The sequence below is a fragment of the Nicotiana sylvestris genome, chromosome 1 (assembly GCF_000393655.2).
Source record: "Nicotiana sylvestris chromosome 1, ASM39365v2, whole genome shotgun sequence".
Classification (NCBI taxonomy): Eukaryota; Viridiplantae; Streptophyta; class Magnoliopsida; order Solanales; family Solanaceae; genus Nicotiana; species Nicotiana sylvestris.
The window spans coordinates 55,837,037-55,909,125 of record NC_091057.1 but is presented as its reverse complement, the minus strand read 5'-3'; positions in this window follow the sequence as shown (position 1 = coordinate 55,909,125).

Genomic DNA, 72,089 nt, shown 5'->3' with positions numbered 1-72,089 from the left:
GAAAATTTCCACGTCGACTTAGACCCTCAAGAACCTCGTCGAAAGAGATCCGTCGTCGGGACAAGTCAACTTACCTAATTTGACTATTACTCAAAACCACAAAATTTATCAAGAAAAACAAAGAAAACATCAAACATTCAAGTTGTTACATATACACACATGTATCCCCCCCCACTTAAAAGGAAGACATGTCCTCATGGCATACAAAATAAAGAATAGTGAGGTAAAGAAACTTCCTTACGTGATCACTCTTGATCAGAGACCGTTTCTGGGTTCAGATTGCATGCACGACCCAGAGTTCTCAACCAGCCCAATATTTTCTTCTCCGATTTCACCTACTGGGCAGCCACCGCATCAACCCGTGTACTAAGTCAGCGACCGAGGTACGCAATCCTGCCACCTCCTACTCTAAAGCTGTGAACCGGGTGACCCGAGCAGGCCCAGATGGTCCTGCAGCCTCTGCAATCTGCTCATGGGCCGGTGACTCGACCCTCACTTCCTCATACTTAGCCTTCTCTTCCTCAGAGTCATTAGATTCAGCACTATCATCACTACCAGCTGCCACATGCTCCTTTCCAGTAGTTACCTTATCAGCTCAGAACTTGGAGTCTTTTGGTACTATCATATCCACATTCAAATTCTCCGGCACCCGAGCTACTCGGCAAAGTCTAGTAACTAAGGAAGGGAAGAAGAACCCATACCTCTTCACCAGACAACGGGTGAACATCTCCTCGTGAATCAGCTTGGCCACGTCAAAGTTGCGACCATTCATAAAGCACCAAATTAGAGTAGCTCGAGGACCATTCACCTCCGTGGTGTTGGAAGATGGGATTAGGCGGTTGTTGATGACATACAACCAACACTTCCCTTTAAAGGTGAGCGTTGCGGAGTGAAACTTCTGCCTATACTTCATCCAAACAATTTCCTTGCCGGGTACACAGATTGTTGCAAAGAACCTCTCCCACTGCGTGTGTGATCTGCCATACATGTCATAATAGTGTTCATATGCATCCACATGAGCGGGCAGCTGGTATATCCTCCATATAGCCTCAACGGAAGCATCCACCGCCTTTTTGCGCACTATTACTACACCATTCACATGTTCTTTTACATTGTCGTAGAATTCACGGATAACCATCACATTCCCTTCATCCGGCTCTTCAAAGAAGATTTGTAGCTCATTATACAAGTTAGGGCAGCCTAGCTGGAGCAACCCTATATCTATGCCCCTTTCCGGTATCGATTTATTAGGGGCCTTATCAGCAAAGTGGTTCTGAGACTTGGCAGAGACGAACCCGCTACTATCAAAAGGATGAGCAGGAGCTGACCCGCGCACCCTGGACAATCCAGCTTGACCGCTGGAAGAAGCACCTATGGTGCGGCGTTTCCTGGATGGTGCCATAGTACCTGGAAGAGGAATAGCATTAGCACAACCCAAAAAAATTATGACTCAACTGCGGTTACTCAGACTTCACTCGCACAATTGATCACAATGACCATTTACACTCACTATGTCATTTAAACAAACACCTTGTGGGAATTATATGCCGGAACTCCAATTCAAACATGTTGTAACCCAATACCACTACAATTTCCCCCAAATTCAACCACTAAGTTAAGAGACAACTCCACCAACATTACCACCCACAAGCACTATACAAACACTACAAATAGTGAAGAAATTAAACAAAAATCGCTAAAAAAAATAAAAATACAAAACAATGGCAAAAAAAAAACCTTACCTGTAGTGAGAGAAGATGGTGAGAAGTGAAGAAGAGTAGGGGAGGACGTGGCTTGAACCTTGGGGAATTTGGGTTGGGATTAGTTGTGAATGGAGAAGGGGAAATTTGGATAAGAAGGGAATTTGAAGAAGAAGGGAATTAGGGCTGGGCTTTTTTTTTTTTAATGTTTAGGCGTTGAGAATTGGAGTGAAGAATAGGGGAATAGTGAGGGTGGGGTGGGGAATAAACATCTATAAGCCACTAAAACAATTTAACATAGAAAGTAAAAAATAAAAAAAAATGTTAAGTTAAATAAAGTGGCGGGGGGACGGTACTAGCACGGTCATAGTGCGGTACGAGCGCGGCCGCGCTAGTGAAATAGTATACTTGGCCATATGCGCGGTCATTAGCGTGGTCGTGCTTCTAGCGCGCTACTGGGCGAGATGCTGAGGCAGAATGTTTGCCCATATGCGTGGCCTGTAGCGCGGGCGCGCTCCTAGGCTCAAAAGTTTTGCACTTTTTTACCTGTTCCTTCCGCGTCTGATGGACTTATCACTTGCCTAAACTCACCTGCATTGGTTAGTACTTACAAAAATCAAAATTAACAAATACTAACTATACTAAAATCACTACGCATTGGGTTGCCTCCTAACCAACACCTTAGTTAGTGTCGTGGCACGACAATTACAACAAATCAATGGGTTGCCTCCCATGCAGTGCCTGATTTAACATCGCGGCACGACGCAGATAAGCGCATTTAAGGCTCGTTCGACCTCTGAGGTTCAATCAGATGGATCACTGACACTTCCTTTTGTTCATCCATGCCCACATATGGTTTCAATCTTTGCCCATTGACTCTAAATGTATGAGAGTCTTTCTCTGAGTCAATCTCTATGGCACCTGAAGGGAATACTTCGACCACTCGAAATGGTCCAAACCATCGTGACTTGAGTTTACCCGGAAATAGCCTTAATCTTGAGTTATAAAGCAACACCATGTCTTTGGGATTAAAATTTCGCTCAACAATGTTCTTGTCATGCAACCTCTTCATTCTCTCCTTGTACAATCTCGTGCTCTCAAAAGCAAGAAATCAGAACTCGTCTAGCTCATGCAATTCTGTGACTCTATTTGTTCCCGCAGCCTCAATGTCCAGATTTAGTTGTTTTATTGCCCACCAAGCTCTATGTTCTAGTTCCACTGGCAAGTGACAGGCCTTCCCGAACACCAACTTGTATTGTGACATACCAATTGGTGTTTTGAAAGCAGTTCTGTAGGCCCAAAGTGCATCATCTAGCTTTTTCTCCCAATCAGTTCTTGTGGCATTCACAGTCTTGGTCAGTACACTCTTTATCTCTCTATTAGACACTTCGACATATCCACTGGTCTGAGGATGATATGGTGTTACCACCTTGTGGCGCACATCGTATTTTCCTAGCAATTTCTTGAAGGCTCGATTGCAGAAGTGAGTGCCTCCATCACTAATAATAGCTCTCGGGGTCCCAAAATGGGTGAATATATTCTTCTTCAAAACCCCCGCCACCACTCTTGCATCATTGGTGGAGAGTGCTTTAGCTTCCACCCATTTGGACACGTAATCCACAGCAACAAGTATGTACTTATTGCCAAAGGAGCTGATGAAGGAGCCCATGAAGTCTATCCCCCATACAACGAACACTTCAACATCTTGAATTGGGTTCATGGGCATTTCATGGAGACAAGAAATGTTTCTGGTTCGCTGACATTCATTACATCCCTTCACCCATTGATGTGCATCCTTAAACACTATTGTCCAGTAGAACCCGGCTTCTAGCACTTTTGTTGCCGTCCGGACTCCTCCAAAATGCCCGCCATATGTCGATGCGTGACATGCCTGCAAAATAGAAGATTTTTCTATCTCGGGGACACACTCATATTGTCAACACATATTTGAAATAGATAAGGTTCATCCGAGTAATACATGCGGCAGTCACGATAAAACTTTTTCTTTTGCATAGAGGAAAGGTCATAGGGAACTATACCGCTTGCCAGGTAATTTGCAAAGTCTGCATACCATGGCACTTCCTCAAGGCTTATAGCGAGTAGCTACTCATCTAGAAAGGTTTCCAGAATATCCTCTACCTCAACTGAGTTTTCAGCTCCTTCAAGTCGTGGTAGATGATCAACGACTTGGTTTTCTGTGCCCTTACGCTCATGAATCTCATGGTCGATCTTGCAGTAACAGCAAACAACGAATCAGGCACGGTTTGGACTCCTTATTCTCAATCAAGTGCCTGAGGGCTGCATAATCAGTATATACAATTACCTTAGAGCCAATCTGGTATGATCTGAACTTGTCGAATGCAAACACCACAGCCAGCATCTCCTTTTCAGTCACAGTGTAGTTCAGCTGGGCTCCACTCAACGTTCTGCTGGCATAATAAATTGGGTGCATTAGCTTGTCTTTCCACTGTCCCAACACTACTCCCACTGCGTAGTCACTGGCGTCACACATGAGTTCGAATGGTTGCTCCTAGTCAGGGGCAACAATGATGGGTGATGTGACTAGCCTCTTTTTCAACTCCTCGAACTCTACCCTCCAATCATCAGAAAACATGAAAGAGTGATCTTTTTCTAACAACTTACAAAGAGAGTTGGAAATTTTTGAGAAATTTTATGAATCTCCGGTAAAAACCGGCATGCCCGAGGAAGCTCCTGATTGCCTTGACTGATGTGGGGGGTGGCAGCTTTGCTATCACATCAACTTTAGCACGATCCACCTCGATTCCCTTGCTTGATCCCGGTGTCCCAAGACTATGCCCTCTTGTACCATGAAATGACACTTTTCCCAATTAAGTACTAGGTTAGTCTCAATACATCTTTTCAATACTGAGGTCAGATTTGTAAGACACTCGTCGAATGAGTTTCCCACCATTGAAAAATCATCCATGAACACCTCTATTATGTCTTCGACCATGTCAGTGAATATGGCCATCATGTACCTTTGGAATATGCGGGTGCATTGCATAGGCCAAAGGGCATCCTCCGAAAAGTATAAACTCCATATGGACATGTGAAGGAGGTCTTCTTTTTGTCCTCTAGTGCAATGGAAATTTGGTTGTACTCTGAGTACCCATCCAGAAAATAGAAGTGGGACCTCCTTGCCAGTCTGTCTAGCATCTGATCAATGAAGGGAAGTGGGAAGTGGTCTTTCCAGGTGGCCAGATTTAATTTCCTGTAGTCCATACAAATTCTCCAGCCTGTGACGGTTCTTGTAGAGATTAGCTCATTGTTATCATTTTTGACCACCGTCATACCACCCTTCTTAGGAACACATTGCACTGGGCTAACCTAGTTGTTGTCAGAGATGGGGAAAATGATCCCCGCATCCAACCACTTAATCACCTCTTTCTTCACCACTTCCTTCATGTTGGGGTTCAGCCTTCTTTGGTGCTCCTTGGAAGGTTTGTGCCCCTCTTCCAGCAGAATTTTATGCATACAATATGCCGGGCTGATCCCCTTGATATCTGCCATGGTCCACCCAATGACAGTTTTGCACTCCTTGAGTACCTGCAAAAGCTCTTGTGCCTGCACATCTAACAAACTAGATGAGATAATAACAGGTAATGTGGAGTTAGGTCCTAGGAACGCATACCTGAGATGGACGGGCAGTGGCTTCAATTTTAGCTTTGGTGGTTCTTCTATAGATGGCTTGGCTGGAGGAATTTCTCTATTTTCTAAGTGCAGGGGCTCGAATTCAAGTGTTCTATCCCAAAACCCTCTGCCTTCTAAAGCCAGCACTTATTCCGCCAATTCTTCCCCATTCACCTCATCTAAATTCACAAGACATGCAGCAAGAGGATCCTCAATAGTCATTGTCTCGTCATCCGCTTCCACAATTACATCCACGACATCAATAAGAGAACAATTGGCAAATTCACTTGGTCGCCTCATAGATTTCTGCACGTTGAATGTTATTTCCTCATTGTTCGACCTTATTTTAAGCTCCCCAATTTCACAATCAATGAGAGCTCTCCCTGTGGTCAAGAACGGCATTTCCAAAATTATGGGAATTTCTTCATCCACCTTGCAATCCAGAATCACAAAATCTGCAGGGAACACAAATTTCCGTACCTGAATCAACACATCATCCAAAATACCGGAGGGTCTTTTCACAGTTCTATCAGCCAGCTGCAACAACATAGATGTGGGTCTAGCTATTCCAATTACCAACCTCTTATAGATCGCCAGGGGCATAAGATTTATGCTAGCCCCCAAATCACAAAGTGCCTTGGCAAAGGCAAAGTTACCAATGGTTCAGGGAATTGTGAAACTTCCTGGATCAGACAACTTCTCAGCAACTGATCTAGTCACCACAACACTGCAAGTCTGAGTTAGAGTCACTGTGGCCAAGTCTTGGAAATCAAATTTTTGGGACATAAAGTCCTTCATCATTTTTGCATAACCAGACATCTCATTCAGAGCATCAATCAATGGAATATTTACTTGGATTTGTTTCAGCATCTCCAAGAATTTCTTGTATTGTTCTTCTTTCTGGTATTTGGCGGCCTTTGTGGGAATGGTGCTAGAGGTCTCTTCTTCCCAATGATTTGGGTTTTTCTTTGTCAGACACCACCTCAACTACCGGTTCCTGGGCTGTCTCAGCTTCTTTCTCAGCCTCAATCTATGTGTTGGTTTCTTCCTGGGCAGGATGTACTATTACCCCTGTCAGTTTCGTTGAATCATCTAGCTCAATGGGCACTGGTACAAGTATCTCAGCCTATCTGCTATCTTGAGCCCTCTCTTTCTCCAAGTATAAGTCTCTACCATTATGTAAACTCACTGCCATCAGCTGCTTCGGGCTTTGATCTTTTGGATTTATCTGAGTGTCTGTAGGCAATGTCCCATCAGGACGATTATTCAAAAACATCAAAATCTAGCCCATTTGCACTTCAATATTCTTTATAGCTGACTCATGTGCATCTACTCTTTCACTCATTTTTGCATTCGACCTAATAACCTACTGCATCATTGCCTCGAGTCTAGCAAACCCATCTTACTGTCTCTCACCATGTTGCTGCTAAAGAGGATGATAACCATGTTGCTGATTTTGATTGTTGTATCCCTGTGGCCTTTGGTAGGGAGCCACATTATTGTGAGGTCGCATGCCTCCCATATTTCCATTGTTGAGCTGTGGCTGGACTAGCCTGTATGGCTGATTATGTTGGCCCCAATTCTGACCACCTTGTCTCTGGCCCCCATAATTAGACACATAATTCATGTCCTCAAGGTAATGATGATGATCACTTTCCGCATTCCATTGGCTGACTAATGCAAGATGTGCATAAGCCCCCATTGGTAGTATCTACAATGTGAACTTGCTACTTCTGCCCTGACTCTTCCACCTTTTTGGTGAGTATACTCATTTGTGTCATTAAGGTGGCCATATTTTCAGCAAGAGTGTTGGATGGATCTAAGGGCACTGAGTGAACTACTGGAGTGATAGGTGCATTCCTAGTTGTCCACCCCGAATTCTATGCCATCTTGTCAAGCAGGCTCTGGATTTCTCTCCATGTTTTGCTCAAGAATGCTCCACCAGCTGAAGCATCAACATTAGCCTTCACGCTATCTATCAGACCCATGTAAAATCGCTAGCCCAACATTTGATCTAGAATACCGTGGTGCGTACATATAACCAACATCCCTTTGAATCGTTCCCATGTTTCTTGTAGTGTTTCCATTGATTTCTGTTTGAAGCTCAAAATTTCATCAATTTGTTGAGTAGTCTTGTTGGGTGAATGAAACTTATTCACAAATTGCTTGACTAACTCCTCCCAAGTCGTGATGGAGTTAATGGGGAGTGAGTTTAGCCAAGTCTGGGCAGCTCCTGTCACTGAGAATGGAAACAACAACAGCTTTATTGCTTCTTGAGTTACGTTGGGCTGCCTTTGAGTTTTGTAGATTGACAGGAAATTCTTCAAGTGTTTTTGAGGATTTTCAATGTATGACCCCAAAAATAGTCCCTTTTTTTGCAACAAGTTCAACATGTTGTTTGGGATTTGAAAGGATTCGGCCTGTATCTGCAAGGCTAATATCACTGTGGCCAAATTCTCTGCCGTGGGTTGCGCCCAGTCATATAGAGAAGCCTCTAGCACAAGACGCACCACTACTAGCGCAAGTGGGTCTACCTCATGATCCCCCATGTCTGGTTCAAATTGTTCAGTTGATTGTCTTTCCGGTTGGCCCGATTCAAGGCCTTGAAAACTTTCTCGGGATATGATAATGCTTCAAATACTTCACCAGTTCTCGATGAGTTTCTAGGCATGCACCTGTACAACCAAGTCAACAAACATTAAAATTTAAATGTATAGATTGAAGATAACGAAAACTGACTACACTAAGAATTTTTGTATTTATTTAAACTGTAATTGATAACACCGTTAATTCCCTGGCAACGACGGCAAAATTTGATCATGCCCAACTATGTCTTATAAAAATGACAAGCGGTCGTTGCAAATATAATCCGAGTATTTATCTCAAAGTCAAATCCCACATGGAATTAACCTACCAATTACTTTCGTCAGATTCACTAAATTCTTCGTAAACAACTTTCCATATATTTTGAATAACAATTGATGATGTTTTTACTAACTATAATGAATGAAGTTAGGTAAACTAAAAGCTAACTATGACTGAGTTGTAAACAAATAAGAGAAGGATCTAAGGTTGTGATTTCCGCTATTGATGGAATCCCTTCCTGTTATGTTTCGCATAGATTTGTCTAATCGTCTCTATCGATCATGAACACTCTTACTACCATAAATCTCTCCCGAGTAATTACGACAATTTACTAGATGCACTCTCCCAAGTTACGCTAGCTGACTTTTATTACAACTCACTTTAGATCGCACTCAAGGTTTTGTTATCCCTAATCCCATCTTTAAACCCTCGGTTACTGATTCCTCATATAATTTGGGAGTGGTGTTGTTCAACAATTACCTACATATGCACTCTCTCCCGAGTAATACATACTAAATAGGAACATCTAATTGAGGATTCTATCAATTAACTACAACAAGAACGTAGTTGAACAAATAGAGATTAAACTGGGCAAACTATATTAACATAACACGAAGTTCATCTTTCAACAGGTTCCATCAAAACCCTGGACTAAATATTTAGCTACTCATAATCGTATTCATACTAACAACAACAAAATTCATCATAATTGATAAATATAAAAGGAAGAAAGGTAGAACTCGATGTCGAATTATCCTCCTTGCCTCTTGCCTCTTCTTGCCTTCAACTATGTTGTAAAAACCTTGATAATGTCTCTTTGGGCAAGCTGGACCTCTTATAGGTTAAGTGGAAGTACCCCCAAACTTCCAAGTGAACCCCTAAAATTATGTGCTCCGGACTGAACTAGCGTGGCCTCGCTCGAACCGCGCTAGTGGCCGCGCATATTGCATAACATTCTGCCTCAATTTTCTGGACTAGCGCGGTCACGCTAAGGCTGCGCTAAGCTAGTTCAACATTTCAACTCTTCTTTTCTCTCTTCTTTCATACCTACTCAGCTCTGAGGGGCTTCCCCTTCTTTAATTTAGCTCCAAACACTGTCCTAGGTCCTCATAAGCACAACTCGCTCCTGCAAAACATGAAATTCACAATTAGAGCCAATTTATCACCATTTAACTATCCTAGAACAGTGAAGCATAGTCAAGTTGGGGCATAAAATGTCGCCAAACTATATGGATCTAGCCTATTATCAGTCGTGCAACGAGGCAACTAGTTAATATATCTTTATATTCTTCATACTTATAAAGAGCTTTAGAAACAATATCAGTTGGCTCTAACATTTCCTGATTAAAGCACCAAGCAATCCTACCTTTCCAAATTTTCCACATAATATTAACACTCAAACATAATAATATTGTAGATTTAGGAAAATGCTTAGCATTTAAGAACAAGTTGTACCACCACACAAAAAAGTAAGTCATGTTTTCAATATCAGGCCAATCAATAGGACTTTGTTTCCATACAAGCTGAGATCGAGGACATCTAAATAACATATGTTCTATATCTTCACTTTCAAGACCACAAATCTTACACGTTTTATCCAGGTTCTGTAATCTTTTAGCTAAGTTACAATTAACGGACAAAGAGTTAATCACACACTTCCTTAGAAAATATTTAAGTTTATTTTTAATTTCTAAGTTCCACAAAGAATCCCAGAAGCTTTTAGGAAAAGAATGACAACTCGTTTGGGCTTCCGAATTCCTAATAGTCTTACCCGCCCGACCCTTTGCTAAATAGTAACCTGACTTAACTTCATAGTTTCCAGATTTCGAGTGATACCATAGTAATCTATCATTAAGACCTATGATAGATATTGGAATAAACAAAATTGCATCTACATCTTCAGGTTCAAAGGTCGTACTTATCTTATGATAGATATTGGAATAAACAAAATTGCATCTACATCTTCAGGTTCAAAGGTCGTACTTATCTTATGAAGTTTCCAGGTATGCGTATCTTCGTCAACTAAGTCGGCAACCTTAAGATCTAAATTATTTTGCATTTGAATACTTTTTAGAGTAATACCATTATTTCTTGGGATCCAAGAATTTGTCCAAACATTTATATTTTTCCCATCAGATATCCTCCACCTTAGTCCAGTAACTAATAGATCTCTTCCCCACAAAATACTTCTCTAGCTCCATGATCCAGTAGATGGTGTAGAAGCATCAAGGAAAGTTGAGTGTGGAAAGTATTTGCTTTTAAGTACTCCTGGTAACAACGAATCCGGGTACAACAATATACACCAAGCTTATTTAGCTAACAAAGCCATATTGAAAGTCTTTAAGTCCCTAAATCCTAAGCCCCCTCTTGATTTAGAATCACATTATATTTCCCATTTCTCAAAATGCATCTTCCTTTTATCCTCGGTTTGTCCCCACCAAATGTTAGAAAAAAGAGATGTAATCTCCTTGCGCAGACCATTAGGGAGTTGGAAGCAAGACAAGGCATAGGTAGGGATTGCTGCAAGTACAGATTTAAGCATTACTTCTTTCCCTGTTGTACTTAAATTTTTCCCTTCCATCCTTTTATTTTTGTCTTGACTCTATCCTTAATAAACTCTAACATCTTTTTCTATAAGCATCCCACGATAGCTAGTAATCCTAATACATACCCATCTCATTTCTTTGTTGTTGTCCAAGTAAGGAACATATCTCTACTTTCTCCGCCTCCGTTACATTTCTACTAAAACAAATAGCTGATTTATCTAAATTAACCACTTGCCCAGAACATTGCTCATACTTTTTTAGAATCTCAGCTATATGGACTGCATTGTGAGCGTTAGCTGAACAGAATATAAAAGAGTCATCTGTGAAAAATAAGTGAGTTAAGCTCGGCCCATGTCTATTTAACTTTAAACCTTGAATTTCATTTTGAGTTTCAGAAATCTTTAACAAAGTAGAGAAACCTTCTGCACATATTAAAAATCGATAAGGTGATAACATATCTCCTTGTCGTATTCCTCTAGTTGGCCTAACTGATCCAACTACCTTCCCATTTATATTAAAATTATTGGTAGAGGTGGAAATACATTGCATAATCCATTCTACAAATCTGGCATGAAAACCCATTTGCAAAAGCATTTTTTGGATATATATCCATTCAACTCTGTCATATGCTTTTGACATATCCAATTTCATCACCATAAATTTCTCTCTACCTCTGCGTTTATTTTTTAGAAGATGCATAAATTCATGTGCTAAGATAACATTATCAGTTATTTGTCTATGTCCAACGAAAGCTGCTTGAGTCGGAGATATAACCTTAGTTAAATGATTTTTCATTCTCGTAGCAAGAAATTTTGCAATAATTTTATAAAGAGTAGAACATAAACTTATGGGTCTAAATTGCGATACCAAAGTAGGATTTTTAACTTTAGGTACTAGAGTGATTAAAGTTTGATTCCATGAAGGAATTAAGTATCCTGTAGTGAAGAAACTATTAATATCTTCATAAATCTGCTTTGGTATAATATTCCAATATCTTTGAAAAAATAAAAGAGTCATTCTATCCACACTTGGCGCTTCAAGAGGATGCATATGCGAATACCACATTCTTTACTTCCTCTTCACTAACATCTTTTATGAGTAATCGATTTATAGAGTCACTAATCGTTACATTGACATGATTTAGAATACTTTCGAAATTTGTCGGGCTAGATATAGAGAATGATGTATCATAATATGCCTCAACTTCTTGAACTATTTCAGTTTGATCACTTACCCACCTCCCTTCAGATGTTTGAAAACCCCTAATTATATTTATTTTTCTTCTTTGTAAGGTTGCCATGTGAAAATAGGACGTATTTCTATCGCCATCCAACAACCATAAGGCTCTAGACTTTTGTTTCCAGAAAATCTCTTATTCTTTGTAAGCTTGGCTGAATTCCTTTTTTAACACCCTAAGTTTATTCCAATCAAAATTATTAGCATCACTTCTAAGGTCTGTAACATGTTTCTTAATACTAATAATTCTCTTTCTAGCGTTACTATTTCCTCCCCGTACCCAAGCCACTAAGGATCTACGATACTTCTTTATCTTAAAGTTAACTCAAGATTGCTCGAACCCAATATAGTCATTGGACCAAGCTTCAGATATAATATTCTGAACCTCTTCACGATCAACCCGCCTTTTATCAAAGTAAAAACATCTTTTCTTCTTAATTTGTTCAGGATGTGAAGAGAAAATTAATAAGGAATGATCAGAAGACTTAGTATCAAGGTGAGTTACATTAGTCTCTTCAAACTTTATTTTCTAATTAGGGGAGACTAAGACCCTATCTAACCTTTCCTGAATAATACCCTCATTTTCCGGATAGCACCACCAGGTCCAAGGTTTTCCTTTGTAACCCAAGTCTATTGTACCTAAGTTCCAAATAAAGTCCTTAAAATCTCTAAAGGTCCAATTGTCTCTAGTTCTTCCTCGTTGTTTTTCTGAATCATCAAGAATATCAATAAAATCACCAGCTAAGACCCAGAAGGTGCCCCAATATGAATATTTTTTTAATTAATTCTTATATTTGAGAGCGACGATTAATTCTATCCGTACTTAGATACACACAGATACACCAATATTTGCAATCAGATAAGACATCATATATCAAAGTTTCAACACAAAAAGAAGAAGTGTGATATTGACATACATGGATGTTATCATTCTAGAATAAGGCTAGTCCACCAGATAAACCCATTGGTTCCACAGTAATAGCATGTGCCATATCCAGTTGTCTATGAACTCTCTACACTGTTCTATCTCTATTTTTTGTTTCACTTAAGAAAATCATATTTGGGGAGTGGAGATGCATTGTCTCCTTCAAAAAGAGAACTATTAAGGACCCCAGGCCTCTACAATTCCACACTAAAGCTTTCATTGCATGGAGGGAAGCCATTTAGGGCTGGCCTCCCGCTCCACCACTTGTTTCTGTTTTTTAACTTCTGTTTCAGTATAAAAATTAGTTTTTTCTTTTCTTTTATCCCCCACAATATGCATATTTTCCTCTATCAAAACAACCTCAATAAGATGATTTCCATTCAAACCTACCAAATTGTTTCCCTTAACATCATCAGAACAACCCTTAATATTAGCCTTTCGTTTCCATTGTTTTCTTTTTATGTCCCATGTATTCTTATTAGTAATAGCACTAACAGTTAAAGAGTTTTGTTTTGAATTATCGATTAGTTGTGAATTATTCACTATATGTAGTTGTAACTTAGGAGAGCTCACTAGAGGGTCGGGACATACCTTGTTTGTCACGACCCCAAATACCCGGGCGTGATGACGTCTATCACATTACTAGACAAGCCAACTCAAACCATTAATCACATCGAATTTTCTTTATAAAACCATTTTCTAACACATGTTTAAATCTCAATTTTTCCATAAGAAATGTATAAAACAACAAAAATGTGCGGAAATCAATAAAACATAAAACCAACACAGCCCAAATATTTGGTATCACGAGTCTAGAACCTCTAAATATACAAATCTGACTGTCTGATACAAAACAAGTCTAAAGTACGGAAAATAAGGATAGAGGAAAAAAACAGAGCTGCGGACGCCATGCAGCTACCTTGCAGTCTCCGGCAAACTCTGACAATGCTGAGGAACCTCACTCTGCCACTCGGGCACCTGGATCTGCACACACGATGCAGGGAGTAACGTGAGTATGCCAGCTCAGTAAGTAACTAAAGTAAATAAGGTCTGAAAGCAGTGACGAGCAGTTAAAATCATATAAAGGAGTAGACAACAGAATAACAGATCAAACTCCACAGTTTAAAACCAGTTTCGTCATAAAATCTTTAGTTTCATTTGGAATACTTGAAATCATTTACTTAGCAATTATTCAGTAGAGGCTTATTTTAAAAGAAGAGTGAAAACAGTAAAAATATCATAAACGGGCCCCTCGGGCAAGGTATCACTCAGAACATGGCCTTTCGGGCAGCCTCTCAGTCACTCGTGACTCAGCTCTTGTCACTCAATACTCATACTCAGCACTCAGGCTCATTAATATTGCATAATAGTAATAATCATAGTAACCGCTGCGGCGTGCAGCCCGATCCATAGTTTATAGTCGACTACGCTCACTCGGGGTGTACAGACTCCGGAGGGGCTCCTACAGCCCTAGCGTCATATCGTTGCGTCGCGCAGCCCGATCCAATATATATATCGCTGCGGTGTCAAGCCCGATCTATATAAGTATCGCTGCGGCGTGTAGCCCGATCCATTATATATATATAATCCTCACCATTAGGTCCTCAACCTTTCTCAGTGATTAACCTCACAGCCACACGGGCATAATAGTAGAATTCAGGGAAACTCAGTCCAAACAGTCCTCACATTTAAGAAGTAGAGTGATAAAATCAGTTTTAAATAATAAACAGGTAAAACATGACTGAGGATATGCTTTCAAACAAATAGAGTGAGGAAAAACAATAAAAATGCCCCTAAGGGTCTCAATAGGTTGGCACAAGGCCCCAAACAAGTCATACAACCCATAATATAGTGTAAATGTCAAAAATACGGAATATTATAAGATTTCAAATCAAATACGCGGCTTAATAGTCGCTATAGGATGGACCAAGTCACAATCCCTACTGGTGCACGCCCACATGCTCGTCACCTAGCATGTGTGTCACTGTATTTTATCAAAACAATTCGAATACCGGGGTTTTGTACCCTCACTTCCAGATTTACAATGGTTACTTACCTCAAATTGGATGAAAATACTACTTCGCGACGCCTTTGCCTCTCGCCTCGGCCTCAACTCGCGCCGAATCTACCCCAAAATCAGAATCATAACATTAGAATAGGCTAAAGGGACGAAGCTCATGCGAAATAAATCAAATTATACCAAGAATCCCGAAAATTACCAAACCTGACCCCTGGGCCCACATCTCGAAACTCGATAAAAATTATATCAACGGAATCCTTATCCTTCCACGAGTTCATACATACCAAGAACACTGAAATCGGAGTCCAAATGACCCCTCAAATTCCCATTTTAATGTCTCTTAATCTCAAGCCCTAATCTTCGATTTTCTTCCTTAATCTCCACTAATACCATGATTAAACAATGGAAAAATGATCATAAACCCAAATAATGAAGCCTAGAGAACTTACCCAACCAATTCCTTTCGATTTTCCCTTAAAATCACTGCCCTAGCTCGCTTCCCGTCTTAAAAAATGGAGAATTTAGCAAAAATTTACCTTCTGGCCCAGGGATTCCGCACCTGCGGCCCTGATACAGCTTCTGCGGTACCGTATTTCCGATCAATGAGCCGCTTCTGTGGCTTTCACTTAAAAGTCCAAAATCGCACCTACGACCAAGTAGCTGCACCTGCACCATCGCAGGTGCGCTCAGCCGACCGCTTCTGCGGCTCCTGCCCTTCCCCTCCTTGACCTCTTCTGCGGTCATTTCCTCGCATCTGCGGCATTGCACCTGCGATCACCAAAAATTCTGCTTCACCAAAAATCCCAAATCTCCGTCAACCATCCAAAAACACCCCGAGGCCTCCGGGACCTCAACCAAAAGCACAAACATATCCCATAATCTTATTTAAACTTATACCAATCTTCAAAACACCTCAAACAATATCAAATAAACCAAAACACATCGGATTCAATCCTAAGTTTCCAAAATCTTCTAAATTACGCTTTTGATAAAAAGACCAACCAAACCACGTCCGAATGACCTAAAATTTTGCACGCACATCTCAAATGACCCAACGGAACTACTGCAACTCTCGGAATTCCATTCCAACCCCTATATCAAAATCTCACCTATCAACCGGAAAATGCCAAAATTCAATTTCGCCAATTCAAGCCTAAATCTACTCCGGACCTCCAAAACACGATCCAATCACGCTCCTAAGTCCCAAATCACCTCCCGAAGCTATTTGAACCATCGAAACTCACATTCGAGCCCTTCAACTCATAAGTCAACATCCGGTTGACTTTTCCAACTTAAGTTTCCTCAAAAGAGACTAAGTGCCTCAAACTTTACCAAATCCTTTCTGAACCCGAGCCAACAAAACCGATCACATATAGAACCGATAGACAAAGTAATAAGAAGCAAAAATGGGAGAAACAAAGTGGTAACTCATGAGACGACTGGCCGGGTCGTCACATCCTCCCCAACTTAAACAAACGTTCGTCCTCGAACAAGTCAAGAAACATATCTGAAGCCTCAGACAAGTGAGGATATCTGCTCCGCATCTCGCTCGGTCTCCCAGGTAGCCTCCTCCACGGGCCGACCTCTCCACTGCACTTTCACTGAATCTATATCCTTTGATCTCAACTTTCGAACCTGACGCTCCAAAATAGTTGTTGGCTCCACATCATAAGTCAAATCACCATCTAACCGAACTATGCTGAAATCCAAAACATGAGACAGATCCCCAATATACTTCCGGAGCATAGAAACATGAAATATCGGGTGCACACTCGACAAGCTGGGTGGCAAAGCAAGCTCATAATCCACCTCCCCAATCCTCCGAAGTACCTCAAAAGGCCCAATAAACCGAGGACTCAATTTCCCTTTCTTCCCAAATCTCATAACACCCTTCATGGGTGAAACCTTCAACAGAACCTTCTCGCCAACCATGTAGGACACATCCGGAACCTTCCTGTTCGCATAACACTTCTGCCTCGACTGCGTTGTACAAAGCCTCTCCTGAATCACCTTCACCTTGTCTAAAGCATCCTGTACCAAGTCTGTCCCCAATAGCCTAGCCTCACCTGGCTAAAACTAACCAACTGGAGATCTACATCACCTCCCATACAAAGCCTCATACGGAGCCATCTGAATACTCGACTGGTAGCTGTTGTTATAAGCAAACTCTGCAAGTAGTAAAAACCGATCCCATGACCCTCCGAAATCAATGACATAAGCAAGCAACATGTCCTCCAATATCTTAATAGTGCGGTCGGACTACCCGCCCACCTGAGGGTAAAACGTTGTGCTCAACTCCACTTGAGTACCCAACTCTCGTTGCACAGACCTCCAAAACTGTGAAGTAAATTGAGTGCCCCTATCTGAAATGATGGAAACTAGGACACCATGAAAATGAAAAATCTCCCGGATATAGATCTCTGCCAACCGCTCTAAAGAATAGGTAGTATACACAAGAATAAAGTGCGCGGACTTGGTCAGCCAATCCACAATCACCCAAATAGCATCGAACTTCCTCAAAGTCTGTGGGAGCCCAACTACAAAGTCCATGGTGATTCGCTCCCACTTCCACTCTGGAATATCCATCCGCTGAAGCAAGCCACCGGTCTTTAATGCTCATATTTTACCTGCTGACAATTGAGACACCGAGCCACAAATCCCACAATGTCTTTCTTCATTCTCCTCCACCAATAATGCGATCTCAGATCCTGATATATCTTCGCGTCATCCGGATGAATGGAATATCGCGAGCTATGGGCCTCCTCCAGAATCAACTCCCGAAGCCCATCTACATTGGGCACACATATTTGGCCCTGCATCCTCAACACCCCATCATCACCAATAGTCACATCTCTGGCATCATCGTGTTGAACCCTGTATTTAAGGACAAGCAAATGCGGATCATCATACTGGCGCTCTCTAATGCGATTATATAAGAAAGATCGAGAAACCACAGAAGCCAATGCCCGACTGGGCTCCGAAATATCCACCTTCACGAACCGATTTGCCAAGGCCTGAACATCAACTGCAAGAGGTCTCTCCCCAACTGGAATATATGCCAAACTCCTCATACTCACCGCCTTTCGGCTCATGACATCGGCCACCACATTGGCCTTCCCCGGATGGTGCAATATAGTGATATCATAATCCTTTAGCAACTCTAACCATCTCCACTGCCTCAAATTGAGATCCTTCTGCTTGAAAAAGTGCTGGAGGCTACGATGACCAGTAAACACCTCACAAGACACACCATACAAGTAATTCCTCCAAATCTTCAACGCGTGAACTATGGCAGCCAACTCCAAATCATGAACAGGGTAGTTCTTCTCATGGGGCTTCAACTGACGAGAAGCATAAGCAATAACTCTATCCTCCTGCATCAATACACAACCAATATCCACTCTCGAAGCATCACAATACACGATATATGAACCTAAAGCTTATGGCAAAACTAGCACTGGAGCCGTGGTCAAAGCTATTGTCACGCCTCCTTTTTACCACCCCCGGAAGGGTATAAGAGAGTTTTTTTCAATTTAAGTGACAATCGAAACGGTATTATTTAATTAAAAATCAGAGTCGCCACTTGGGATAATTTATGGTGTCCCAAGTCACCGGTTTAAAAACCTGAATTAAGGAGGTTGACTCTTATTTATGGTTTGCGAATATAGAAATCCGGGTAAGGAATTCTGTTAACCCGGGAGAGGGTGTTAGGCATTCCCGAGTTCCGTGGTTCTAGCACGGTCGCTTTGATCATACTTGGTTTATTAAAATGTCTAATTACTGATTTTAGAACCTATGCGAATTTACCTTTCACCACCTTTTAATTAAGAAAATTATCTTAAAACGGATCACGCGTACATGTACCCATTTGTTTGGCGCGTCAAAAATCATGTCACGTGAACGTGTCCACAATTATTAACGCTTTATTATTATTAGGAAAATTTGGCCGACGTTGTGCGAACGCATACTCCAGTTTGTTTTCAGAAATCATAATCATTTCACGCGAACTTGTCCATAACCACGATAGTATATTAAACGTGCCTAAAGAAAACTACGAACATTTGTCATTTTCATATCTAAATTGATACGAGGGCCATGCATGATTAAATGGTGGATGGCACACCACTGACTATATGAACTAAAATTAATTAATGGCCTATTAAAATAATTCTATTATTAAGGAAGTTTGATCGAAGTTGTGCGGACGCATACTCCGAATTGGTTTTTTAGAATCGTAATTATGTCACGCGAAGATGTACAAAATCACGATAGTGGATCAAAAGCGGGTCCAAAAGCATACTAACAGATTCATAAATTAATTTATCCTATGGTTTAGGACTAACTTTTCATCCACGCTATTCAACTGAGTTAAGAAAACTTCCTACTTTCACAAAATATACAATTAATACACCTTCTAATAGAGAATTCCAAAGTTAAATCAGAACAAATAGTCGAAGAAAAAACACTACTCTTCACATAAATACCAAAGAAACAAAACACATAGTCAACAACATGTAATCAGAACAAAACCAAAATGAAAACAAGTGAATCTTACATTGAATCTTCACACAGAAAAAAACGAAAGTAATCACCGGACCAAAATGGAAACCTCGACGGAACTACGGTCCAAACCTCGAAACTCGCCGGAACCAATGATGCTACTACCATAACGATGACGATACTGGAACCATAGCCAAATGACACACATGAAGGAATGCCAGAGAACTGATTCTGGGCAAACTCAGCACAAAATGTCACAAAAATCCAGAACCTGTTAGATCTACACCCATCCGACATAGAGGTAAAGCACATGGGAATAATGGTGATGAAACAGTCGACTGTTTCCTACTCGTTCATCGTCGACGATGCGACTCCGACGATACAAAGACAGTAGAGGGTGGAGGAAGGGAAAAAAACAGTAGCGATGGTGAGCTGGGGTGAGGTCGTTGATGGGGAAGTGGCTTTGGGGTGAAACAGCGGAGTGGTGGTCAAGGTGGTCGACAGCAGGTTTGCGGGTGAAGAGGATGGGTGTCGTTGGATGCTGGAGATGGAAGGGAGCATTTGTTCTTTGCGGCTGAAGCGGATGAAGTCAAGGGGTGGTCTTTTGGTATATGGCTGCTGAAGAGTTATTCTTAAGTCTTCATGAAGAAGACGATCACTCCAGGTTGAGGGGGGTCCGAAATTTGTCAAAAACGGTGTTGATCCTCTCTCTAGGTCTTAGGCATATTTTTTGTGTTTTTTTTTGCTCATCGTCCCTTAGGTCTTAGGGGTTTAGGTATTTGTATGGTTTTTTAGGTTAAGGGGTATGTGCCTAGGAATTATGGGCTTGGGAATTATGGGCTAGGTCCGTAAATTACGCTTAAAAATGAGTTGTTTGAGCCCAAATTTTATTCTTTCCCCGCGAACGAGACTAAAAATACGATCTCATTTATTAATTAATCCTACTTAAGTAAAATAACTATTAAAATAAGACTGACCGTTAAAACAAAACTATTTTTGGTATTTTTCAAGATTAAAATTGAATACAAAACATTAATGAAACTATTTTTTATAATTTTAATTTTCTTGTAATAAAAATAAAATAAAAGAGTCAAAATTAGTTGAAATAGTGATATTAGGCCTAAATTAAATATTTACATGCTAAAATATATAAAATCTTGGGGAGGGTCAAAAATCACATGTCTACAGCTGCCCCTCTTTGACTGGAAACGCGAAGAGTTTTCAGACAAAGAACGACTAGACAGGTTTTTTTACAAGAGAACAAAATTAAGAGAAAGGGAAATGTGAGCGAGCCCTGGTATCTGAGCTGCCTACATATACTTGGCTATAAAGGAATCAGGCCACGTGTAGTTCAGAAGTAGAAACAGTGATGGAGTATACTGAGGTGGAGAGCTGGTCGAGGTGCTATTCCGCTGAGGTTCCGGTCTGCGGTCCTGTTATTACATCAAAAATCAAAAAATGAAAAAGACTAGCTGATCCTGTCAACTACGAGTTACAAGATTTCTATCTATAAGTCTTCTGAAGCTTGATCTTGAGTCTTGAATGCAGACTTTGGATTTGAACCTTGACGCTTGCTAATTGCAGGTGCTAGTTCATTCTTCTTCAGCTTTTCGGATCAAAATCGGACAGACCATGCTTGTGACTTCAGTCATGTCTTGAGAAGCTCACATTTTTCATCAACTTCGGCATTTGGATTCACTTCTTGCCTTTTTTTTTTAATTCTGGATTGTGACTAACTTCTGTTGATCACCTCGGACTGTTGACTCGCATTCTTGCCGCGATCTTCTTTTGTTGCTGACTTGAATTGCATTCTGAAGTGAATTCCCTTATTCTCCAGGTAGGCGCCTAATTGCCAATACTCGAACTGTCTTCCTTCGAAACTTGGACTGTCTTCTCCTTGTTCTCCAGGTGGGCGCCTGATTGCCAATACTTGCACTATTTTTCCTTGAAACTTGAAGTGTTTTCCCTTTGAACCGTCTTCCTTTGAACATTGCTGCTTTCCCTTTGTTATCCAGGTGGGCGCCTGATTACCAACATTTGAATTGTATTCCTTCCCTCTGAAACTTGAATTGTTTTCCCTTTTATTTCCAGGTGGGCACCTGATTGCTGAACTTGAATCGTCTTTCTTTGAACATTGCTGCTTTCCCTTTGTTCTCCAGGTGGGCGCCTGATTACCAACATTTGAATTGTCTTCCTTTCCTCTAAAACTTGAATTGTTTTCCCTTTATTTTCTAGGTGGGCTCCTGATTGCTGAACTTGAACCGTCTTCCTTCGAACATTGCTGCTTTCCCTTTGTTCTCCAGGTGGGCGCCTGATTACCAACATTTGAATTGTATTCCTTCCCTATTGCGCTTATTTTTTATGTTTCGACGTCGTTTCTCCAAGCATAAATAGTATCACATTAAATAAATGAGCTCCAATTTCTGTTTTGATTGAAGCATTAGATGTGTATCGTAATTTTGGAGCAATAGCAACTGGAATCATCAAGTTTCGACATCGTATGAGGAATTTATGGGCATTTTACTAAGAATTGGTTTGCCAGAATTTTTTTATATTAATTATGAAATTGGAACTGAATTCATATTTTAAAATCTACACTATATAGGTAGGGGAAAGGTCTGCGTACACACTACTCTCCTCAGGTCCCACTTTTGGGATTTCACTAGATTGTTGTTATTGTTGTTCCAAATATTGAAACCAACATATCTCCTTCATTATAAGATCAAATTGAGTGATTCAAAACCCTAAGTTGGCTGGAATTTCACATGGAATCTATTGGAGGCACCAAAAGTGAGTTTCGAGATTGTTTGGCATAAGAATTAGAAACATATAATATCAAGGGTTTAATCATTTGGTCATATTTTGAGTTGGGGAGCTCGCATTTGGGTAATGTTTTAGGCAATTTTCACCACATAGATTGGGGTAAGTGTTCTATAATTGGTTTTAGTTATATTTCTTAAACCATCTTCATATTTGGCATTTGATTTATGATTTCAAAGTAAAATTTGGTGGGATTTTGTCTAAAATTTCATCAAGTAAATTTTTTTAGTTTTGAACATCGATTTGGAGTCGGATTTGAGTGAAACTAGTATGGTTGGACTCATAATTGAATATGTTGTCGGATTCTGTGAGTTTTGTCAGGTTTTGAGGTACAAGCAGGGGTTTAACGTTTTGGTTGAATTTGGGCTTTTGATTAAAGATTCGACCTTTATCGTTTGGGTTTGTTTCCTTGGACATTATTGATGTATTTGAATTGCTTTTGGCTAGTTTCGAGCCTTTCGGGGCTTGATACGTTCGGGATGGCATTTGTAGAGTAATGGTTGTGTTGCTCAATATTAGATTTGGATTGTTCGAGGTAAGTAACACTTCTAAACTTGGTGTTGAGGGTATGAACCCCTGAATATGCGTGGTATGTGTTTGGTGTTGAGGAGACGCACATGCTAGGTGATGGACGTGTGGGCGTGCATCGTGTGAATTATGACTTGGTTGATTCTGTGGTATTGTGTAGCTACTTATATCTTGTTTTTATCCATGAAATTTTATGTTCTAGAGTAATTGAGCTATGATCCATGTTAGAAACTATATTCTATTGGGACCCACTGATGTTATTTTTGTTGTTGGGTTATTTGCTTAAATTGCACTCACATACTCAGTCATATTCATTCATTTGCATATCATATCTCAGTCTTTGTTATCATTTGTTGTCACATCATATTACTATTATTTGGGATGATTGGCATGAGGTTTGTAAGCCTAAGATACTGGAGAGATTGATAACTGAGTTTGGGCCTGAGGGTCGGATTGTGAGTGAGATTGATGGGATCGGGCTGCACACCATAATAGGCTATATTTGCTCTACATATATTATTATTGATGGGATCGGGTTGCACGCCGCAGCATGCCACATTGGCTATATATGTATTATTATTATTATTATTATTATTATTATTATTATTATTATTATTATTATTATTATTATTTTATGGATCGGGTTGCACTCTGCAACAAGCTCTATGGGCTTTATATATATTATTGATGGGATTGGGCTGCACTCCGCAGTGGGCCATGATGGCTTATGTTAGAGCTTGGGCAGGATCCACCCTCCGGAGTCTGATACACCAGCAGTGAGTGCAGGTTTATTGATTAATGATGGGATCGGGCTGCACGCTGCAACAAGTACTGTACAGTGCTGAGTGACCGAGTGTGTTGAGGGATTGAACATGGTGAGTGGGAGTCCAAGACAGTGAGATTGAGTACTCTAAGAGTATGAGTACATGATTTCATCACTATGATGCATTGCATTGACATGTATATTTGACATACAGGCCTAGAGATGCATTTTTTCATGCTACACGGTATTGTGAATTCATGACTTCACATGCACATTGACATGAGGAATAGAGATGTACTTTCCTCATGCTATCTGAGATTGAAACATCTTATCTGTTGTTGAAAGATTTTGAGAAAAATCACATATTTCTAACTTACTCATATTTTGGTGGTTTCGGTAAAAGATTTGGGTTTTACTTTTATTCTTGTAAAGCATGCATATTTTTTCATAACTGTGAACGAGCTGACCATCATATCTCTAAGTTGTTTCTTATAATGCTTTTATTATATTGTTACGAGTTGTTCTTGACTATTGGTGTTGGACTTTGATCGTTGTCCAAGCTCGTCATTACTTTCAACCTAAGGTTAGGTTTGATACTTATTGAGTACATGAGGTCGGTTGTACTCATACCACACTTATGCACCTTGCGTGTAGATTTTGAATGTTGATATTGTTATGTATGGCGGGAGTTGGCATTGAAGACGTACCTGCGTTCTGGTTATAGCTTCCTCTTGTTCTTGGTAGCTTTGGATTTACAAATCTGTTTATATATGTTTCAAACAGATGATGTATTTATTTCATATCAGCTTTGTAAGCTCTAAGACTTAAAAGCTCATGATTTATACTACCAGTCCTTGGGGATTCTTTGTATAAAAATTTAGTTATATTATCATTATTTCTCTCTATAGATCTTATTTGAGTTGGATTTTGGGTCGTGACACATATATTCCAGTTGGTGAGAGACCACTAACATCATATGTTCAGGCCTTGGACAATCAGTTCATGAGGTTAGATGTTTCGGAGCCTAGTCGAATTCTAGCTTGTGTGGTCTCCCGGTCTTCTTTGTATGAGCGTATCAAATAGCGTCAATATAATGACCCCTATTTTCTTGTCCTTAATGACACAGTACAACATGGTGATGCCAAAGAGATTTCTATTGGAGATGATAGGGTGTTACAGATGCAGGTTTCGAATTAATTGCCCAATGTGGATGAGTTGCGTGATTTGATTCTTGAAGAGGCCCATAGCTCGCGGTATTCCATCTATACGGGTGCCGCGAATATGTATCAGAACTTGAGGCAGCACTATTGGTGAAGGAGAATGAAGAAACATATAGTGGAGTATGTGGCTTGGTGCTTGAGCTGTCAGCAAGTGAAGTATGAACACTAGAAACCGGGCGATTTGCTTCAAAGACATGAGATTCCTGAGTGGAGATGGGAGCGTGTTACCATGGGCTTCGTTGTTGGGATCCCATGGACTTTGGAGAAATTTGATGCTATTTGGGTGATTGTGGACCGTTTAACTAAGTCCGCACATTTCATTCCAGTTGTGACTATCTATTCTTCAGAGCATTTAGCGTAAATCTATATTTGCGAAATTGTTCGTCTTCACAGTGTGCCAATGTCCATTATTCAGATCAGCAATGCAATTCATATTGCAGTTTTAGAGAGCAGTGTAGCGAGAGTTGGGCACACGGGTTGAGTTGAGTACATCATTCCACCCCCGGACGGACGGACAGTCCAAGCACACCATTCAGATCTTAAAGGATATGCTACGTGTTTGGGTTATGGATTTCAAGGGTTCTTGGTATAAGTTACTACCGCTTGCAGAGTTTGGCTAAAACAATAGTAACCAATCGAGTATTCAGATGGCTCGTTATGAGGCCTTATATGGGAGGCGGTGTCATTCTCCAATAGGTTGGTTTAAGCCGGAAGAGGCTAGGTTGTTGGGTACTAATTTGGTTTAGAATGCCTTACAGAAAGTCAAGTTGATTTATGATTCTAGGCTCGTTCGAGGATGAATGTTTGTTTAAGAGGGGAAGAATATAATGACCCGGTCTGTCATTTTGAGCATTGTAGCACTATTCCTCCAATTATCGCTTCTTTTATGTTTAGTTAGGGTTATATTAATTTTCGGGTGTTTGATTTGGTTCTGAGGATGTTTCGGAGTGAAATTGAACACTTAATCCCAAGGTTGAAGGCTTAAGTTGAAAGAGTTGACTGAAGTTTGACTTTTGTATAAATGACTCTGGAAAGGAATTTCCATGGTTCTGATGGCTTTCTATGGTGATTTTGGACTTGTCCGTATGTCCAGATATTGATTTGGAGGTCCGTAGGTCATTTCGGTTTGAATTGGCGGAAGTTGAAAAGTTGAAGGTTTGGAAGGTTGAAAAGTTTGACCGAGAGTTGACTTTGTTGTTATCGGGTTGGTATTTTGGTTTCGGGAGTTGGAATAGGTCTATTTTATCATTTATGACTTGTGTGCAAAATTTGAAGTCAATTAGGGTTGGTTTGGTATGATTCAACAATAGTTTTAAAACTTAGAAGTTCATAAGTTTATTAGGCTTGAATTGGGATTCATGATTTCAGTGTTGTTTGATGTGATTTGAGGCTTTGACTAAGTTTGTATCGTGCTTTAGGACTTGTTGGTATATTTGGATGGGGTCCCATGGGCCTCGGGAGTGATTCGGATCATGTTCGGCTCATTTTGGACTTGTTAGACTGCTGAATATTGTTGTATTTGGTTTCCTTATACGTGACTGCGAAGAGAGGAATGCCATCGTGAAGGATTGTTTGGTGGTTATGGGAAGTTTTTCATCACGTGTGTGAGTTTGATGACGCGATCGTGGAGCTTTGGTTGATTGTGCAATGCGAACATAGGAGAAGGGGCGCAAAGAAAGAAGGTGAGGTCTAGAAGTTGCATGCATTGTTCTTTGCGATCGCGTGTCTTTATCCGTGATCGTGTAGTTTTGGGTAGCTAAGAATCGCGTTCGTGACTGGTGGTTCAAGTTCGCATAGATCATTTTGGAGCGCAGTGAATTTTTTTCTTCGCAATCGTGAGGGACATTCCGCGATCGCGAAGAGGAACAACTGAGCAGTAGATATTAAAATCCCAAATCTAGGGTTAGAGTACTATTTTCATATTTTGGGTTGTAGAGCTCGATTTTGTACGATGTTAGAGGAGAATTTTCACATCTTGTATCGGGATAAGTGTTTCTGACTCAGGTTTGTTCATTTATCACGATTCCAACCTTGTTTTGTCATTTATTTAGTGAATTAAAGTGAAGAAATGGGGATATTGGTGCAAACATTTCAAAAAGAAGAAATGGAGGTTTGAAGGTCGATTTGAGGTCGGAATTGGATGAATTGGTATGTTGGACTCGTAAGTGAATGGGTGTTAGGATTTTAAAAATTTTATCGGGTTCCGAGTGGTAGGCCTGGGATTGACTTTTGGGTTGACTTTTTTATTTTGATAATGATCGAAACTTTATTGTTTGAAGTTGCTTCCTACGGTGTTATTTGTTGATAATAAGTTGTTTGTGACTAGATTCGAATTGCTTGGATGCGAAAATGCGTGGGAAGGGCTTGTTGGAGTTGTGATTTGTGTGATTTGAGGTAAGTAACACATCTAAACTTGGATTTGAGGGTATTTAACTCAAAGGACTATGTTATGTGAAAGATATTGGGGTGACATACGTGCTTGGTCACAGACATCTATGCGTGCACCGGTTTGTTTATAGTTTGGGAGGCCTTTAGGCTAATACCGGGCTTGTTCTGCTATCATACTGTGTCACCCCTGCGTCCCCTCTACTTGTTTGATTATTTGAACTGTGAATCATGTTAGACATCATATGACTATATGCTAACTGTTTGAGACTTGATATGCTATTTTTGTTGCTTCTGAGTTACCTAATTTGTACACATGTCTCAGTCATGATACTATATCCGTATATGATATTTCTGTCTTAGTACTTCTTATTTGATTTCTCACATGTGCTGATAAAGCTTAAGGGTAAAGCTGTTTAATTAAATATTTGAGATGAGTTCATTCGAAACGAGCGGTAAATGACTGAGTTTGGACCTTACAGCTGGTTTGATACAATTTAAAGGTGACATATACACCAAACCCATATTGGGCTGAGTCATATTATCTTGAGTCGACGCGTGCACCAGGCCTCATCATTGGGTTAAGTGATTAAAATTAGCGCTTGGGCAGGATCCGCCCCTCCAGAGTCTGACATGCCACCAGTGGGCACAGGCACATTATTTCATATATGTGCTTGATGATGGGTAGTGATGTTAGGTACCCGTACATTGCTCAATGTAAATACTATTGATTGATCTATTGTGATACTATTGATTTACGTGTATACTTGACATGTAGGCATAAAGATATACTTCCTCATGCTAATTGGTAATTGACATGCTTTATCCATATTGGGTTTTAAACTGCTATGTTTAACAACACACCTAAATTCCTGTAATGAGAACGAGTTGTACTTGATATCATTAATTTACTGTTTCTACGATTTATCCTATATTTTCTGAACTATTATTGATTATTGGTACTGGCATTTGACTATTGTTCAGAGATCGTCACTACTTTCAACCTAAGGTTAATGTTGTTACTTATGAAGTACATTGGATCGGTTGTATTCATACTACACTCTGCACTTCGTGTACAGATCCAAGTACATCTAGCTGAGGCGATTTTCAGGCTTGAGTTGGGCCAGCTATTAGGGAGACTATGAGGTAGATGCCATACTGTCTGTAGTCCTTGAAGTTCTCTTACCTGTTTCTTCATCTTTATTATGTCGAATGTTCAGACAGTTGTATTAGAGGATTTATTTCATATCTTGTTATTCAGTAGTGCTCGTGTACGTTTTGACATCAGATTTTGGGGTTGGCTGTAGTAGCATTTTGACTTTATTCTCAGATATTTTATGGTGTTCTTCCGATGTTGAGTTATTAGACTATGTTATTTTATTTTTATCGTTAATCATGTGATTATTGGCTTACCAAGCGGGTTGGGTTAGGTGCCATTACGACTTGTGAATATTGGGTCGTGACAACTTATAAGTGAAACATGAAGGCGTTGAGACATTTGCCAATTTGAGATATATCAATAATGATTGGAGATCCCATGAATTAGGTTCATATGGGTAATAAGAAGTCATTAGTTGATCAAATGTGCACTATCAAATTATATCTCTTGCTATGGTGTGTGTGTATATAGTACAAGACTACAAGGAATACGATGTTGAGTTATTAAACTCTTAATCCAATCATCTATAGCCTTTGTAGGTGGTGTATTGTGCTGCAAAATACATTTAATAGATGGACCTATATGAGTGTGGAGTGGGGCCACTCCTATAAAATTTGTGGCAAAGTTTCTAGAGCACTCATGAAAACCAGACGCGTATATGGCCTATTAGCACAAAATCACGACAAACAACAAAGTGTACGGGGGTATAATATGATAGATAAGACATTAAACTTGAAAAAAATTCTTGGTTCATAAAAGTTTTAAACTTCACCAATTGTTCTGTAAGTTTAATCTTGTTTTATCAAGGTGTGGTTCATAGTCCAAGAGACATAAGGTTCGGTGCATTATGCTCAAAAAGAAATATCCAAATTGATGTCTAGGTTCATTCTTTTAATATTATTTTAATGCGTCTTTATTATACTAATCAATTGAATATATTTTAATGTCTATAACTGAAAATTTAAGTAACTATTTTTACTAATCTTTAATGGTAATCATTATGGCTATCAAAATCAGTTTTATTTTTGATGATAATGAATTTGGTGTCTGAAAGTTTTTGGATAATAGCTTTCAATGTTATGTGACGTTTCTTTATTAACAAATAGATGTAACGTTTGGTGTTGGAAATATTTCTGAACTTTGGTAACGTTTCCTTGGCGACGTTCTTTTATTAAACGACTGATGTCCACTTTTGAAAGTGTATATATATATATATATATATATATATATATATACACACTTATACTTACTTTCCCCTGCGCTCCGATACCAAGGGGACCGGAAGCGAAGCCCTGATTTTTGGTAGATTCGGCTTTTCTTTAGTGTGCTGGGTTTTCTTTTGATTAATCTTTGTTTTTTCTGCTCCTAGTTTAAACTAGAAGAACTTGTTGAATCCTGGGGTATACGCCTAATTTTATTCATTACACTGTGGACAAAATATCCTTTAGGACAGTGTCCTTAATATGCCTCAAGTTAAATCTTATTCTCCGTAATCCTATATTTTACACATCGCAGATTCACCATTTGCTTATCCTGTAATCAAACTCATCAACTAAACAATATAATTACTCTATTTGGCTACAAATTTTTAAACTTCAAACGTACTGATATAAAGTTGGAAATTTCTGACCCTAACTTCAAAACCAAAATTATGAACTTCACACGTTTGATAGTTTAGGCATTAAGAGTCTTACGTTAGGCTTGACAATTTCAATTTCAGACTGATATATTTGAAGTTAACACTACTACGTACGAACTTCACACATATGGGTCTAAAGTTACTAGTAGAAGCGAACTTCAGTTCTCTATGTCTGAAGTTAACACAACTACAAGCGAACTCCAAAATTCGATTGGTGAAAGATGAATTGCGATAGGTGAACTTTGGGAGTGAGGATATTGTGTAAGAGTTTATGGACTTGTACATATATTTTGTATTAAGAATAATTGTATGTTAGGTTGCTATCTTTAAAAGGTTAGACCCAAATTAAAAGTGATCTGCTAATATTTAAAGTTAGCTGGGTTTATAAGATATATCATAAAGTATGGGGTCTTTATGTGTAGATACCCTAATGTAACTTCTAATTTAATAATGGGCTAAATTAGAATTATATAAATATGTGAAACTATAAATGGTTTATGGTCCCCAAATCATATGTAAGGTTTACTTTTCTAATATCTCATCGTTGGAAAAGTTGAGAGCCACCTACGTCTTTATTTGGAAGACTACTAACCGCTAGACCGAAGAAATCTAGATGTTATCATAGATTCAGATATGCTTCCGCATCTAGTATTTTTTTTTTGATGATTTGACATGATAGTTCCTGAGTAAACGATGATAATTTTCATCTTCAAAGTATTTTGGTTCTAACAATTGGTAACAAAACCATTATCACGTTAAATCATTGAAATTTGTTTAAGATATATTTATTCAATAATTTGGTGGTGTGACGGCTTAAATAGCCGAACAGTGTTTAACTCTTTTTTAAAAAGGGGATATTGGCTTATAAAGGCTTCTGAATACTACGAATGATTAATTTTGCTTAATATTATTTTGTTTTGATAAATAAGGAGAACATTATTTGAGTAAGAAGTTGCAGATTGGTCGCCGTTTTATCTGTTTGAGATTTTGATTCGAACATTTGTGGTTGGCAGAGGATTTCCTCAGGTTATTACATAATTAATATAAAGGAACCAAAGAGCCTTATAATATATTTTTTTTTTAAAGAAAGACAATTGGAGATTTACCCCATTATGGTCTATTGCCAGAGAAGTTGAAAGTCTATATCTTTCTTTTAGTTATTTAATATTCTGGTTTTGTATTTCAAAAAAAAAAAAAAGGTAGCTGGTTAAACCGCCTCTGCGCGGCATAAGGTTTATGCCTATAGGTTTTTCGATGTCATATTAAGGATTATTTTGGCCCTTGTTTCTTGCCTTATCTTTTATTAAGAAACTAATTAATTCAAATAGAAGCCCTTCTTTCTCAAAGTCAACTTTCTCCCTTTTTGCTTTAGTGAAATAATGGGCGCTTGTTTGACCAAAAGGTATAAACTTTCGGTTAAACTATTAAATTTTATGTAATAAGGGGTTAAACTTAGTTAATGATAATAGCTCTGTCACGACCCCGGTTTGTCCTCCGTGAACCATCGTGACGATACCTAATCTCTACGACTAGGTAAGCCTAAAATGCGGAAGATAAACCAAATTTGCGGAAGAGAAGAAAATAATTTAAAACAGAAATATTGTAATAAAACAGCATTTGAAAGTGTCATTCGGCATACACAGTACCAACTCTCATAAACTAATACAATTTTCTCAAAACCCGAAAATCCATGAATCGCAAGCTACGAATATAATAAAAATGCTCTAACTCCGGAATGTCTACATCAACAGAAGAAAATAGAAGGGCTATCACTAGAAGATAGAATGGAAAGGGACTCCTCGGTCTGCGGACGCGGCAGATATACCTCGAAGTCTCTGGAGCAGTCGTCTCACCTCAAGGGTGATCGGACTGAGTCAAGTACCTGGATCTGCATATGAAATACATGCGCAGAAAGAGCATGAGTACACCACAACGGTACTCAGCAAGTGCCAAGTCTAACCTCGGTCGAGTAGTGACGAGGAAGGTCAGGGCCCTACTGAGATAAATAAAAATATAAGGTATGACAGAATAAGGTAAGGAGTATAGTTGAAAGCGAACAATAAGAATTAAATACAAGAATATAAGGAACTCAATAACTGAAATAGAGGCAAAAACAATCCCAAGGATAACAGTCGGGGATCTCTCAGTATCCCGAGGATCTCTTAGTACCCTCACTATATGCCAGGGATCTCTTGGTATCCCGAGGATCTCTCGATATCCTCATTATATACTAGGGATCTCTTGGTATCCCGAGGATCTCTCGGTATCCTCAATATATGCTAGAGATCTCTTGGTATCCCGAGAATCTCTTTGTATCCCCAATATATGTGCTAGAGATCTCTCGGTATCCCGTACCTCAGCTCAAATCATAAATACGTGCAGGGGATCTTCCGGGATGCCGTCTCGTAGTCCCAAAGTAAAACACACAGCGACAACACAAGGAATATTCAATTAAGCTCAATTTCGTACAAAGTAAAACGGGTAATTCTAACCTAACATGCTTCACACAATGCAATTAAGGTAGTTAAGCAAATAAGCAATTAAGTCAATTAAATATGCTTTTCCTAAGCTAACAGCAGGCTTAAATTGCAAGTAGTATAAAACAGGAAAAACGAAGACAATTGAAATTACTTAAAGAAAATCGGATTTTCAACAATTAGCTCAAGTACGCACTCGTCACCTCACGTACAAGGAATTTCAATTATCAAATATACAAAATCCTAAGGGGAAGGTCCCTCACACAAGGTTAGGCATGCCACTTACCTCGAACCAGCTCAAATCAATCTGAAACCACGCTCTTGCCACGAGTACTCGACTTCAAATGGCCTAAATCTATTCAATTCAATTGCATAGTGTAAATAACACTTCAAATAACTGATTCTACAATGAAACCTTAAGTTAATGCGTGAAATTTGGTAAAATGACCAAAATGCCCCTCGAGCCCACGTCTCGGAATCGGGTATGATTTACATTTCCAGAATCCTCACACTCTCACGAGTTCAGTCATACCAAAGTACCAAAATCAAACCTCAAATGGTCCCTCAAATCATCATTCAAATGTGTCTAATTAGTCAAGCACTAACCCCCAAATTACTACTGATTTTCCTTAATTTTTCATGCTTATAATGATAAAAATCACACCAATATCGAGTTTAGGGACCAAAGACTTACCCCAATGAACTCATCTGAAAATCCCTCTTGAAAAATGCTCCCCAACCTTCTTCCCATTTGAAAAGAGGTTAAAAATAGCTAAATTTCGCGAAGGCAAGTATTTATATGTTTCTGCCCAGTTAATCCGCTTCTGCGGCCCTAGGAGCGCATCTGCGGTCCTGCTTCTACGAGGACATGGTCGCATCTGCGACCTTTAACTTAATGACCAGCTTTCGCACCTGCGATTACCCACTCGCAGATGCAGTACCTCTTCTGCAGTAAGTCTCCCGCATCTGCGGACCCTGCTAATCCTCCTCAATTCAACTTCTATAATTGCTCCGCCGCTTCTGCGGCTCCGCACATGTAGGACCTAGCCGCAGGTATGGTTATGGTAGATATCAACAGCTTCAGCTGCTTCAAACCACTTCCAATTCTTCCGATAACCATCCAAAATCATCCTGAGGCCCCCGGGACCTCAACCAAAAGCACAAACTCCAGATCAGATAGTTGAGGGTGAAGGGAATTCCCTCTATCATGATCGAGTAATACCTGATCATATAAACCACGCGCCAGAACAAAGGATGTACTTTCCTAGGGTTACCTGATAACTCTGGTAGAAGTCGAGAATCACAGGGTCGATCGGGGGAGAGGATGGCCCCACCGGCTCCAAGGTAAATAGGTAGGTATACACACTCAGAAAGCCGGCTCAATGAGCCGTAATATCGTCCTCCCGAGCGGGAATCTCCACGAGCACGGTATCCCCCCAACAACAGTCGGCTTTCACTCTTTCGATGTCCGTTATAGAGCTGATATACCGAGTTACAGGCTCGTGGTGCCCTGACTTCGAGGAGGGTCTCTCGACCCTAAAATCTGAAGTCATCACAAAGGATCCTCAGATGCACTCCTTGACACGGGGGGAAGTGGCCACTTTGCCTTGAGAGAAAAACGAAGAAGATGAGCTCGCAACCTCCTGGGAAGCAGAAGTGGAAATTTTCGCTATCCTTGAAAGAATATGAGGGAAGAAGAAATAGTGGCTGTGTTCCTAAAAAAGAGCGAGAACGAGGAAACAACAGACCTTACTAGGTGTTTTTTGGCACGAGATGGAGTTTAGAAAGAAAGAGGTGAGTATTTATAAAAGCACTTTGGGTATATTAAAGGAAGCCAACTGCCGCAGTCAATGCGGAAACCTGCAGGGGCGGCGCACATGGTGCACCTCAACATCTCGTAGCCATTTGCAAAAACACCGAAGAAAGTAGGAGTTCAGGACCGTTTCTTATCATTTCTTGCCACTTTCACTCTAGGAAACGCGAAGACTATCTGTATACGGAAAATCCGGAGGCCCGATTTCCCCGTCATAGGGTCGTCTCACGATAATGCTCCTTGAAGCTCGAAGCCAAGGTCGAGACTCACCCCCTAGGGTCGTTAGGTGTCGGTCTGGAGGACATCGCATTCCAATAGCTACAGCAGGTGAGAGGGGAGTTCCCAAAGCATACGGCTCGATCTGACAAGGCTGACCTATCCGGGGCCTATTTCAAGATGTCACGTCCAGCTATCCTATCTCCACGCCTTCACAGTTAACACGTTTTGCACTATAATGGATGTCCCTTCTATATAAAGAGGATCCCCATCACTTTGTAACCTCTCGGGTGATGTTGCTCCATCTATTTTCTCCACAAGATCAATAATATCTCTCTCTCCTTCTTCTCTCTAACTTACTCGTTCCTACTAGCTCGAGGCCACTCTTAGCGTTTATTGCTTTCATACTTGTTCTTCATTTATTGCTTGGTATTGGCCACAAAGAGCCTTGTTTGATTATACCTTAACTGTTATCCCATTCCCGACTACCCTCGATAGCTCGAGCTCGAACCAGATATCGACCTCGAGGTCCTTCATCGACCAGTCCGAGGCTCAGGCTGCAAGCTTCTCGATTTGATTACTGCCCTGCTTTAGCTTGTATTTCTTCGTTAAACCTCATACTTTTAGCATCTACTACTCTAACAACTAGCATAAAAATAGATCACGTATTTTTAGAGTCTCATTTACAAATTTAATTGTTGTTACCATTTTCATGGTAAACAACTTCAAAATTTGACCATTTGACATTTCAAGCCTAAATTAGCTACGGACCTCCAAAACACCATCCGATTATGCCTCTAAGCCCGAAATCACCCAACGGAGCTAACGAAATCATCGGAATTCCATTATGAGGTCGTCTTCATACTATTCTGACTAGGGTCAACTTTCCAACACTTAAGCTCTCATTTAGGGACTAAGTGTCCCAAAACTCTGTGAAACTCAAAAACCGACCATCCCGGCAAATCGAAATAGCCAAAATAAACACGGGAAAAGTAGTTAATAGGGGATCAGGGCGTTAATTCTTAAGACGACTGGTCGGGTCGTCACATCCTCCTACACTTAAACATTCGTTCGTCCTCTAACGAGCATAGAGACATACCTGAAGTAGTGAAAAGATAAGGGTAACAGCTGCACATATCCTGCCTTGTCTCCCAGGTCGCCTCCTTGACCGGCTGACCCCGCCTTTACTTATGCAATGTTCTTTGACCTCAGCTTTCTAACCTGCTTGTCCAATATTTTCACTGGCTCCTCAACATAAGATAGATCCTTGTGCAACTTGACTGAACAAAAATCCAACATATGTGACAGATCACCGTGATACCTCCAGAGCATCGAAACATGAAATACCGGATGAACTCCTACCAAGCTGGGAGGTAAGGCAAGCTCATAAGCAACCTCCCCAACATGCCTCAATATCTCGAAAGGGACAATAAACCTCGAACTCAACTTCCCCTTCTTTCCAAATCTCATAACGCCCTTCATAGGCAAAACCCAAAGCAGAACCCACTCTCCAACCATATAGGAAACATCACGAACCTTCCGGTCCGCGTAACTCTTCTATCTGCACTGCGTTGTACAGAGTCTATCCTGAATCACCTTAACCTTCTCCAAAGCATCCTGAACCAATACTGTGCCCAATAATCTGGCCTCAACCGGCTCAAACCAACCCATCGGGGATCTACACCGCCTACCATATAAAGCCTCATACGGTGCCATCTGAATGTTGGACTGATAGTTGTTATTATAGGCAAACTCCGCCAATTGCAAGAACTGAACCCAAGACCCTCCAAACTCAATCACACACGCACAGAACATATCCTCAAGAATCTGAATAGTGCACTCGGACTGTCCGTCCGTCTGAGGGTGAAATGTTGTACTCAACTCCACCCGAGTACCCAACTCCTCCTGAACAACCCTCCAGAACCAGGACGTGAACTGAGTACCTCTATCTGAAATGATGGAACTAGAATACCATGCTGACGAACAACCTCCCGGATATAAATCTCCGCCAACCGCTCGGAAGAATAAGTAGTACACACAGGAATGAAGTGAGCGGACTTGGTCAGCCGATCCACAATCACACAAATAGCATCAAACTTTCTCAAAGTCCGCGGGAGCCCAGCTACAAAGTCCATGGTGATCCGCTCCCACTTCCACTCCGGAATCTCTATCTACTAAAGCAACCCACCCGATCTTTGGTGCTCATACTTCACCTGCTGACAGTTGAGGTACCGAGCTACAAATTCAACTATATCTCCGCCTCCACCAGTAGTGCTACCTCAAATCCTGATACATCTTCGCGGCACCCGGATGAATGAAATACCGCAAACTATGGGCCTCCTCCAGAATCATCTGCCGAAGCCCATCAATATTGGGTACACAAATCCGACCCTACATCCTCAATACCCCGTCATTACCAATAGTCATATCTATAGCATCACCATGCTGAACCTTGTCCTTGAGGACAAGCAAATGAGGGTCATCATTCTGATGCTCCCTGATACGATCAAATAAGGAAGACCGAGAAACCACGCAAGCTAGAACCCGACTGGGCTCCGAAAGATCCAATCTCACAAACTGGCTGGCTAAGGCCTGAACATCCATCGCCATAGGTCTCTCCGATGCTGGTAAATAAGCCAAACTCCCTAAAAACTCCCCAAACTCTCTACCCGGAGACTCAAGGCATTAGCCACCACATTGGCCTTGCCCGGGTGATACAAAATAGTGATATCATAATCCTTCAGCAACTCTAACCATCTCCTCTGGTGCAAATTTATATCCTTTTTCTTGAACAGGTGCTGCAAGCTTTGATGATTAGTATAAATCTTGCAAGGAACCCCGTACAAATAATGGTGCCAGATCTTCAGGGCGTGAACAATGGCAGCTAACTCAAGGTCGTGGACAGGGTAATTCTTCTCATGTACCTTCAACTGTCTGGACGCCTAGGCAATCACCCTACCGTCCTGTATCAACACCGCTCCGAGGTCGATCCTCGAGGCATCACAATAGACCATATAAGATCTCGAACCTGTAGGCAGTATCACAATTGGGGCTGTAGTCAAAGCTGTCTTGAGCTTCTGGAAGCTCGCCTCACACTATTCCGTCCACTGAAATGGAGCACCCTTCTGGGTCAGTCTAGTCATAGGGGTTGCAATCGATGAAAAAACCTCAACAAAACGACGGTAGTAACTCGCCAAGACAAGGAAACTACGGATCTCTGTAGCTGAGGATGGTCTGGGCCAACTTTGTACGGCCTCTACTTTCTTCGGATCCACTTGAATACCCTCATTCGATACTACGTGGCCTAAATATGCCATGGAATCCAACCAAAAATCACATTTCAAGAACTTAGCATATAACTTCTTCTCTCTCAGAGTCTGAAGCACAGTCCTCAGGTGCTACTCATGATCTTCCCGACTCCAGGAATACACTAGAATATCATCAATAAAGACAATGATGAATGAGTCAAGATACGGCTGGAACACACTATGCATCAAATGCATAAAGGCTACTGAGGCATTGGTCAACCCAAATGACATAACAAGGAACTCGTAATGACCATACTGAGTCCCAAAATCAGTCTTCGGGATTTCTGGCTCCCGAATCTTCAATTGATGGTAACTTGAGCGCAAGCCAATCTTAGAAAACACTCGTACGCCCTGAAGTTGGTCAAACAGATCACCAATACGAGGCAAAGGATAACGGTTCCTCACTGTAACCTTTTTCAACTGGCAATAATCAATACACATACACATAGAACTATCCTTTTTCTTCATAAACAAGACAGAAGCACCCCAAGGTGATACACTGAGCCGAATAAAACCCTTATCAAGTAATTCCTGTAACTGATCCTTCAACTTCATCAACTCAAGAGGAGCCATACGGTATGGAGGAATAGAAATGGGCTGAGTGCCCGGCAACAGATCAATGCCACAATCAATATCTCTATCAGGCGACATGCCCGAAAGATCAGCTAGAAACACATCGAGAAAATCCCATACTACTGGGACTAAATCAACTGAAGGGGTATCAATATTGACATATCTCACCTAAGCTAAATATGCGTCACACCCCTTCCCAACCATACATTGAGATTTAAGGAAAGAAATAACTCTACTAGGAGTGTGATCTAAAGTACCCCTCCACGCAACACGCGGTACACCTGGCATAGCCAGCGTCACGGTTTTGGCGTGACAATCAAGAATAGCATAATGGGGCGACAACCAGTCTATGCCCAAGATAATATCAAAATATACCATGTTGAGCAACAATAAATTGGCTCTGGTCTCAAAACCACTAAGAACAACCAAACACAACCGATAAATGCAGTATAGAACAAGAGAATCTCCTACAGGAGTAGAAACATAAATAGAGGAACTCAAAGAATCCCGAGGTACACCCAAATGCGAAGCAAAAATAAGAAGACACATAAGAGTAAGTGGAGCCTGGATTGAATAGAACAGATGCATCTTTCTGACAAACTAGTATAATACCTGTGATGATAGAATGGGAGGCAACAACCTCGGTACGGCCAGAAAGGGCATAGTATCGGGCCTGGCCTCCCCCTCTAGGGAGACCTCTACCTCCCCGACCTCCACCTCTGGCTGGCTGAGCAGGTGGGGTAGCAACTGGAGCTGTAACCATAGCTTGAGAACTCTACGGGGCACGTTGTGGTTGAGAAGTCTGTAGAGGCACACTCTTCCCAAGTCTAGGGCAATCCCTCACCACATGGCGTGTGTCACCAAAACTTGAATTGTTTTCCCTTTCTTTTCTAGGTGGGCGTCTAACTGCTGAACTCGACCCACTTTCCTTTGAAACTATTTTTCCTTGAAACTTGAACTGTCTTCCCTTGTTCTCCAGGTGGGCACTTTATTACAACAAAACAGTTAAAACAAAAGAAATTTTTCTGCCCCAGTTTGATATTGGGAACATCTGTGAGTGTTAACCAATTCTTGTTGTCAAAATAAGTTCTAAGCTAAATTCCCTTAATCTGAAAATTTCAAACCAAGTCTCACCTCAAAAGTGAAAAACTTAAATGCGAAATTATACTTCCCAAAAATAAAACTCTCGTCAGACCTTGTCACTTGCGAGGGTCTCACAACTTACTAAATCCCGTTATCCAGGAGGGTACTAGAAACTTACTGCCGAGCCTGTCTGGCACCTGCTTTCCTCATGGAGGGTTTCTCTGGAAGAAACAAAATTTCCTGCCCTTATTTCAATCAAAGAAAACTTGTGAATTTAAACATGGTGGTTGGTTTGCGGCCTTGACTTTGAGGGCGATTGCTCCTTCACTTACCATGATAACTTCCATTTCAACTCGAAAGACCTTGCATGTTTATTGACTGACCACTTTCTCTATCACCCTTATCATGGAGAATACCTCTGATCCGTTCAAACCCAATACCATTCATCTGTTGAATTGTGCTCATGCATTTACATATACTGAACCTTTGTGTTTCACATGAATCCCAAAGCACGTCAATTGCCACCCACTCAGTGCACATGCTGTTCTTTCCTGACTTAAACCACTGACCTTGGCCTTCAGGTCTATTGCTCCTTCACTTGCCATGATAACTTTGACTTCCACTTGGAAGACCTTGTTTGTCAGTGGTTAACCACTTTCTTTGTCAATCTTATCACAGAAAATACCTTTGATCCGTTCACCAACACCCTCCATCTGTTGCATTGTTCATGAATTGACATATGCCAAACCTTTGTATTTCACATGAATCTCAAAGCACATTGATTGTTACCAACTCAATGTGCACGTTGTTCTTTCCTGACTTATGCCACTTTGAGGTGCTAGCCAGATCCCGTTTTGTGCAATTAAAAAGTTGGTGGTAAATTTTGAATTCATTTCTCACTTGTTTTGCCCAAACAGACTCAAGAAGAGGAAGTAAACAGGACAAAAGGACAGAGTAAAGGACAATGGAAAGAGATGATTCCTAACAAGAAAACTACAAAGTAGAAACTTATCAGATGTGGATACCAACTCTAATGACCATGACATGCACCTTTGGATTAAGTGGCCTAATTTGTTAAGCAAGTTTGATGTTTAACTCTTGTTATACCCCTAAACTGTGAAACTGGGCTTCAGTGCTCCGAGTATCTAACTTGATTCACAATCATTATTCGACTTGTAGTGCTCGAAGGGTTTTCACCATCAAGCCTCTTTGTTCTTTTTCTCAACTCACCATCACCTTATGGTGCCTGTGAAGGTTTTCACCAATAAGACTCTCTCATTTTGTTCTTTTCTTCTTATTTTCTCTGATTCTGCAGATGACAAGACATTAACTATGGTAAAAACATCATATACCCTTGGCATGTCTAAACTCAGCACTCTCAAAGATTATCCGGGAGGTATTTTTGGACTGTAATGTGGCTTTTGGACATGATTAGAAAGAAAGGATATCATAAAGGCTCAAAGTAACTATGACAACGAGGTTAATTTATTTGCAACTTTTGGAATCCATTCTAAAAACTTTGCCCCAATTTCTAAAACAGGGGAATTTGAATCTATTTTCCCTTTTTTTTGGAATTTCCCACTCTCGACTTCGTGGGATTATGAAATATTTTATTTGGCATGACCGAACCGTAAGGCTGCCTACGTATCTTATGGTAACAAGAATCAGGTCAAACGTAGTTCACAAAACTACTTCCTTTTTTTATCTCTATTTTTATTTTTATTTTTTTTTAATTTTCCTTCTGGAATGAACTTTCTAAAATAAACCTATGGGGATATGAACTCTTCTCTTTTTTTGTATGACTTTAACTTGATTCCAAAAGAGGGGAGGTCAAGAAAATTAGCACAGGCTCAAGAGGGGGTACCGAATGGTATAAAGTATTTGGGTAGCTGAAAGAGGGTCTCCCATCCCTGAAAATACCAAGTACAACACGTTCAACTTAAGAATGAAAAAGAAGATCATGCACAACATTTCTTTTACAGCTTCGGCATTGGTATCACTAATATGCCTTCCACTTTTTTTAGTGCCTTGTCAAGTACAGAACTCTCATTGGGTTATTTCATCTTCACAATGGATACCCTCCGTCTGCTTGGAGCAAAATCCCTTGGCTTTAACTTGTTACTTGAGACGCACTTGAACTCAAAGTTGCTTGCTTCAAATCGTCCGGGATGCACTCTCCTTTAACGAATTCTTGTGACCCTATTAACTTCCCAAATTATCTGCCCTAGTTTCACATGGTTGGGGCTTCAAATGATCTCAAAATGTCCAAATCTGTACTTATTTCCCTCAAGTGTCCCTATAATCTTCAAAATTGCTTCATTGCTCATGACTAAACTAACTTTTAAGACCAGGACTAGAATTATGCGTGCATTTCATGTCACTAGAGGCAGCATGAAAAGAACTATAAAAGGAAAAGAAAACTAAACAGAAATGACTAGAAATAACAGAAAATAGAAAATTGCATTAGACAGACGGTGAAAGAGTTTGAACAACAAGACAAGCAAAATAAACTAGGGTTACAATCCTGGAACAAACCTAGACAACACTAAATGAGTCACTAATACTAAACGAACTAGGCAAAATAAAAGATAGAAGGGTTTGAGTCACAAGACAATATCCGAATTACAACTATGAAATAACCCGGTCAACAGAAATGACAATAAAATGAACCACCAAGAAAGGAGTGTCTTTACAATTACCAAGCTCAGCATCTTAGCCACTAAGTTACACATCAATATTACCAAGACCATTACCAATTTCAATATCATTAACCTCAGTCGGCAAGTTCCCAAGAGGATTTGCATACTCCCTGTCACTGTCCTTGATCACAATTATCCCTTCTTGAATCATTCTTTCTAGCTCTATTTTCAAAGCATGACAATCTTCAATGCTATGACCTTGGGCATTAGATTGGTACATGCACCATAGAGTAGGATCAAAACCTTTTGCATATGTGTCCGGCGTATAGCCGAGGAGCGGCTCAATCTGTCCAAAATGTTTTAACTTTTCAAACAAGGTTATGTAGGATTCTCCGATGGGCATGAAATTATCTTTTTGCCTTTGTTTCCCTCCATGCCCCAGTTTTCTAGGATTGTTGGATGCTCGAAAATGTTGTGAAGGCGCACAAGAATTTTGGGATGTTGGTGCTCGCTCTGGGGAGTGACCTAGTGGTTGGGCAGATGGACGGATGTTGTTCGGAGGATAATACTGGGGTGGATTATGTGGAATTTGGGGATGTTCATGGGGTCGGTATTGAGGCTGAAAGCATTTAGCAAGAATGCCCACTAGATCCTGTTGTTGGTGGGGCTCAGCAACATCTTTTCTATCAATGGGAGGACAGTCCCGAGCAACTTGTTCAGTCCATCTGAATCAAAATTCTCTAAAACTTTCCTTGGGTTTCTTTTCCATATAAGATAGGGAGGAGCGATCTGGGACAATGTCTATATTGTACTGAAAGTGTCGTACAAAATCTTGAGCCATGTCATCCCATGTATTCCACTTACCGATATCTTGACGAGTATGCCACTCCAAAGCTGCCCCAGTCATGCTCTCACTGAAATATGCCATCAGCAACTTATCTTTTCTGCCAACACTTCTCATTTCACTGCAATAACACTTCAGATGGGCTACTAGATCTCCATGCCCATCATACAAATTAAACTTTGGCATCTTAAACCCTTTCACCTCTTTGGATATCTCATCTTGTTCTACCGTCTTAGCAGGCTTTGCAGTCTCACCAGGAGGCTCAAAATGAGGAGCGCAAGAGTATGGACCCGAGATCTTGAAAATTGGTTCTGGAGCAGTGTCAGGCATCGAGGATTTTGAACATAGTCTCGATAGAGGATCGAGCAAAGGTAGAAGGTGGATGAGCTACAAAAGCATGAGTGGTCGAAAGAGCGAGATATGAGGTGGTTCTGGGGGGTGTAGTGTGAAAAGATTGTGAGGAGATATCCTGGACTTGTAATAGTGGCGGAATGGTGACAAGGCTTTCAGTTTAGTTAGCGGGGACTGATGGTGAAGGACGTCCACTAATCCAGGCTTGGTATATTTCAGCCATCTGTCCTTTCAACCTTAGGACGTCTTCTTTCAACTCAGATTCTGACTCAACAACTCTCTTAGACGGATCAATAACCCTGTGTCCAAGTCTTTGCTAGCCATGGCTACCTTACTCTTTGACCTTGTGTTGTATGGATGAGTTACTTAAAAACCACAAGCCAACCACCCTTAATCTGCCCAATGAAGATAACAAAAGGAACAAAATGAGGACATCCTGTTAGCGTTAGAGCATTTAACATAAGATAATCTCACATTATGTGCAATGCACCTAGCAATAATTAACGGTTCTAGAATGACTTTGAGGGTCACAAGATCACTTGGCATCATCCCAATTTTGTTCATTTCAATCTTCTCCTTTATTTTCTTTTCCAGTACTTCTTGGCTTGCTCATTTTCCTTCATTTTTTTTCAGATTATCGCTCTTTTCTTTCCTCTCATTTCTCACATCCCATATTTCACGTTTTTTTCCTTTTTTTTCTTCCTTTTTTCCTTTTTCTTTTAATAAAATAAAAAAATTATTCGATCGAACTCTATGTAGGTTGCCTACGTATCATGACGCCGCATGAATCAGATCTTTGCGTAGTTCGGGAACATCGGGAATAAAGTAAACATACTAACGTTCTCTTTTTCTTTTTCTTTTTTTAACCTTAATGACTACTCTAACGAGAAAAAGAAGAAAATTTCTTTTTTTAAGACTTAATGTTCTATAATCTATTCCAAACTCAATCTTAAACAAGCATATATTTTTTCTCTTTTTTTTCTTTCTTTTTGAAACAGATGCTCTATGAGAAATTATTAAGGAAAAACCCCTAGAAGAGAAATATTTTTTGATTCTTTATTTTAGGAAGGAAATATAAAGAATGAACCAAAGAAGAGTATTTTGAATTTTCACTTGATATCCTGAAGAAAGATTTCGAAACCAAAAAATGAAAAAGATAAAAAAAATATTTTTGGATTTCAATTTTTAATTACCCAAAGGAGAGATTCTAAAGATAAACAAAAGATAAAGGTATGTTTTTGTTTTCTTCTATGTACAATGTCCTAAAGTTCTAGTAAAAATAAAAGAATTTTTTTCTATTCATTTTTCAATAATTTCACAATGAAGAGCCTATAAAGAAAATATTTTTTGAATTTTTGGAATTAATATATTAAAGGAAACTTTTAAAGAGGTACTAAAACAATTTTTTTAAAAAAATTTTAGTTTTAATATACTAAAGAAAATATTAAAAGTAATTTTTTTTTGAGTTCTAGATATTAATTTAATAAAGGAAAAGCACCTCAAATGATTTTTTTTTTATTCCTAGATTTAGTGTTCTAAAGGAAACTTTTGACGGAAATATAAAAACGCAAAAATTCTTTTTTTTTTTGGATTTTTGATTTATAACACACTTTTTCAAATGAAAAATAGAAAGTACAATAATAATAATAAAATACATGACATTACTATACAAAACTATAAGGTAAAAGATGACATAAAAGAAAAACAGACTCAACACATAAAAAAATCTCCTTTTAATCCACTCCTGAATGAGCGATCCTGACTAGATGGTCCTGGGGCTCTGTCATGCTCAAACTCCGGTAAGTAAATCCACACCTGTAAGAAGAAAATTAACACCAAATAAAGTTAAAGACCTAGAACACTATGTGAGACAATAACCCTTCCTCTTTGACACATGCAAGACATGATTGTGACTATTTTTCTAAAATTATCCTATGTGGCTAAAAGTGGCTAAAAGTGCAAGATTTGGCTAAGACCCAGCGAAGACAAGAACCTAAGACTTATTAGGAAGACCAGACCCTATGTGGGTTGCCTACGTATCACGCCCGAAAAGACGAGAATCAGGTTCGCGCAGTTCGGAAAGATTGGATACGGGCAAGAATTAAAAAAAATAACTAATTTAGAGAAACTATATATATATATATATATATATATATATATATATATATATATATATATATATATATATATATATATATATATATATATATATATATATATTGTCTTTTGCTTGAAAATGATGAAACATATAAAATCTTTTTGGATTTTCTTTTTCCTCTTTTTTTAAAATGATGGGAAAGTGCAAAATCTTTTTTTTGTTTTGGATTTTTCATGTTTTTTTTCTAAACAAAAATGTGACAGAAAACATAATCGGGCTCTACTTACTTTATTTTCACATTGTTTTTCTTTTTTTTTTCATTTTCCCTCAACTATCATTGGTCCGCCAAATGACCCTTTTACCCTTGAAGAAATTCAACATGTAGCACATAGGATGCATCAAGATGGTCTTTGATTTTTGGGTACATTTATCCTAGACGAACCCAATCCCTGTGTTGAGTCCCCTAAGTCAAATGCACGTGATGCAAACAAACGTTTCTACTAGGGATCCGGCATAAAGCTGTATTTTTCTAGGTTTGAATCCTGGGGTTTTGTTCTAGACTTGGGTTACCCGAGCGGACAACTGGGGCCGAAGAGGGGGCAACGTATCGGGAGCACTAAAGTCTACCTTGCCTTGTTGCTGGCCAAACCTCGTTCTATTTGGTACAATTTCTATAGAAAAAGCGGGTCATGCGAACGTGTGCACATTTTCAGAGGACTCAGAGGGGTGGCGTAAGAAGACAATTATATACAATTCAAACAATATTAAAGAGGTAAACAGATAGCATTTAGCACAAAAGGTTCACAGAATACAGCGATACGAACAATAAATAAAGCCAACTAAAAATCATGAAACAAGCTCGAATGCTTGAACCCTGAACTAGAGATTCTGGGTTCTTGTCCCCAGCACCAGAGCTGTCACGCCTCCTTTTTACCACCCCCGGAAGGGTATAAGGGGTTTTTTTCCAATTTAAGTGACAATCGAAATGGGATTATTTAATTAAAAATCAGAGTCGCCACTTGGGATTATTTATGGTGTCCCAAGTCACCGGTTTAAAATCCTAAATCGAGGAAGTTGACTCTTATTTATGGTCTGCAAACACAGAAATTCGGGTAAGGAATTCTGTTAACCCGGGAGAAGGTGTTAGGCATTCTCGAGTTTTGTGGTTCTAGCACGGTTGTGATCATACTTGGATTATTAAAATGTCTAATTACAAATTTACCTATGCACATTTACCTTTCACCGTTTTTTAATTAAGAAAATTATCTTAAAACGGGTCACGCGTACATGTGCCCATTTGTTTGGCGCGTCAAAAATCATGTCACGTGAACGTGTCCACAATTAGTAATGCTTTATTATTATTAAGAAAATTTGGCCGACGTTGCGCGAACGCATACTCCGATTTTGTTTTTAGAAATCGTAATCATGTCACGCGAACGTGTCCACAACTACGATAGTATATTAAACATGCCTAAAGCAAACTACGAACATTTGTCATTTTCATATTTAAATTGATACGACGGCCATGTATGATTAAATGGTGGATGGCACACCTCGGACTATATGGACTAAAATTAGTTAATGGCCTATTAAAACAATTCTATTATTAAGGAAGTTTTATCGAAGTTGCGCGAATGCATACTCTGAATTGGTTTTTTAGAATCGTCACTATGTCACGCGAACGTGTACACAATCACGATAATGGATAAAAAGTGGGTCCAAAAGCATACTAACAGATTTATAAATTAATTTATCCTTTGGTTTAGGACTAACTTTGCATCCACGCTATTCAACTGAGTTAAGAAAATTTCCTACTTTCATAAAATATACAATTAATACACCTTCTAATAGAGAAGTTCTACAGTTAAATCAGAACAATTAGTCGAAGAAAAAACACTACTCTTCACATAAATACCAAAGAAACAAAACACATAGTCAACAACATGTAATTAGAACAAAACCAAAATGAAAGCAAGTGAATCTTACATTGAATCTTCACACAGAAGAAAACGAAATTAATCACCGGACCAAAAATGGAAACCTCGACGGAACTACGATCCAAACCTCGAAACTCGCCGGAACCAATGACGCTACTACCATAACGATGACGATACTGGAACCACAGCCAAACGACACACGCAAAGGAATGTCAGAAAACTGATTCTGGCCAAACTCAGAACAAAAATGTCACAAAAATCCAGAACCTCTTAGATCTACACCCATCCGATATAGAGGTACAGCACACGGGAATAATGGTGATGAAATAGTCGATTGTTTCTTACTCGTTCATCGCCGACGATGCGACTCTGACGATATAAAGACAGTAAAGGGTTGAGGAAGGGAAAGAAACAACGGCGATGGTGAGCTGTGGTGAGGTCGTTGATGAGAAGCGGCCTTGGGGTGAAATAGTGGAGTGGTGGTCAAGGTGGTCAACGACGGGTTTGCGGGTGAAGAGGATGGGTGTCGTTGGATGCTGGAGATGGAGGGGAGAGTTTGTTCTTTGCGGTTGAAGCGGATGAAGTCAAGGGGTGGTCTTTTGGTATATGGCTACTGAAGAGTTATTCTTAAGTCTTCATGAAGAAGACGTTCACTCCAGGTTGGGGGGTCCCAAATTTGTCAAAAACGACGCTGATCCTCTCTCTAGGTCTTAGGCATTTTTTTGTGTTTTTTTCCTTAGGTCTTAGGGGTTTAGGTATTTGTAGGGTTTTTTAGGTTAAGGGGTATGGGCCTAGGAATTATGGGCTTGGGAATTATGGGCTAAGTTCGGAAATTACGCTTAAAAATGGGTTGTTTGAGCCCAAATTTTATTCTTTTCCCACGAACGAGACTAAAAATACGATCTCATTTATTAATTAATCCTACTTAAGTAAAATAACTATTAAAATAAGACTGACCGTTAAAACAAAATTATTTTTGTATTTTTCAAGATTAAAAATAGCTACAAAATATTAATGAAACTATTTTTTATAATTTTTGTTTTCTTGTAATAAAAATAAATAAAAGAGTCAAAATTAGCTGAAATAGCGATATTAGTCCTAAATTAAATATTTACATGCTAAAATATATAAAATCTTGGGGAGGGTCAAAAATCACATGTCTACAGCTGTCTTGAGCTTTTGAAAGCTCTCCTCACATTCGTCCGACCATACAAATGAAAGACCTTCTGAGTCAACTTGGTCAAGGGCGATGCGATAAATGAGAATCCCTAAACAAACCGGCGATAATAACCCGTCAAACCAGGAAAACTGCGAATCTCTGTGGCTGAGGACAGTCTGGTCCAACTCTGAACCGCCTCTATCTTCTTTGGATCAACCTGAATACCCTCGTTGGACACCACGTGCCCCAAGAAAGCCACTGAACTGAGCCAAAACTCACACTTGGAGAATTTTGCATAAAGCTTCTCCTCCCTCAATCTCTGCAACACAACTCTCAAATGCTCTGCGTGCTCCTCCTGACTACGCTAATACACCAGAATATCATCAATGAAGACTATGATAAACGAGTCGAGATAAGGCCGGAACACGCTGTTCATCAAATGCATAAACGTTGTTGGGGCATTGGTCAACCCGAAAGACATCACCAAGAACTTATAATGACCATATCAGGTCCTGAAAGCTGTCTTAAGAATATCCGAGTCCCTGATCTTTATCTGGTGATAACTTGAACAGAGATCAATCTTGGAGAACACTCTCGCTCCCTGAAGCTGGTCGAATAAATCATCAATATGAGGCAAGGGATACTTGTTCTTAATTACTTTGTTCAATTGCCTATAATCAATGCACATCCTCATAGTGCCATCCTTTTTCTTCATAAATAGAACCGGTACGCCCCAAGGCGACACACTAGGCCGAATGAACCCCTTATCAAGGAGTTCCTGAAGTTGCTCCTTTAACTCCTTCAACTCTGCTGGTGCCATACGATACGGCGGAATAGAAATGGGCTGAGTTCCCGGCACCAGGTCAATACCAAAGTCAATATCCCTGTCCGGTGGCATGCCCGACAGGTCTGCAGGAAATACATCGGGAAAATCCCTCACAACTAGGACAGAATCAATACTGGGAGTCTCTACACCGACATCCCTGACAAAGGCTAGATATGAAAGACATCCCTTCCCAACCATACACTGGGCCTTCAAGAATAAGATCACTCTACTGGGACCATAATCAGACAAACATCGCCAGTCGATTCGTGGCACACCCGGTATAGCCAATGTGACTGTCTTGGCATGATAGTCCAGAATAGCACGACATGGAGATAGCCAATCCATGCCCAATATGACATCGAAATCCACCATACACAATAATAAAAGATCCACTAGGGTCTCCAGACCCCCAATAGTCACCACACATAACCGATACACACATTCTACAATAATAGTATCGCCCACCGGAGTACATACATGAACATGTGAAACAAGAGACTCACAGGACATATCCAAATAACGGGCAAAGTATAATGACACATAAGAAAAGGTGTAACCAGGATCAAATAATACAAAGGCATCTTTGTGGCAGACTGAAACAATACCTGAAATCGCGGCATCTGAAGTGGCAGCATCTGGTCTACCTGGGAGGGCATAGAAATGAGCCTAACCACCACCTGATTGACCTCCCCTTCTAGGGCGACCCCTAGCTGACTGGCCCCCACCCTTGGCTGCCTGGGCAGGTGGTGAAGTAACTGGAGCTAAAGTCGAGGGCTGACCCCTCTACTGAGATGGACCATCAAGAAGACGAGGACACTACCTCCTCATATGCCCAAGCTCTCCACACTCATAACAGCTCCCCAGTGCTGGAGATGGGGACTGAAGGGAACCCCTGGCACCGAAATGACCAGTATAAGGACCTGGCATGGAAGAACCCTAAACTGATGGAGCACGGGACCTCTAAGCTGGAAGGGCACTGAGTGATGAATGGCTCTGATGAGAACTGTGAGATCCATGACCCGACGATGCCCTAGGATAACCTGAGCAAGATGACTGAGCCTGCCTGAGTGGACTCTGCCCTACTGAAACTGACCCCTCAAAGGAGCACTACTAAAGCTGCCAGATTCCCGAGGCCTCTTGGCCTCTTTCTCCTCTCGCTCCTGGTGAAGAATTGACTCAATCTCATAGGCGATGTTAACAACCTCCTCAAAAGTAGCACCTATCACCCTCTCCCTAGTCATGAGAATCCTAAGCTGATACGTAAGGCCATCAACGAACCTTTTGATCCTCTCTCAATATGTGGGAACCAACCAGACCGCATGACGAGCTAACCCAGATAATCGCATCTCATACTGTGTCACAGTCATCTCTCCCTGATGCAACTACTCGAACTACTTGCGCATCTCCTCTCGGTGAGACTGTGGCACATGCTTCTCCAGAAAGAGAACAGAGAACTGCTGCCAGGTAAGGGGCAATGTACCAACAGGCTTACGCCTCTCATAAGCCTCCCACCAAGTAAAGGCAGCTCCAGAACACTGAAAGGTAGTAAATGCTACACCACTGGTCTCTAGAATACCCACTGTACGAAGCATCTTCTGGCACTTATCCAAGAAAACTTGGGCATCCTCGCCCTTTGCACCACTGAAAGTCGGAGGCTGAAGTCTGCCAAACCTCTCTAATCGACGTTGCTCGTCGTTCGGCATAACTGGTACCACATACTCCTGAGCTGGTGCAACCGGCTGGGCTGGAGGTGCCTCTGATATCTGAAGTCCCTGCACAACCTGCTCAGGTGTGTGAGCAACGGGAGTCTAGATGCCTCCCCCGACCTGAGAAGTAGCTGCGACCGCATTAACTAAGACCGCCTAAGCCAGACCAGTACACACTGATAAAATCTGAGCTAAAGCCTTCTAAAGGCCTGGAATCACAATAGGCACAGCTAGTGCCTAAGCTGGTGCTGCTGTAGCGTCCACAACTAGGACCTGATCCTGAACTGGGGTAGATGGTAGATCTGCAGGTGCTGCCCTAGCTGCTCTGCCCCTACCATGACCTTGATGGTGTCCTTGGCCTCTAGTGGCCCCAGCTGGTGGTACTGGTGGTCGTCCATCCTGCCCGGTAGCACACGTTCTCACCATCTGTGAGAGAATGGAATAAGAGAAGTTTAGTACTCGGATCAACAGATTCGCACGACAAGAATTTCAAGATATGAAGTTTTTCCTAAAGGTTCTGCAGCCTCCTGAGGATAAGTACATACGTCTCCGTACCGATCCGTGAGACTCTACTAAACCGGCTCGTGACTCGCGAGACCTATGTAACCTAGGCTCTGATACCAACTAGTCACGACCCCAAATACCCGGTCGTGATGGCGCCTATCATATTACTAGGTAAGTCAACCCAAACCTTTAATCACATCGAATTTCCTTTATAAAACCATTTTCTAACACAGGTTTAAATCTTAATTTTTCCATAAGAAATGTATAAAATAGCAAAAATGTGTGGAAATCAATAAAACATAAAACCAACACAACCCAAATATCTGGTGTCACGAGTTTAGAGCCTCTAAATATACAAATCTGGCTGTCTGATACAAAACAAGTATAAAGTGCGAAAAACAAGGATACATAAAGAAAGCAGAGTTGTGGATACCATGTAGCTACCTTGCAGTCTCTGGCAAACTCTGATAATGCTGAGGACCCTCACTCTACCGCTCGGGCACCTGGATCCACACACACGATGCAGAGAGTAACGTGAATATGCCAACTCAGTAAGTAACTAAAGTAAATAAGGTCTGAAAGCAGTGACAAGCAGTTAAAATAATATAAAGGAGTAGACAACAGAATAACAGATCAAACTCCACAGTTTAAAACCAGTTTCGTCATAAAATTTTCAGTTTCATTTGGAATACTTGAAATCATTTACTTAGCAATTATTCAAAAGAGGCTTATTTTAAAAGAAGAGTGAAATCAGTAAAAATATCATAAACGGGCCCCTCGGGCAAGGTATCACTCAGAACATGGCCTCTCGGGTAGCCTCTCAGTCATTCGTGACTCAGCTCTCGTCACTCAGTACTCAGGCTCATTAATATCTCATAATAGTAATAATCATAGTAATCGCTGCGGCGCGCAGCCCGATCCATAGTTTATAGTCGACTACGCTCACTGGGGGTGTACAGACTCCATAGGGGCTCCTACAGCCCAAACATCATATCGATGCGGCACGCAGCCCAATCCAATATATATGTTGCTGCGGCATGCAACCCAATCCATATAAGTATCGTTGCGGTGTGCAGCCCGATCCATAATATATGTATGTATGTATATATATATATATATATATATATAATCCTCACCATTAGGTCCTCAACCTCTCTTAGTCATTAACCTCACAGACACTCGGGCATAACAGTAGAATTTAGGGAAACTCAGTCCAAAGAGTCCTCACATTTAAGAAGTAGAGTGATAAAACCAGTTTTAAATAATAAACAGGTAAAACATGACTGAGGATATGCTTTCAAACAAATAGAGTGAGGAAAAACAGTAAAAATGCCCCTAAGGGTCTCAACATGTCGGTACAAGGCCCCAAACAAGGCATACAGCCCATAATACAGTGTAAATGTCAAAAATATGGAATATTATAAGATTTCAAATCAAATAAGCGGCCTAATAGTCGTTACGGGACGGACCAAGTCATAATCCCTACTGGTGCACGCCCACACGCTCGTCACCTAGCATATGCGTCACCACATTTTATCAACATAATTCAAATACTGAGGTTTTGTACCCTCAATTCCAGATTTACAATGGTTACTTACCTCAAACCGGATGAAAATACTACTCCGCGATGCCTTTGTCTCTTGACTTGGCCTCAACTTGTGCTAAATCTAGCCAAAATCAGAATCATAACATTAGAATAGTCTAAAGGGACGAAGCCCATGCGAAATAAATCAAATTATACCAAGAATCCCAAAATTGGCCAAACCCAACCTCCGGGACCACGTCTCGAAACTCAATAAAAATTACATCAACAGAATCTTTATCCTTCCACAAGTTCATACATACCAAGAACGCTGAAATTGGAGTCGAAATGAACCCTCAAATTCCCATTTTAAGGGCTCTTAATTTCAAGCCCTAATCCCCGATTATATTCCTTAATCTCTACTAATACCATGATTAAACAATGAAAAAATGATCATAAACCCAAATAATGAAGCTTAGGGAACTTACCCAACTGATTCCCTTCGATTTTTCCTTGAAATCACTGCCCTAGCTCGCTTCCCGTCTTCAAAAATGGAGAACTTAGCAAAAATTTTGCGAAGGAAACAATATATACCTTTTGGCCCAGGGATTACGCACCTGCGGCCCAGATACCGCTTCTGTGGTACCGTATTTGCGGTCAATGAGCCGCTTCTGCGGCTTTCACTTAAAAGTTCAAAATCACCCCTGCGACCAAGTAGTTGCACCTGCGCCATCGCAGGTGCGCTCAGCCGACCGCATCTGCGGCTCGTGCCCTTCCCCTCTTTGACCACTTCTGATGTCATTTCCTCGCATCTGCGGCATCGCAGCTACGGTCCCCAATCTGCAGGTGCAGAAACAACAGAAGCAGAAAATTCTGTAGCTTCACCAAAAGTTACAACTTTCCGTCAACCATCCGAAAACACCCTGAGGCCTTTAAGACCTCAACCAAAAGCACAAACATATCCCATAACCTTATTCAAACTTATACCAATCTTCAAAACACCTCAAACAACATCTAATCAACCAAAACACATTAGATTCAAGCCTAAGTTTCCAAATTTTCTAAATTATGCTTTTGATCAAAAAAATAATCAAACCACGTCCGAATGACCTGAAATTTTGCACACACATCCCAAATGACCCCAACGGAATTACTGCAACTCTCGGAATTCCATTCCAACCCCTATATCAAAATCTCACCTATCAAGCGTAAAATGCCAAAATCCAATTTCGCCAATTCAAGCATAAATCTACTCCGGACCTCCAAAACACATTCCAATCATGCTACTAAGTTCCAAATCACCTCCCGAAGCTATCCAAACCATCGGAACTCACATCCTAGCCCTCTAACACATAAGTCAACATCCGGTTGACTTTTCTAACTTAAGCTTCTTTAAAAGAGACTAAGTGCCTCAAACCTTACCAAATCCTTTCCGAACCTGAGCCAACCAAACCAATTACATATAGAACCGATAGACAAAGCAATAAGAAGTAGAAATGGAGGAAACGAAGCAGTAACTCATGAGACGACTGGCCGGGTCGTTACATTGTCTATGTTATCTTGTAATTCCTTCATTTGTTTTTGGTTGCCAGCGTCCTGCATTTGTGAGACAACTTGCAATAAGTTTTGTTGTAGCTCTATTGTGTCATTCAACATATTTCCATCTGCTGGCATCTGCTCCTGCACATCTTTCTTCTCCAAGCCAATATTCAAACCTTGCATTGAGGTAGTTTTAATACCATCAGAAGTTCCAACCCCGGTGTTATTCCAAACTTCTTCACTCTCCTTCTCTCTAGATCCATAATTTGTTGCTTCCATGGGCTGCATTTGGTCTCTCTAAAGATCCTCTTTTCTTATGTCAAGCTGCATTTCAACTGAGGTAGTACCCTCTGCCAAATTTAGCAGACTTTTACTTCTTCCTACAACTCATTTTCCCTCAACCAGTTCAAAGATATGATTTTTCACCCTAGTATGCCCATCGTTATTAGTATTTACACCTTGACGGTGCTGATTATCTGAAGCTAGTAAATGATTCTCCGCTCGTAACCATATCCCAAACTAGTCACTTTTGAGATTGCTTGATCTTATATCCTTCTCTCTTTGTACACAAGTTCTATCATTGTGTCCTAACATACCACAATAGTAGCAAACATGAGGAAGGTTTCGTATCTTATTTCAACCCAGTTTGTTTCCAAGCCTAACTTGATCAATTTTTCCCAAGGTAGTGGCATGTTAATGTTCATCTTGACTTTAATCCTCATATATCGCCCCTCTTTGCTTCCATTTTCAGGGATTACAATATCAACGGTACCTCCCAAAGCATGCCCTATTTTGCGCACAACATCCTTTGACATCCAATGTAATGGGATATTCCAAACTTGAACCCACATATTACAGATATTAAACACACGAGAATCACTCTTCAAACCTAGTTCCCAAGGATGGACATTAAGAAGGTATTTATCATACAACCATGGTGTAGCAAACCATACTTTATCCTTACTTTTCTTATCTTTAAAAATAAATTGAAAAAAGTTTCATCCAATTTCCTTTATCTGCAGTCTTACTAGGTGCCCCCAAACCAATGACATTGTGTTTTTGACTCCTTAAAAATTCACCTTTTTATCATAAATCATCTTGCCAAAAAGGCTTACCTCACAATCCTTCATACTTGACTGAATATCTGGATATTCAATTGCCACATCATCCTTTTCTTCCTCAGTAAGAATAAATTTATGTAGGCGTTCAGTAATTTCATTAGCCATCTTTCCAATTGAAGGATACCCGCTCCTAGTGGAGTTGATTTAGCAGTATATTTAACCTGTTTGCACCAAAATAGAGAGTTCTTCTAGAGATCAAATTGATTTAGGGTTTAGCAGGTAATAGGAAATTTGCACAAATTGATGCCCATAGAGGATAAAATCGGTAATAATTAGGTTTCCTATTGACAAAGTTTTTTAGAGAGTGGGGTTTGAAAGGTGGAGATTAAGTGGTTAGCAGCAAGGATTGAGACCTCACAAGGAGGAAATAGCTCTCATGTTAGAGAGAGAAAGCCCTCAGTTAAGACGAGGGAACAAAAGCACAACGAGTTTGTGATATTGAAGTAAGGAGAAATTTATTATAAATTTGATTTATATTGTCCCTGATGGGACAAGCCAATGGTTAAGAAGAAACAACATGAACCGTAATATTCTGAGTTGAAATTCAATCGTCTCTTGCTAGTTGTTGTCTAATTGAGTTCTACATTCCTGTACTGATTATGTAAGAATAACAATAATAATTACCACATGTTAAATTATTAAGGAGATATTATTTAATATGCATAATAATTTATCATAGTTAAAAAAAAATTCTCTACCTTCACAAAATAAGGCTAAAGTTGTATATACATTACCCTCCCCAAACCCTACTTGTTAAGTAAACTAAATTTATTTAGAAGCACATGTCATACGTATATTGGTATGATGAAAATACTTCTTTTACTTACTGCCACTCGTGTCTAATTTCCGATTCAATTATTCCTTTTTACCATAAGAGTAGATAAGTATTCTTTCCTAAAAGCTCCTTATGAAGAACCGTACACCTTTTAGTATACGCATGATCTGCTGAATACCTCACATTTACTCATCATAAACAAGATGCAAAATCGAGTTCTTCTAACTTAACACTTCCACAGCTATATCTCTTATCGATCATCTTTCTAAATATAGGCAACGTCTTATTACGAATAAAATAGAAGTTCAGAATTTGAATTCTTATAACTAAGCTCTACCACACGATCTAGAGTAAGAAGAAAGAGTGACAGTCCTAAATGCCATGTAACCTCCTGCTTATAAGTGTGGTGCACAACACACCTATAAACAAGACCCTATTAGACACGGTTTGTAGACTCCCAAGGACAAAACTGCTCTGATACCACTTTTGTCACTCCCTGAACCTGGGAGCGAGACCGGCATCCGGTGCCTCACCTATACTTGCATACCAACTTGCGACTAAGGGACTCTGGACATATGATATCATACTTTGGCCATGGGCCACATTGCAAGACAACTGCGAATGCTGACTAAAAACTAATATAAAGCTAGGCCAACAAGGGCGTCATAATTATTGTAGCTGACAACCCAACCAAATATACATACAAGGCCTACAAGTCCAACATATTGCACTAATTGACAAGATATATCTACAAGTCTCTACCGATGGATATACTATGACCATAACAACTCCCCGACCTACTTATATCATATATACATATACACAAGATGTATATAAAACTCTAGACCTGGAAACTCCGAAAGGCATAGAGCTTACCGATCAAGCTGAACTCGGGCAACACTTAATGAGGAGGTCTACCCGTCTGTCTGTCCGAATCTGCACGTATGAAATGCAGCGCCCACAAAAAAGGAATGTCAGTACGAAATAATGTACCGAGTACGTAAGGAAATATACTAAATGTTAAAACTGAACTGATAATATAATAACTAAAAGTAACTGGGAGTCAAAATAAATCTAAAGATATGATCACCTGCTGATACTGACTCAACTCTCTCAATATAGCAAGTAAAATAGTTGTCCGGCCTTATAAGGCTCAGTATATATATATATATATAAAGCATGCTCATAGGCGCTCGTCCATACTAGGCTCTGTATCTCGACTAACTGGGATCACTTATAGGCATTCGACCACAGTAGGTTCGGTATATATCTTACCATCTGATCAGAGATTGCCTAATAGAGGCCTGCCCATCGATTATAGCTCAATGGTAATGAAAATATTGTAATATTGTATATATAAACTCTCTGCTCTCTTGACTGAAAAGAGAAATACTCAAATGAATATGAAGTCCCGATAAAGAGAATAATGTAACTTGCGAGACTAGCAAAATATACGTAAATTCCAGGATATGAATTATTCTTTATGCCTCATTATCAAACTTGTGTAATGATGAGATCATGCCAAAATGAAGGAAGAGTTTCGCCTTAACATTCCTGAGCCAATTCTCTTGACAAACCTTCCAACACACGTCAATTGCGACAACACGCAACGACAGATCGAAGTAGGGGAAATCCAAATGATGTTCATCAGAAAGATTGTACCATGCTCTCTTAGAATTGCAAATTCCATTGCTATTACGCTGTGTAATTTTGTATGAAATGTTTTTGCTCAAACTCCGCTACTTTGCTAAATCCTAATTCACGTTCCTTTAGAGTTAGAAGTCTTATATTGAATAAGGAGATTCTTGAAAAATTTGAAATTTTTTATCTCCACCCGTGAGCTTAAGATCTCCACCCGTGAGTCTATGAATCAAGATTGAAATGGGTAAAAGAATTATCTATTTTTTAAGATCAAACATGTCCATTATATCGCAGTATATCATTTAGATTACCTCTAATATTTAAACCCGAGAGTTCTCAAATCTTGCCACATTAACAAATGACCTTATGAGTCATTTAATGCATTACAAATGGCTGCCACGTTTTTTGATTTAGTCTTTATCCAAAGACTTCAATTAATCTACCATCAATTATTAGTTAACTAGGTAATATCCCATTACCCAAAAATTAACTAATTACCCACATAATTAAGAATTATTTTTACCTACTTAAAATACTACTCACTTTTCACAAATCTTATACACCTTACTATCATGGTCATGTGGTACCTTATATGACACTAGTCCATAAATATCGAGTATTTTAGCTCGGCCGTATTTTATCCCAACATGTCAAACTTGGACGAAAATTCATTTTCTTTTACTTTTTTCCCCTCTCACCTTCACGAATTTACTTATCACTTGCTTGAAATAGCATAATACCTATAATCTCAAAATAATCTTATTCCCGAGCTTACGTCTATTAACTTATGAGGAAACTTTAACGTACAAAAATGCGAGATGCAACATCTCATTTTTAGAGCTTTCATCAATTGATTTATGGCATACTTTCATGCACGTAAATATGGGGTGTAACATCATTCCCCCCTTTGGAACATTTGTCCTCGAATATCGACTGATGCACTTATCATTCTCATAACCCATAGCTCTTCTGAATACTTTAGTACTCTATTTGCCATCTAGGCAATATTTCTGTGAATGAATCCCAAAGGCCAAGGCATTCCCCCCGTTAGGCATCTTCCTCACACCGTGACTTGTAGTCGGAATCCTTCCAATTTCTTATTGGTGCCATTTTCTATCATGCAGCCTGTTAACCTTGTATGTATGCATATGTGGCTCTTCTCTTCTCTTTCCTCCAGCTTTTAGCCAATCTCTAGGCTTCACTTTGAGAATATATACAAAATTATGTCAAGTTGTCCCTCTGGGTATCATTAGCTTTAAGACATACTATATCATAATGCTTACATCGACTTTACATTGGGGAGGTCTGCTACCAAATTCCAGCTCACTCTTGTTGCTTATCCCATTTGTATAAATCTAAGTCCTTTAATTCTTCTTCATTTCTGTTCATCTTAAGAATGACGACCTAATGTCAACTTATACTTTGTGACTTTTGTCCATCCATTATGATTTGCCTCAATATTATCTACAACATATCACGGATAATTTGAAACTTCTTACTTAAAACCTTGTCACTAGGGCTTACGTTACATCGAGGAATATTTGAAGTGATTTCCGTAATCATATTTCATAGTATCTCGATATGATTCACTTTATGGGGGTATTCTAATCTCGTTTTTCTTGCGAAATATCTTCTCCTCCTCCTTTGTTTCTTCAAATCATTATTCAATCAAAGGCCGAAACGTCATCTTCTATCTGTCACAATTACACCCTCATTTCATTACCAGGTTAGCATTCCATTTCTTCTAAATGCTACTAGTCTTAGACTCCTTTGACTTCAACCAGGCTATACTAAGCCTTCTATAACTTAAAGAACCCATCGACTCTCTTGTTTTTATGAGCTTCATCCCGAGAACTTATCCATTCTTGTCACCTTCTTATTCGTGTCATAAAACCTTGTCGCTTTACTATACTTTAGCTTGCGACCTCTACGTATCTATTTATACTATTCACAACCTTCCTTCATCTTGTTTGCACCCTTGATTTCCTTATGTTATTCTAGAACATCAAGCGAGACATCACATCGTCTCTAACTCTTCTTTACTCTCTTGGCTAGATCTCTCGGTATCTCGAAACCATAGGCTGGAAGGTATTCCACTGATGACGTTGCAATCATCCCTGGATACTGAATCTCCGCGCTTCTAGTCTTTTATCTGCAATATGGACTATGCACAACATTCTGTTTTTGAGTATCTCATATGATGTTCACCTTTACCTTTCTTACCTTAAAATCTTGTATCATATCTTCTATCTTTTTTATGACCTCCCTTCCATATAGGTATAATTCACTTTCACAACTTGAAGCTCTATTATGATACTTGCACCTCTGGGGCATACACGATTCGGTGGGAGCTTCATACTGACTTCTTATGAGGTTGGTACTTTTTTGAACTGACTTTATCGTAGAGCCATTATAGAATATAGTTGTTGTATTATCTCTCTTGTACCTTTGATATTAAGGGTAATTCTGCAATATTCTCAATCACGATTTCTATAATTTTTTGGGTCCAATAATCAGACTCCTGATTTACTTTGTTAATGTAACTCTTTAGTTTCCTCTTCTCTCTGATCAACCTTTATGTAGGCTTAAGCTTTCTTCCGATCTGCAGCTCATGGCCTTAGTTATTGCTTTAGCCCTTCATGGACGCTATGGAATATCCAGGATATAATCTTCTAACAACTCAATCCATTGTCTATGACCTAGACTCAATTCTTTCTTTCAACTTATACCGGAGTCTTCTACGACTATATGATTGGCAACATATATGTTGCATGGCTTATCCGAACTTTTAAGTACGTTCGTAACGTAGCTAACTCGTGATCATTGATTGAATCATTCCTTTTATTCCTTTTTAGCTTTCTTTAACGTAAGCTATTACTTTTCTTGGTCTTTCTACCCCCTTGTTGCGTGCATACTTAGCTTACCTTAGTTCCCACGCAGGCCGGAGTTTTTGTGCAATTATATGATCTCGAATATTACTTTTAATTTTACTTCCCGTTCATTGGCCACGGTAGGTGTCACTTTCCTTTGGAGTGCTTACAATGTTGTTGTGAGACTGTTTTAACATGACCATTTCCTCTTTAGGTTATTGTGCTTAGGTTGAAGCCTTCTTCCTTTTTTCCTCAGCTCATCTTTCAGTGTAGTACTTAGGGAGGACCCTTGACTCTTGTAAAATTATGAGCTTATTACGGACCCTTTAGATGTCCTTCCTTGCCTATAACCATCCGTAGTTGCTTACCTCCATGTCCTTGTACTAGTAGGGTTCCTTCTGAACTGATATTTTGACTGTCTTCCCAGTGACACTTTCTTTTATCTCCATAACAGTCAAACTGTACCTTTAACTACCCCGACTCCTTTTTAAATATATCTCAAGTATTATAATGACATTACTACGAGGATGTTCTCCATGTTGGGGTTTACTACAGTTATCTTGCATGATCCGCTGATTTATCTGTAACTTCTTGTCTAGTCATGACTAGGCTCTTCCTAAATCAACTACTAACTACTCGTCGACCCATTTTCATATCCATATTCCGCGTAATATTTCTTGGGTTATTTCCTTGTCTTAACTTACCTCACGTACTATTGTCTTATCTATCAATAACATCCCCGGGCAGGAACCCTTACTTCCTCTTTTTTTTGACGTCGTGCTTACATAATGTTCTGGAATCATAGCATATCTGTAATATTTGGATAGGTGCAATCTCATCCCTTTCTCATTTTTATTGAATTCTTCCTTTATCATTTCATATTCCCCCCATTTGGGGAGTACTAAGACTTGGATCTATGACGACCTACCTATAGATGTTTTTCATCTTCATCTTTGGCATCCTTTCACATTATCAATGACCCTTACTCGCCTTGCGGTAATCCTTCTGTATCAAGGAAAACAAAATTCCCCACTCGCGATGGTGACACTTAGGGGTGGGCATAAAATCCGAAAAACCAAATTCTGAATCGAACCGAATTAATTTGGTATTTCAGTTTCGGTTTTTTTTTTGTATAAACAATTTGGTATTTCGGTAATTCGGTTCGGTATACGGTATTGGGTTTTCGATAATTTGATATTTCAATATACCGAAATACCGAAATTCCAATAACCTTAAGTGATTCGAAATTTAATGTGGCAATCTCAACATCCCATTCCAACAAAATGAAAAGGAACCTTCTAACCAGAGATTTTTTTGTCTGATATGTGCAAAGTTTTGTCATGGCAATATCAATGGTCACAAGACCCATAAGTTTATGATTGACAAGCAATTCAACTTCCGCCTGTAAATTATTTGAGTTGGAATTTGGTGTGGTTTCTCTTTTCTCCACCTTTTAGCTAAAGGGTGGAGTTCTAGTGCATGCTGATGAGTAAGTTTTTTATTGAACTTGCAGTGAATACTCCCCTGGTGTAGGACATGATGCTTTCATTACCTTCTTTAGGGAACCAGTGCAGGGAAGCATGTCCCAAGAGCTATATTTGTCGATCTCGAACCCACTGTTATTGATGAGGTGAGAACTGGGACTTATCGCCAGCTTTTCCATCCTGAGCAGCTCATTTCAAGAAAGGAAGATGTTGCAAATAATTTTTCCAGAGGGCATTATACAGGTAATTATTCTGGACAACCCATTCTAACAAAATGAAAAGGAACCTTAAGTGATTTGAAATTTAATGACTACTATTTGTAATTTTGAAATGTTCCAACAATGGTTAAGAATTATCCTCTATTATGTTCGGGAGCTCTAGACAGTGAAGATTTGGTTTAAACTTAAACCACACCGAAACTGTACCGAACCAAAATAAGAAATACTGAATTGTACCGAAATATTTTGGTACGGTATTTGGTATACACAATTGATAAACCGAATATCGAAATACCGAACCGAAATTTTTAAATACCAAACTGAAATACCGAATGTCCACCCCTAGTGACACTTAGTGTAACTGGCACATACAGTTCCTTAAGCTTAACTTTGCTCATATTGCTTGTTTTATAGCGGCGTCTTCCTGAATGACATTTAAAGGTTATTCTTCTGTCGTCCTATCTATTATCGCTGGAACGCAATTTAAAATTTTCAAGATGTCGAGCATTATTAAATCACTCAGTCCCTAATTGATGTTTACTTTAACTTGTTCACTGGCCCATATTTATTTCTACTATACTGAGGTCTAACTTTTCCTTCAGGTAGTCACGTTGGAGTCACGAATTTATTTCTCAAAATGAGGATACGACTTCGTGGCCTATACTCTTTTATTATCTCTAAGCATGTCACCTCTCGTATTTTCCTTCACTTGACTATAGACTCTGTAATACTAGTATTTTTTTATCTACATTTGTCATCCATGCATCATGTCTTACTCATAATGCTTCATTATCTCTCTTTGTACTTTCCTGCTAATATTTCTATCTATCACTTTATTCTGAAAATTCAAACAAAATATTCTTTTGCTTTTAGCTCCCTTGTTCCATCCATTGGCTCTTCGAATTTCCAAACATTTTTTCTCTACTAGGGACAGAAGACACACTAAGTTAATATTTACCCCTCCCAGTATTCTAGTGCACGTCTTTGTAGTACTCATATCTAGTTGTACTATTTTAGAGTGCACAATCTGGTATCTCACAAGGAGGTCCATTAGCACCTTTCTAATATCCTTCGAAAATGTCAACTATCACAAACCATCCATTCATCATTTTTGGTTACTCTAACCCCAGCCGGATCCTGCTATCATGTCCTTCTCTTAAACCATATCTGTGAGCCCCCATAGGGCATGACTAAGATAGGTGTGGCCGATCGTACGTACATCTATTACTGTTGAAGGTAATTCAAAAGGCTTATATCTCCCTTCCTGAAGGTTAAATAATGATAATACTTATTAACTGGGTACCTCGTACTCCTTTTCACCTTGCTTCTTTTACTTGCTGACACTCGTGTCAAATTTTTTATTTCGTTATTCCTTTGTACCGTAAGAGTGGATAAGTATTCTTTCCTAAAAGCTCCTTATCAAGAACCGTACACCTTTTAGTATACGCATGATTTGCTGAAGACCTCACATTTACTCATCATAAACAAGATGCAAATTTGAGTTCTTATAACTCAACACTTCCACAGCTATATCTCTTATCGATCGTCTTTCTGAATATAGGCAGCCTCTTATTACGAATAAAAAAGAAGTTCGGAAATTGAATTCTTATAACTAAGTTCTACCACACGATCTAGAGTAAGAAGAAAGAGTGACAGTCTTAAATGCCCTGTAGCCTCCTACTTATAAGTGTGGTGCACAACACACCCATAAACAAGACTCTACTAGACACGACTTGTAGACTTTCTAGGACAGAACTTCTCTGATACCACTATTGTCACGCCCCGAACCTGGGGGCGAGACAGGCATCAGGCACCTCACCTATCCTTGTATACCAACTTGCGACTAAGGGACTCGGGACATATGATATCATATTTTGGCCATGGGCCACATTGCAAGACAACTGTGAATGCTGACTAAATATCAATATAAAGTTGGGCCAACAAGGCCGTCATAATTATTGTAGCTGTCAACCCAACCAAATATACATACAAGGCCTACAAGCCCAACATACTGCACTAATTGACAGGATATGTCTACAAGCCTCTACTGATTGATATACTGTGGCCGAAATAGCTCCCCAACCTACTTATATCATATATATACATATATACACAAGATGTACATAAAACTCTAGACATGGCAACTCTGAAAGACATGGAGCTTACCGATCAAGTTGAACTCTAGCAACACTTAATGAGGAGGTATACCCGTTTGTCTATCTGAACCTGCACGCATGAATGCAGTGCCCCCAAAAAAGGTACATCAGTACGAAATAATGTACTGATTATGTAAGGCAATATACTGAAAGTTAAAATTGAACCGATAATATAATAATTGAAAGTAAGTGGGAGTCAAACAAAATCTGAAGATATGATATATATATATATATATATATATATATATATATATATATATATATATATATATATATATATATATATATATATATATATATATATATATATATATATATATATATATATATATATATATATATATATATATATATATATATATATATATATATATATATATATATATATATATATATATATATATATATATATATATATATATATATATATATATATATATATATATATATTGGGCTCGCTCATAGGCGCTTGGCCGCAGTAGGTTCGGTATATATCTTACTATCTGATCAGAGGTTGCCCAATAGGGGGCTGCCCATCGATTATAGCTTGATGGTAATAAAAATATTGTAATACTATATATATAGACTCTTTGCTCTCTTGACTGGAAAAGAAAATACTCAAATGAATATGAAGTCCTGATAAAGAAAATATTGTAACTTGCGAGACTAGCAAAATATACGTAAATTCCGGGATATGAATTTTTGTTTATGACTCTTTATCAAACTTGTGTAATGATGAGATCATGCATCAAACTTGTGTAATGATGAGATCATGCATCAAACTTGTGTAAAGATGAGATCATGCTAAAATGAAGGAAGAGCTTAGCCTTAGCATACTTGATCCAATTCTCTTGACAATTCTTCCAACATACGTCAATTGCGACAACACGCAACGGCGGATCGAACTAAGGGAAAATCTGAATGATGTTCGTCAGAAAGATTGTATTGTGCTCTCTTACAATTGCAAATTCCATTGCTATTACGCAGTGTAACTTTGTATGAAACTTTTTTGCTCAAATCCACTACTTTGTTAAATCCTAATTCACGTTCCTTTGTGAATTAGAAGTCTTATATTGAATAAGGAGATTCTTGAAAATTTTGAATTTTTTTATCTCCACCCATGAGTCTATGAATCAAGATTGAGATGGGTAGAAGAGTTATCCATTTTTTAATATCAAACATGTCCATTATATCATATTATATCATTTAGATTACCTCTAATATTTAAACCCATTCCTTCTCAAATCTTGCCACATTACCAAATGACCTTATGAGTTATTTAATGCTTACGTCGATTAACTTACGACGAAACTTTAATGTATAATAATGAGGGATCAACATCTCATTTTCGAGCTTTCATCAATTGATTTATGGCATACTTTCATGCATGTAAATATGGGGAGTAAGATCATTCCCCCCTTTGGAACATTCGTCCTCGAATGTTGACTGATGCACTTATCATTCTCATAACCCATAGCTCTTGTGAATGCTTTAGTAATCTTCTTGCTATCTAGGCAACTGTTCTGTGAATGAATCTCAAATGCCAAGGCATTCCCCCCTTTAGGCCTCTTTCTCAGACCGCGACTTGTAGTCAGAATCCTTCCAATTTTGTAACTGTTGCTACCTTCTATCATGCAGCCTGTTAACCTTGTATGTACGCCTATGCGACTCTTCTCTTCTCTTTCCTCCAGCTTTTAGCCAATCTCTAGGCTTCACTTTGAGAACATATACAAAATTATGTCAAGCTGTACCATTGGGTATCATTAGCTTTAAGCCATACTTATCATAATTCTTACACAGACTTATCATTGCGGAGGTCTGCTACCAAATTCCAGCTTACTCTTGTTGCTTATCCCATATGTATAAATCTAAATTCTTTAATTCTTTCTCGTTACTGTTCATCTTAATAATAACAGCCTAATGTCAGCTTATACTTTGTGACTTTTGTCTATCCATTATGATTTGCCTCAATATTGATCTACAACATATCATTGATAATTTGAAACTTCTTACGTAAAACCTTGCCTCTAGGGCTTATGTTGCATCGATGAATATTTGAAGTGATTTCCATAATCGTATTTCATAGTATCTCGATGTGATTCACCTTATGGGGGTATTCTAATCTCATGTCGCCTGTGAAACTCATCTCCTCCTCCTTTGTTTCTTCAAATTATTATTCAATCAAAGGCCAAATCGCCATCTTCTATCTGTCACAATTACACCCTCATTTCATTACCAGGTCAGCATTCCATTTCTTCTAAATGCTACTAGTCTTAGACTTCTTTGAGTTTATCCAGGCTATACTGAGCCTTCTATAACTTAGAGAACCCATCGGCTCTCTTGTTTTTATGGGCTTCGTCCCGAGAACTTATCCATTTTTGTCACCTTCTTACTCGCCCTTTCTCATCCTTAATCCTGTCATAAAACCTCGTCGCTTTTACTATACTTTAGCTTGCGACCTCTACGTATCTATTTATACTATTCACAACCTTCCTTCAACTTGCTTGCACCCTTGATTTCCTTATGTTATTCTAGAATATTAAGCGAGACACCACATTGTCTCTAACTCTTCTTTACTCTCTTGGATAGATCTCTCAGTACCTAGAAACCATAGGCTGGAAGGTATGCCACTGACGACGCTGCTATTATTCCTAGATACTGAATCCCCGCACTTCTATCCTTTTATCCGCAGTATGGACTATTCACAACTTTCTGCTTTTGAGTATCTCATATGTTGTTCACATTTACCTTTCTTACCTTAAAATCTTGTATCATACCTTCTATCTCTTTCATGACCTCCCTTCCTTATAGGAATAATTCACTTTCACAACTTGAAGATCTATTATGATACTTGCACCTCTTGGGTATACACGATTCGGTGGGAGCTTCATATTGACTTCTTATGATGTTGGTACTTCTTCGAACTAACTTACTCGTAGAGCCGTTATAGAATATAGTTGTTGTACTATCTCTCTTGTACCTTTGATATTAAGAGTAATTTTACAATATTCTCAATCACGATTTCTATAATTTTCTGTGTCCAATAATCAGACTCCTGATTTACTTTGTTAATGTAACTCTTTAGTTTCCTATTCCCTCTGATCAATCTTTATGTAGGCTTAAGCTATCTTCCAATATGCGGGTCATGGCCTTAGTTATTGCTTTAGCCCTTCATGGACGCTATGGAATATCCAGGATACAATCTTCTAACAACTCAATCCTTTGTCTATGACCTGGACTAAATTCTTTCTTTCAACTTATACCGGAGTCTTCTACGACTGTATGATTGGCAACATATATGCCGCATGGCTTATCCGAACTCTTAAGCACGTTCATGACGTAGCTAATTTGGGATCATTGATCGAATAATTTCTTTCATTCCTTTTTAGCTTTCTTTAACGTAAGATATTACTTTTCCTGGTCTTTCCGCCCCTTGTTACGTGCATACTTAGCTTACCTTAGTTCCCACGTAGGCCGAAGTTTTTGTGCAACTTATATGATCTCGAATATTACTTTTAATTTTACTTCCCGTTCATTGGCCATGGTAGGTGCCACTTTCCTTTGGAGTGCTTACAATGTTTTTGTAAGACTGTTGTTACACGACATTTCCTCTTTAGGTTATTGTTCTTAGGTTGAAGCCTTCTTCCTTATTTCCTCAGCTAGTCTTTTATTGTAGTATTTAGGGAGGACCCTTGACTCTTGTAAAATTGTGAGCTTATTACGGACCCTTTTGATGTCCTTCCTTGCCTATAACCATTCGTAGTTTCTTACCTCCATGTCCTTGTGCTTGTAGGGTTGCTTCTGAACTGATATTTTGACCGTCTTCCCAGTGGCACTTTCTTTTATCTCTGTAACAGTCATGCAGTACCTTTAACTATCCCGACTCCTATTTAAATATATCTCAAGTATTATAATGACATTACTACGAGGCTGAATTCTCCATGTTGGGGTTTACTACATTTATCTTGCATGATCCGCTAATTTATTTGTAACTTCTTCCTGAATCAACTACTAACTACTCGTCGACCTATTCTCATATCCATATTTCGCATAATCTTTCTTGGGTTATTTCCTTATCTTAACTTATCTCACGTACTGTCGCCTTATCTATCAATAACATCCTGGGCAGGAACCCTTACTTCCTCTTTTTTTTGTTTTGTTATTTTTGACGTCGTGCTTACATAATGTTCTGGAATCATAGCATATCTACAATATTTCGATCGGTGCAATCTCATCCCTTTCTCATTTTATTGCATTCTTCTTTTATCATTCCATATTCCCCCCTTTTGGGGAGTACTAAGACTTGGAGCTATGACGACCTGCCTATAGATGTTTTTCATCTTCATCTTTGACGTCCTTTCACATTATCAATGATCCTTACTCGCCTTGCGGTAATCCTTCTATACCAAGGATAACAAAATTCCTCACTCGTGATGGTGACACTTAGTGTAACTGGCACATACAGTCCCTTAAGCTTAACTTTGCTCATATTGCTTGCTTTACATAGGTGTCTTCCTGAATGATCTTTAAAGGTTATTCTTCTATCGTCCTTTGTATTATCATTGGAACGCAATCTGAAATTCTCATGATGTCGGTCATTATTAAATTACTCAGTCCCTAATTCATGTTTAGTTTATCTTGTTCACTAGCCCATACTGATTTCTATTATTCTAAGGTCTAAATTTTCCTTCTGGCAGTCACGTTGGAGTCACGAACTTGTTTATCAAAATGAGGATATGACTTTGTGGCCTACTCTTTTATTGTCTCTAAGCCTGTCACCTCTCGGATTTTCCTTCTCTTGACTATAGACTCTGTAATACTATCAATTTTTGATCTACCATTGTCATCCATGCATCACGTCTTACTCATAATGCTTCTTTATCTCTCTTTGTACTTTCCAGCAAATATTTCTATCTATCACTTTATTCTGAAAGTTTGAACAAAACATTTTTTTGCTTTTAGCTCCCCTTGCTCCATACATTGACTCTTCGAATTTCCAAACATTCTTTCTCTACTAGGGACGGGAGTCACACTAAGGTAATATTTACCCCTTCCAGGATTCTTGTGCACGTCTTTGTAGTAATCTTATCTAGCTGTACTATTTTAGAGAGCACCATCTAGGTATCTCATAAGGAGGTCCATTAGCACCATTGTAATATCCTTCGAAAATGTCAACTAACGCAAACCATCCATTCATTATTTTGGGTTATTCTAACTCCAGCCGGATCTTGTTATCCCTCCTTTCTCTTAAACCATATCCTTTAGCCCCCATAGGGCATGACTGAGATAAGTGTGGTCGATCGTACATACATCTATTACTATTTAAGGTAATTCAAAATGCTTATATCTCCCTTCCTGAATGGTAAATAATGATAATCTTTATTAACTGGGTACCTCGTACTCTTTTTCACCTTGCTTCTTTTACTTGCTGCCACTCGTGTCTAATTTTCGATTCCATTATTCCTTTGTACCATAAGAGTGGATAAGTATTCTTTCCTAAAAGCTCCTTATCAAGAACCGTACACCTCTTAGTATACGCATGATCCGCTGAATACCTCACATTTACTCATCATAAACAAGATGCAAAATCAAGTTCTTCTAACTCAACACTTTCACAACTATATCTCTTATCGATCGTCTTTCTGAATATAGGCAGCGTCTTATTATGAATAAAATAGAAGTTCAGAATTTGAATTCTTATAAGTGAGCTCTACCACACGATCTAGAGTAAGAAGAAAGAGTGACAGTCCTAAATGTCCTGTAGCCTCCTGCTTATAAGTGTGGTGCACAACACACTCATAAACAAGACTCTACTAGACACGGGTTGTAGACTCTCAAGTACAGAACTACTCTGATACCACTTTTGTCACGCTTTGAACCTGCAGGCAAGACCGGCACCCGGTACCTCTCCTATCCTTGCATACCAACTTGCGACTAAGGGACTCTGGATATATAATGTCATACTTTGGCCATGGGACACATTGTAAGACTACTACGAATGCTGACTAAATATCAATATAAAGCTGGGCCAATAAGGCCGTCATAATTATTGCAGCTGACAACCCAACTATATATATATATATATATATATACAAGGCCTACAAGCCTAACATACTGCACTAATTGACAGGATATGTGTACAAGCCTCTATTGATGGATATACTATGACCGAAACAACTCCCCGACCTACTTATATCATATATACATATATACACAAGATGTACATAAAACTCTAGACCTGGCAACTCCGAAAGACATGGAGCTTACCGATCAAGCTGAACTCGGGCAACACTTAATAAGGAGGTCTACCCGTCTGTCTGTCTAAACCTGCACGCATGAAGTGCAGCGCCCCATAAAAGAAACGTCAGTATGAAATAATGTACCGAGTATGTAAGGCAATATACTGAAAGTTGAAATTGAACTGATAATATAATAACTGAAAGTAACTGGGAGTCAAAGAAAATCTGAAGATATGCTCACATGCTGATACTAACTCAACTCTCTTAATATAGTAAGTAAAATAGATGTCCGGCCTTATAGGGCTCGGTATATATATATATATATATATATATATATATATATATATATCTGCTCTGCCGTAGTAGGCTCGCTCATAGGTGCTCGGCCATACTAGGCTCTTATCTCGACCAACTAAGCTCGCTCATAGGTGCTCGGCCACAGTTGGTTCGGTATATATCTTACCATCAAATCAGAGGTTGTCCAATAGGGGCCTGCCCATCGATTATAGTTTGATGGTAATGAAAATATTATAATACTGTATATATAGACTCTCTGCTCTCTTGACTAGAAAAAGGAAATATTCAAATGAATATGAAGTCCCGATAAAGAGAATATTGTCACTTGCAAGACTAGCAAAATATATGTAAATTCCGGGATATGAATTTTTCTTTATGCGTTGTTATCAAACTTGTGTAATGATGAGATTATGCCAAAATGAAGGAAGAGCTTAGCCTTAACATACTTGAACCAATTCTCTTGACAATCCTTCCGACACACATCAATTGTGATAACATGCAACGGCGGATCGAAGTAGGGGAAAATCCGAATGATGTTCGATAGAAAGATTGTACCGTGCTCTCTTAGAATTGCGAATTCCATTGCTATTATGCAGTGTAACTTTGTATGAAACTTTTTTGCTCAAAATCCGCTACTTTGCTAAATCCTAATTCACGTTCCTTTGTGAATTAGAAGTCTTATATTGAATAAAGAGATTCTTGAAAAATTTGAAATTTTTTATCTCTACCTGTGAGC